The 69,771-nt window shown below is 45.4% G+C and overlaps 6 protein-coding genes across 15 annotated transcripts in view; 3 read left to right on the top strand and 3 right to left on the bottom strand.

The window, feature by feature from the left end:
• rgs6 (regulator of G protein signaling 6) overlaps positions 1–8,024 on the top strand; it is a gene marked incomplete at both ends in the record, with an annotated part of 50,787 nt that extends 42,763 nt beyond the window's left edge. Inside the window, 11 exons of one of the 7 annotated variants that reach the window (XM_083688307.1) lie at positions 244–320; positions 1,348–1,429; positions 1,719–1,793; positions 2,080–2,178; positions 2,359–2,420; positions 3,207–3,317; positions 4,315–4,440; positions 6,122–6,308; positions 6,945–7,034; positions 7,594–7,647; positions 7,974–8,024. In XM_083688307.1, the coding sequence (XP_083544433.1) occupies positions 244–320; positions 1,348–1,429; positions 1,719–1,793; positions 2,080–2,178; positions 2,359–2,420; positions 3,207–3,317; positions 4,315–4,440; positions 6,122–6,308; positions 6,945–7,034; positions 7,594–7,647; positions 7,974–8,024 (1,014 nt within the window). Of the gene's footprint in view, positions 1–243; positions 321–1,347; positions 1,430–1,718; positions 1,794–2,079; positions 2,179–2,358; positions 2,421–3,206; positions 3,318–4,314; positions 4,441–6,121; positions 6,309–6,944; positions 7,044–7,593; positions 7,648–7,973 lie in introns of all 7 variants that reach the window. The other 6 variants (XM_083688306.1, XM_083688305.1, XM_083688309.1 and 3 more) reach the window with 6 other exon arrangements.
• Positions 8,025–11,000: 2,976 nt separating this feature from the next.
• On the bottom strand, positions 11,001–42,033 carry dpf3 (double PHD fingers 3). Of its 3 annotated transcripts, XM_083688403.1 has the most exons (12): positions 41,957–42,033; positions 29,546–29,706; positions 28,397–28,504; positions 25,226–25,359; positions 24,948–25,043; positions 24,660–24,732; positions 22,122–22,163; positions 19,636–19,782; positions 19,190–19,318; positions 13,959–14,071; positions 13,336–13,417; positions 11,001–12,915 (listed from the first exon to the last, which is right to left on the bottom strand). In XM_083688403.1, the coding sequence occupies exons 1-12, from the start codon at positions 41,986–41,988 to the stop codon at positions 12,848–12,850; spliced, it is 1,185 nt and encodes a 394-aa protein (XP_083544529.1). In that variant the 5' UTR covers positions 41,989–42,033; the 3' UTR covers positions 11,001–12,847. The 3 variants fall into 3 exon arrangements, with proteins under 3 accessions (XP_083544529.1, XP_083544527.1, XP_083544528.1); XM_083688401.1 differs by lacking the exon at positions 22,122–22,163 and having other exon boundaries at positions 41,957–42,025; XM_083688402.1 differs by lacking the exons at positions 11,001–12,915; positions 13,336–13,417; positions 13,959–14,071 and adding an exon at positions 17,058–17,382 and having other exon boundaries at positions 41,957–42,025.
• Positions 42,034–42,535: 502 nt separating this feature from the next.
• On the top strand, positions 42,536–47,489 carry wdr21 (WD repeat domain 21). Of its 2 annotated transcripts, none has more exons than XM_083688386.1 (13): positions 42,536–42,779; positions 42,946–43,031; positions 43,217–43,380; positions 43,810–43,892; positions 44,085–44,193; positions 44,371–44,514; positions 44,801–44,850; positions 45,189–45,268; positions 45,510–45,602; positions 45,769–45,866; positions 46,039–46,215; positions 46,431–46,545; positions 46,666–47,489. In XM_083688386.1, exons 1-13 carry the CDS (start codon positions 42,673–42,675, stop codon positions 46,899–46,901), a joined length of 1,542 nt encoding a protein of 513 aa, XP_083544512.1. In that variant the 5' UTR covers positions 42,536–42,672; the 3' UTR covers positions 46,902–47,489. The 2 variants fall into 2 exon arrangements, with proteins under 2 accessions (XP_083544512.1, XP_083544511.1); XM_083688385.1 differs by having other exon boundaries at positions 42,919–43,031.
• Positions 47,490–49,129: 1,640 nt separating this feature from the next.
• Positions 49,130–54,700, bottom strand: zfyve1 (zinc finger, FYVE domain containing 1). The gene is made up of 12 exons (XM_083688384.1): positions 54,178–54,700; positions 53,730–53,973; positions 53,326–53,586; positions 52,862–53,076; positions 52,603–52,709; positions 52,369–52,477; positions 52,094–52,191; positions 51,605–51,722; positions 51,106–51,276; positions 50,632–50,812; positions 50,163–50,276; positions 49,130–49,665 (listed from the first exon to the last, which is right to left on the bottom strand). Exons 1-12 carry the CDS (start codon positions 54,661–54,663, stop codon positions 49,433–49,435), a joined length of 2,337 nt encoding a protein of 778 aa, XP_083544510.1. The 5' UTR covers positions 54,664–54,700; the 3' UTR covers positions 49,130–49,432.
• Positions 54,701–55,676: 976 nt separating this feature from the next.
• pigh (phosphatidylinositol glycan anchor biosynthesis, class H) lies at positions 55,677–58,134 on the top strand. The gene is made up of 4 exons (XM_083688347.1): positions 55,677–56,118; positions 56,434–56,643; positions 57,052–57,135; positions 57,342–58,134. The coding sequence occupies exons 1-4, from the start codon at positions 55,942–55,944 to the stop codon at positions 57,411–57,413; spliced, it is 543 nt and encodes a 180-aa protein (XP_083544473.1). The 5' UTR covers positions 55,677–55,941; the 3' UTR covers positions 57,414–58,134.
• A 10,225-nt stretch (positions 58,135–68,359) lies between these two features.
• rhov (ras homolog family member V) overlaps positions 68,360–69,771 on the bottom strand; it is a 3,038-nt gene continuing 1,626 nt past the window's right edge. Inside the window, exon 3 of the mRNA XM_083688993.1 lies at positions 68,360–69,771. This exon is cut by the window's right edge and continues 567 nt beyond it. The gene's annotated coding sequence lies outside the window, so the exon portion shown is untranslated.

Below are 69,771 nucleotides of genomic sequence, written 5' to 3'. Positions count from 1 at the left end.
ATTCCACACAAAGATGTTTTTTAAATTTTTCTTTTTTAAAAGCTAGCCATTGAACTTCCAGCCCAGTTTATCTCATCAGATGCAGGTTTCAAACATAATTTGATCAAAGTAGAGATTGGTTTGAGTATAGTTTAAGTATAGTATAGTTACTTTGAGCTATAGTTCTCTCTTCTTTCTCTCTCTATCCTTCACTCTCCTTCTCTGTCTCCCCCCCCTCTCTCTCTCTCTCTCTCTCTCTAACAGGAAAATTTAGCCAGACTGCAGAGGGCCTTTGCCAGGAAGTGGGAGTTCATCTTCATGCAGGCAGAGGCTCAGGTCAAGTGAGTATGGTCCCCATAGCAACAGCAACAGGAACTACAGTAAACATGGACATCACACTTCACAGACAGAACAAATGGCTGAAAATGTTGTGTGGGGTGGATATTGTGACACTCTCTGTCCATGGTGCTGAATGTCCAGGGCTTGACCTCTGATGCTGTCCATGGTTCTGAATATGCTTGGTGTGTGTTTGTGTGAGTCACCACATAAAGGTCTAAACCTGGAGAAGTAGTTCATCTGAAACACCATAAGAACTCTGAGAGCTGGTTACCCCGGACATAGATTAAGCCTAGTCCTGGACTAAATAAAAATGTCAACAGAAAATCTCCATTGAGGATGCATTTTAGTCTAGGATTAGGCTTAATCTATGAATGGGAAGCCCTTTGATCTCTGACCTCTGAGGTGTTACATAGGGTATGAGTTAGCTTAGCATTGACTGATCACCTTGATTGTTTAGCTATAGTATATCTGTATATCTTCCTGATCTTCATTTAATTGGCTCCTTTAATGGCAACCAGGCATACTCTATATGCAACTTCAGCCTTCTTAATTTGATTGGGCATGAAAATCTGTAATGACTATCCGATATTTTGTGCTCAGTTTTAACACCATCAATTGTGGACGGTTTAATTAAGAACACAACAACAGAGCTTATGTGTGACAGAAGCAGGGTAACTGCACGACTCCGAACAGTGAGCTGTAAAATGTCAGTTACATAAGAGGAACGTGGCACCAATGGAAATTAATTTGCTGTGCTCTGAGACAGGCTGTAACTTTGATTTTTTTTCTTCACACCTTGTGTGTGTGTGTGTGTGTGTGTGTGTGGGTGTGTGCGTGTGTGCGTGTGTGTGTGTGTGTGTGTGTGTGTGTGTGTGTGTGTGTGTGCCAATGTTTTACTTCTAAATTGTACTGAATTTGTGTGAAGGTTTTTCTAAACACCCTGAGGCTATATGTCTTCCCCTCCCTTTCTAACTCTATCACTCTTTTCCCCTCTCCATCTCTTTCTCTCTTCCTCTCTATCTCCTCCAGGATCGACAGGAAAAAGGATAAGACAGAGAGGAAGATCCTTGACAGCCAGGAGAGGGCCTTCTGGGATGTCCATAGACCAGTGGTGCGTGTGTGTGTGTGTGTGTGTGTGTGTGTGTGTGCGTGTGTGTGTGCGTGCGTGCGTGCGTGCGTGCGTGCGTTCGTGCGTGCGTGCGTGCGCGCATATGTGAGGCATACCTGAACTTTGTAGGGGTTTCTTCTATTTTGCTAAGGTCGGTGACGCAGTAAGCAAAGCTCTGTGGGAGTGAAGGCTTACGGGATACGATGGATGAGGAAACACACCCCTACAATGGGAGGAATGGAGTTATTTTCTACATCCTGAACCCAACTCTGACCTCTCTCTCTCTTTCTAGCCTGGCTGCGTCAACACCACAGAGATGGACATCAGGAAATGCAGACGCATGAAGAACCCTCAGAGGGTTAAGAAGGTATTGGGTTCAGCCGTACTCTCTTTAGAATAACAGGTCAGAAGATTAAATCAGTGTGCAGCATTCAGTTTGTATTTCCTTTACACAGGACCCGAGAAATAATGGATGAGCTTTGACTGAATATCAAATACTTTCAGCTCAATTCTAAAGAAAAAATGCTGACGTAAAGGGATGAGATGGTGACATTCTCTTCTTTCTCTCCCTCCCTCCCTCTCTCCCTCCCTCCCTCCCTCCCTCCCTCCCTCCTTCCCTCTCTTTCTCTTTGATCATTTCTACCCCCCACTAGTCTGTGTATGGGTTGTCGGAGGAGGCACAGTCACAGAGCCCTGTACACACCACTTCACAACACTCCAGGAAAGGCACCAAAGAGGATGTGGAGAAAGAGGTAGGCATTGTGTCATCTTGCCTTATGTGACTTTGTTGTTTTGCATTATGCATTCCATGATCCATGATGCATGTCCTATTAGGATCTTCCCAAGAACTACGGTTTGAGTTTGGGAATTTGCGTTTTGCATTTTCCAGCCTGTAGACTATTATGACTTTGTCTCCTCTCTTTCCATTCTAGATTGTGTTTCTAAACACACAGCTGGATCGACACTGTATGAAAATGTCCAAAGTTGCAGACAGGTAAGAGCAACATTTGACCGTCTCAGCTGTACAGCAAGTGGACCCAAAAACACTTTGACCTCCACAGGATGGAATGATTCCTCTCCTCCGCCTCCCTCCTCACTGCCTCTACACTGATGACTGAACTGATCTGAAGTCAGCTCACAGCCACACTCTCTCTGCTCAGCCCTGACCTCTGGCCTGATCTCAGAACAGACCCACTTCCAGCGCTCTGTCAGTTTGTCTGGTCTAACGCTCCACTTAATCATATACTCTATCATGTCTGAGGAGAGGGAGTGTTGTTGAAGCCATTACTTCACAACAGAGACACTGATTACTGTGCGTGCGTGCCTGCACAGTAAGAAGAACCCCCCAGGCAGTGCCTGCGTGCGTGCGTGCGTGCGTGCGTGTGCGGGTGTGTGTGCGGGTGTGTGTGTGTGCGTGTGCGCGCGTGTATGTGGGTGACCTGATTGATTGGCAGATTGATTCGAGACTCAGACAAGGGCATGGAGGGGCAGGACTTGAGGGACGAGGGGAGGACTGTTGCTAGTGTGACCTTCTGCCAGCATGTGTGTATGTCAGGGTGTGGGGGGGCGGGGGGGGTTCTTCTCTGGGTTCATAGTTGGAGTAAGTGTCAGGGGATATAGTGGTAGGTTTGTAACTGTGCTTGGATGGGTGTGAGCAATACAGAAACTACTCTTTCTTTCTTACTCGTTTATTTTATTTTTTTGCCATATTGCTTACAACCATCATTGGGGGTATTCAATCATAAATCATAACTCTTCTCCTGTCTCCTCTGTGTGTCAGTCTGATGAGTTACACAGAACAATACATGGAGTATGACCCGTTCGTGGCAGTACCAGAACCTTCCAACCCCTGGGTCGGCGACGACTGCTCCTTCTGGGACCTGGAAGCCAGGTGAGGACCACAGCAGCTGGACCCTGTGTCCTCCCCAAACACCTACTGCTGCATCTCAATAGTCTCCTCTATGGCTGCATCTCAATAGTCTCCTCTATGGCTGCATCTCAATAGTCTCCTCTATGGCTGCATCTCTTTCAAACATGTACTGTATGGCTGCATCTCAATAAGTCATGAGACAGAGATATGAAGGTAAACTATATAAACACCAGTGGAGGCTGGTAAAGGCAGAAATCGGAGAGGCCCATTGGAATGTATGGAATGGTCCATGCATTACAGGATTCCGTTCCATGCGCTACAATGAGCCCTTCCTCCAGTTTCAATCTATTTACCTCAGGGGTGGCTCTATGCTGTCGCTTAGCACATTGTATGAATTCCTGTGGCCTCCTTGAATTATGTAGATATTTATCACCGCCGACGTATAATCACTGTGCCTAATGTAGCTTAATAATTCTGCTGAATTGATTAATTGCAGGTTCGGGGGAAATGTCCTGTTAAGAGATTATAATGATTGGGTGTCATATGAAATTGACTATCACGGTACTTTGGTGACGACCCAGTGTCTGGGTAGATTAGATTTACTAGACACTACATAACCGACTTCACACCCCATAACCCCGTGTGCCTCGTGCTCATGCGCTACCATTTCTCGACCAAGTCTCTTTGATGGTGTCTCTAGTTTGGCCTCGAAACAAAGAAGGACATTTATGGACTAGCAATGTGGGAATTAAGTCCCTTCAATCGTTTTTGTTCACTAACTCCCCCCCTCCACCCCCACTCTCTCCCCCTCTGTCTCTCTCTCTCTCTCTCTCTCTCTCTCCCTCTCTCTCTCTCTCTCTCTCTCTCTTTCTTGCTCTCTCTCTTTCTCTTTATTGCTCTCTTGCGCTCTCTCTCTCTCTCTCTCTCTCTCTCTCTCTCTGTCTCTCTCTCCCTCTCTCTCTCTCTCCTCTCTCTCTCTCTCTCTCTCTCTCTCTCTCTCTCTCTCTCTCTCTCTCAGTAAGGACCCCAGTCAGCAGCGGGTCAGGAAGTGGGGCTTCTCTCTAGAAGAGGCTCTTAAGGACCCAGCGGGTCAAGACCAGTTCCTCAAGTTCTTAGAGTCAGAGTTCAGCTCAGAGAACCTGCGGTGAGACCCACAGAACACATCATCCATCCAACACAGTCCATCCCAAGCCTCCATCCAATCCCTTCCCATTCCATTCCCTACTCCCTCCTTTCCTCCCATCTCTTTAACCCACCCCACTACCCTTTCCCCCTTCTCCTTCTTCATTCCATCCCTACTTATCCCATCCTATCTACCTTTCCCGCAATCCCTTCTCTCTCATCCTTCCATGCCTTCCTCTCCTCTGCTTTCATCCCATTCCATCCATCCAATCCCTTACCTTCTACCCTTGCCCTCCCTATCCCTCAGTTATAAGTCAACCCCACCACCTCTCCACTGAGAGAACCTATGAGACAGCTCAGCTAATGCTAACTCTCCAACTCCACTGAGAGAACCTATGAGACAGCTCGGCTAATGCTAACTCTCCAACTCCACTGAGAGAACCTATGAGACAGCTCGGCTAATGCTAACTCTCCAACTTCACTGAGAGAACCTATGAGACAGCTTGACTAATCTACTCTGGTTCTTTAGGGAGTCTGGAGAGCTGTCTGTCCCCTTTCCCCAGAGGCTCAGCTGGGCAACTAGGCACAGATAAGACCCATCCCACAGCCTGGCTAATGACAATATAGCCATACTGAACTGTGACGGGAAGTGGATACTGTTTGTGTGGGTTCTGTGTGTTTGCATGTCACCTTGTACTGCATGTGTGTGTGTGTGTGTGTGTGTGTGTGTGTGTGTGTGTGTGTGTGTGTGTGTGTGTGTGTGTGTGTGTGTGTGTGTGTGTGTGTGTGTGTGTGTGTGTGTGTGTGTGTGTTTGAGGTTCGGGTCTCCCCTGTAGGCAGTTTCCACCAAAGTGGAGGATATTCAGATAACAGAACCCAGGAGTGGACTGGTGAGATAGCATGGCGGGGTCACTGATGCCTTGGAGCAACTGAGACACACACACATACACACACACACACACACACACACACACACACACACACACACACACACACACTGTCACATACTTATCTCTATCTGCCTCTCTCTCACTTATCTACTATCCTCTCTTTCTCCACTATCTCACCCTCTCACCAATCGAACACTTTAATTGCTTTGCTTGTATGATGCTGCTTTTTGAAAAGCACTTATGACATTTTGAGGAGAGAGTATGGGATCCATCTGACAGTGCTCATCTATCCCCAGAGTTCAGTGCTATATTGCCCGTCCAGTCCAGAGATCAATATAGACAGATAGAATGTAATATTGGAGGCAGTTATCGAGCAATCCACTCTGCTCTCTGCGCAGCCCCTGGTGGGCGATACAATTACTACACACGCAAGCGGCGCCTGGTGGCTTCTGAGTTTTCTTTATTTAGTTGACGTGGTTAGCTTAAGCAGGGTTGCCTTACAGGAGAAGGCTCTGGTCACTAATTCAGTGAAGTGGTGTTTATGGGACCATCGACCATTAGGGTGCTTTACATTCAAACTGGTGGTGAGCATATGTGTACACTCTGGAGGAGGCCGTCAAGGATTTCACTCTGCACTTCACTCTTGAAAATTGGAAGTGCAATGTAATATTGGGTCCCGCTTTACAATACATAGTTAATGCATAGTAATAACATTGTTATATGTAATGGCTACATATACAGTGTAACTACAGGGTAGCTACATAGTAATAACATCATGTGTTCATGGTATGTGTACTGTAACTGCACAAACAGGTTCTGGCTGGCGGTGCAGGATCTGAAGCGGCACCCCCTGCATGCGGTGGCAGAGAGGGCGCAGGAGATCTGGGCAGAGTTCTTGGCGGAGGGCGCTCCGAGCTCCATCAACCTGGACTCCCACAGCTACGAACGCACAAGCCACAACCTTAAAGACCCTGGACGATACAGCTATGAGGATGCACAGGTACAGAGGGAATGAGAGAGAGAGAGAGAGAGAGAGAGAGAGAGAGAGAGAGAGTGTGTGTGTGTGTGTGTATGTGTGTGTGTGTGTGTGTGGTGTGTGTGTGTGTGTGTGTGTGTGTGTGTGTGTGTGTGTGTGTGTGAGAGAGAGAGAGAGAGATAGAGACAGAGAGAGCAGGTGGGGAGACAGATAGAGACAGAGAGTGGGAGTGGGAGGACGAAAATGTCCTCAGGGGGAGCTCTTTTTTTTTTTTTACCCTCCTGGTTGAAAAGTAAAAAGGGAACTGACAGCTTGCAGTGGGAGGTCTGTTCTGTGCTGTTCTGTGCTGTCCCACCCAGCTCTCTCCCTCAGAGACTATCACTGTGGGTTTCCTCTGTTTGAGTTAGCCTGCATCACGGGTCATTAGCATTTAACAGCTATCATCCTTCCTCCCCATCTGGTCCACGTTTAGAGGATTGGATCCCTCTGTCTATTGTCAACAGACACACACACACACACACACACACACACACACACACACACACACACACACACACACACACACACACACACACATACACACACACACACACACACACACACACACACAGACAGACACACACACACACACACACACACTCACTCTCTTCACTCTTTCAGGACCACATTTACAAGCTGATGAAGAGCGACAGCTACACACGCTACTTACGTTCCAATGCATACCAGGATCTCCTGATGGCCAGAAAGAAGGTGAGTGAGGTGAGGTTAATTCTTAGTTTATTTGTGTGTACTGTGTGTGTACTGTATGTGTACTGTATGTGTACTGTGTGTGTACTGTGTGTGTACTGTGTGTGTACTGTATGTGTACTGTATGTGTGTATCTCCTGTCTCTCTCACTCCTGTGAAATGTTTAGCTCTTTCGTACCCTTTGTATTGACAACAGACGGGCCCAGTTGCTTTGGTGTGTAGTTATGCTAGTTTAGGCCTATAAGGCCTGGAGTGTGTGTGTGTGTGTGTGTGTGTGTGTGTGTGTGCATGTGCATTCAGAGCCCTATTGTTTTGCCTGGGGTCAAGCTTAGAGCCAAGCTCTCTCAAAATGTCCTCACTCTCCTATTTCAGTTATTGTGGTAGTAGTGGACATAACACCTCTTCCTTCTTTTGGAGCTTCCAGTCTCTGCAGTGAGTTTATGTACCAGTCAAATCCAAGAATATCAGTTATTAGTTAGTGCTTGGTAATGTTCCATCTATCTACTTCTGTCCTCCTTCCTAATCCATGATCTCTTCTCTCCCATGATGCGCTGGGCCCCAGCCTGAGACTGAGCAAGGCCGACGCACCTCCCTGGAGAAGTTCACACGTAGCGTGGTTAGTCTTTCACTCTCCTTTAATACTTCTGCTCTATCTCACTCACACTCTCTCTTGTTCTGCCTCACACTCTGTCTCTGTGTCTCTTTCACGCTGTCGCTCTCTCTCTCTCTCTCTCTCTCTCTCTCTCTCTCTCTCTCCCCCTCTCTCTCTCTCTCTCTCTCTCTCTCTCTCTCTCTCTCTTTCTCTCTCGCACACACACATTTGACACAGTCATCAATTTTGCATATCACTGCCACTGCCTTCGCATCTCTACCTGGCGTCAAGGCTTTTAACCTAAATGCAAGATGACAACCTGAACACTCTTACTGTACTACTGCTTTCAGGGCAAGTCACTGACAGGGAAACGACTGACAGGCCTAATGCAGTCCTCCTGACAAGGCCTGGGCCTGGAGTAGGAGAGCCATGCCCAGACGACCTACTTCCCAGTGGGGAGAAGGACCCAGAGAGCCTGGGTGTGGGGGGTGAGGGGCCTGGGGCCTGGAAGAATGGACCCCAGTACCACCACCCACAGAACTGACCTGAGATCAGTTCCTCAGCTCCAGCCACCAGAGGACAGACAGCATGCAATAAGTCACTTGCACCTGACACCTGGACAGTGCTGTCTCGATGTAAAATATCAACAAAACACTGCTACTCCTTTAAGGTTCTTAACAGTTCTGTAACCACATGGAATGTCAGGCTACTTCGCTCCCAGCTCATGTTAATATAATACGTTCTGCCTATTTTATCTCAACGACATCAACATGGAAATGGTGTAACACTTGAATGCCTTCAACGATGTATGAGTATTAGAATGAGTAGGTAGGCAACACCTTATTTCACGTTTCATTCACTGGGATAACTGAAGGGGGGGGGGGGGCGGGGGGCGGGGGGCTGGGGGCGGGGGGGGGGGGGTGATCAAGTACAAAAAAAAAAAAAAAAAAAATCGAGTACATGCTCTTTATGTTCTCCGAAAATATTTGATGTGGTTTGCAGCTTTTTTCTATGGACGTGGACCAGGGGTAGTTATGTAAAATGGTTGGGGAAACATTATTACCTTCTTAACATTCCATCCTAGCCCCTGTCTCTCTCTCTGATCGTGGTGCGAGAGCATCTGTTTGGCTAGAATGACACATCAAGAGGGCTGAGTAGAAGCATTCCTCACAGTGACTGACTGTCTGTAATGTGGTAATAAAAAGACGAATGCACAAGTTCATGAATGCAGCTTATGATTTTTCTTTGATCCATCTGTTACAAAATGCTCAAATGTGACTAAAAAAATCACAAGGATAACATTACGTCATCAGAATAACCTTGTGTGATTGTGTAAGGAATGTATGTAAGGAATTTCTCAGAACTTCCAAATGATCATAATGATTGTTCATGTATACATGTAAAGTAAAAAATCACTGAATCATTGGACACATAATTCGATAAAAACACTAGTGTAGTTTATTTGCCAAAAATATTAGTAATGAGGATAAATGATGTCCCATGTTGAACAATTTCAGTTTCCTGGGGTGCAAAAGGTCTTGAAATGCAGACATGTCTGTTTAGAGGCCTCTATGGCAGAGACACCCCAAAACCTGCAGCACCCATGTCCCTCTCTGGCCTTCAAATGGCCTTCCTCCTCCACACAGTGCCACGGGCTGCAGCTTTCTCCCCAAATGGGAGCTCAGCTGCATGGGCAAGAGGTGGTGCGATGCTGGGTTTAGCATTAGCCACCCTGGTCCTTTGGTGAGCGGTGTGGTCTGTGGTGTGTTTGGTCCACCAGCTAGGCCAGGTTGTCGAGCGGTTGAAGAGGTTACTGAGGGATTTGTAAGTGTCCATCTGGAGGGGAGGGCTGCTGGTCCACTGCCGAGGCACCATGAGGGTGTCCTGAAGAACCTCAACATCTGGGAGCAGGGCTCGGTTCAGGGTCACCAAAACACCTACACAGAAAAGTATAGTCATGCACTTAAAAGCCATTTAAAAAGGCAAATATTATCTAGGGAAGTAAAACAGCAACCAATCTCTTGAGGGGACAGTTGAGTTGTGATTGGAATGTTCAATTGGACTGTTGTAATCAGGTTGCCGGTACATTCAAACAGCAGCCCACATTTCATCCCATCTATGACATCATTGCTAATTTCATATACTAATATCACAATTCTGCTCCCTTTGATGTAGGCATAACTGTTCCTTCATGATTAACTGTGATCCATTTAGACACGTCCCTTAACCTACCATTCTGTCTAACCTGGCTGAGTTGGACCTTGTACAGCACCTTTAGACCACGTTTGGTTCCTAATCATTGAATAAAGGATGGAAGAAAGATTACATAGTGATAGAAAGATGATCATTCTGTTTGGGCTTTGCAGTACCGATTGAGGTTTTTCAAGACTGATTGATTGCCTATGGATCTGCTGCCATCTATTGGTACTACAAAAAAGCTGCAAGTAAAAACACAAAATCACCCTACAGTAACCTATGCACTGGGAACGCCATGCTGTGTATCTGGTTGACAGCATAAACAGTCATGGTTATTTATACACCCAGATTACAGTTTTCATCCAGTGTATACACACAAGAAATAGAACTATGCACACAAGTCTGAAAACTTGAAGATCATGTATCAACAACAACACCCCAGACTGCTAAACTCTAAACCTAATTCCATTGTTTTCACTCAAATAGAAATTCTAAATCACATTTTTGCAAAACTCTAAGCACAAATCGCATCATTTAGCATACTTTATTCACCTGGAAAACACTGGCCTTCAAAATGCCACCCCCTAATTACCAATTGGTCTCACTCACTTCTCACCTGTTCAAACTCAATTGGCAAAACACTTCAATCATTTACTGTATTACAGTAACAAATAAATAGTAGCTTTGTTACCTTTTTGTATTTGTGCACTGATTTCATCATTACATCTCCAGAAAGACATTCTAAACATTTTCTTACTTAACATTTTTCATTTTACTTATCAGGGCAATTACTGTGACTTTTGCCAAAATAGGTAACAATTGTGTATGCAATATTTATATGATAGCTGTGTGTATCGTTTTGGTGGAAAGACGTTTCAGTTTTGAGAAGAGAGAACATGGTTTTGAGTGCAGTGTTTCATGTTTGCAAAAGATTTGACAAAATGGTTTTCAGTTTTGTGTTTAGAGTTTTGAGAAATTGAGCTATAGTTTCAGGAAACGTGTTTAAAAGATTGGGAAAAACTGTAATAAATGATGTCTTTGTTAAATAGGCATGATATGAATAATCACCATCTTCAGGCAATATATTATTGGAATTAGTAGATACTCTTGACATATGGGACTGGAAGTGGTCTCTAATCTTTACACCGAAAGAAAAGACAAATTGGAGAGAATAACTGGGAACAGGAAACAACTCTTTATTTCAACACAAAAATTAACATTAAAGCTTTGATAAAGAACCCCAAAAACAACAAAAAAATATTTGTAAGTGGGTGATGGTGTCAAATATAAAATGCAATGATATCGAAACATATTTTTTTGACGGGAACATGACAAACAGGAAGAGTGTTAAAAACATGGAAGCAGGGGGAAAAACACAACAAAACCATTCAAATGTTTCTTGTTTACATCATGTATTTAATCTATCTCATGATTGTCTGTGGAAAATAATATCAAATACAAAAACATAACACATAACAAAGTAGAAAATTGCTGTAAGACCTTTCCAGTCATGACATTGTAAATTCACATAAGTTTACAAAACAAAACACAGCTATAACATTTTCAGGACTTCATTGACTATAAATCAGGATTGTGTTTCCGGCTAGGTTTTCTGAGCTCATTCTTGGTTCTTAAAATCTATGCAATAGTCCTATAACATGTTGTACCAAAATAAGCATTCGTTCAGTGCAATCTACTGACATTTTGTTCAAATAAAAGTCTATGAATCATTACATATCTTGGAGTTTTACATTTAAAAATTCAAATGATGTACTGTACAACTGGATGGGACATACTGTATCAGACAAGTTTACATTTACTAATACATACAAATACAAATGTACAAAAATGATACGACCATACATGTTTGAGATGTTGGTTGTGGAGTACCGTTAACTGACTGACGCCTGGTGAATTTACGAGGTATGGGTATGAGGGTATGAATTGTATGTTTACAACCATGTGAGTGGAGCTCGATGCTGTCCAAGAACCACACATTCATCAGTATATCATTGAAAGGTTATTGAACAGAGTAAGACCATCTTTCAGACTGGATAGCAGATTGTAGGAGATTGTAATAACAAACAGTCTAGAGTGGAGATGTTAATCTACAGTAACAGTCATAATAATCTGGAATGCATAAATAGTCTTTTTAACTTTAAAAAAAGTGTTTAGTGTTTCTTGACACATACAGTATGCTGTCGTAAGTATGTTAGTATCCTAGCAACCAGAGATACAGGAAGCAAGCATGGTTTGAGAACCTTATTGGACTCCAAAGTAGAGTAAATAATGGTTGCAACAGATCTTAATTCCCTTTCAGTGTAACATAAATAAAGGCAAGCTTGACAAATCCTGTGAAAAATGGTATTACACATACAAATATGTCCAGATATAAAATAATGTAACTTTGAAATCTAAACACAGAGGGGGCTGGAAACATGAATTTAAACAAACATTTGCTGAACAGACAGTCTCCTTGACCTCCACACAAGGTATTTCTACCTCAAATAAAATACACGTCTAGCTAAAAGGCCGGAGAGACTGCATCATACCATAGCATTGTGTCAATGGCTAGAGGGACATTTTATCATGAGCTTTTGTAAGTGGTCCTGTGTCGCATAATGATGACATCATATGAGGTAATGGACTTGAGGGATGTATTGTCTGTTTACTGTCTCCTGCTTTGGGGTCTGGTGGTTGGCTGTGGAGTTGTGAGGTAGAGAGCTGATCATCCACAACCTGTTTGCATGTTGTAACTGTGGTGTATCTGTGGTGTTGTGTAACCTTTTTCTGAGGTAGAGGATTCCTTCCCCTCACACAAGAAACTGAACGAGGTGAGACTGAATATCTGCCCTGAGCCTGTTAATATCTCTTAAGAGCTTGATTTACATAACACTTTGTGTGTTGCATACCATAAAGAAAGGTTGAAGTGTGTGTGTGTGTGTGTGTGTGTGTGTGTGTGTGTGTGTGTGTGTGTGTGTCAGGAGGAATGTTCTGAAAGAGGGCGATGCCTCTGGTCGGTTTGATGCTATGGCTCTCCAAAGGCTGAGGCCTTGTCCTTCAAGAGGTCCAGACACACGTGACAGCTCCAGCTCCCTACAGAGAGAGAGAGAGAGAGAGAGAGAGAGAGAGAGAGAGAGAGAGAGAGAGAGAGAGAGAGAGAGAGAGAGAGAGAAGAGAGCAAGACAAAACACAGACATGAGTCAAAATTAGCTTGTTCCTCCTTATAGTGAACTGTCTTCGACTCTTCCTGGCCTAGGCAGTATTGGAGAGTTGTAGGTGGTGCGGTGTGTTATATCGAGTGGAATATGCACAAAATGTGTGACTGTTCTTTGACGCGAAAGACCCAAGTGTCTATCATTAGGCCAAGAGAACATCCTCAAGATCAGAGGGCAACACTTCCAGTTTACATGTCCCAGACAGGACTCCCTTCCGTCACAGGAGTGTGATTCCAAATCACCCCCCCTGCTGACAGTACTACGTGTAACATCACTGTGCTGTCATGCGTGATCTTACCCTCAGGAGGCTGGGTCATGGGGGGCTTCAGGCAGTACATGTGGTACCCTCTGTCACAGTCGTCACAGAACAGCAGCTGGTCCTACAGGGACACAATGGACACATCTCTACTTTGGACCACCCTATTCCACATAGTACACTACTTTTTTTTCCTTTTTTTTATATACATATATATATATATTTTAGGGCATTTCTGCTTCATTGGGATAGAGATAGTAGAGATTGACAGGAAGGATGAGTGAGAGAGAGGAGGGATGACATGCAGGATATGTCGATGGCCGGAATCGAACCAGGGACCTTGCGATGATATGGTATGCACCTTAGTGTGCTACGCCACTGAGCGCCCCATAGTACACTACTTTTGATCCAGAACCACAACGAGCTTACTGTGCTAAAGCCTGGGCATAAGCTCTGGACACTAACCCAAGTGTTCTGGTACAGTATCAGGCAGTGAGAGCATACATTTTTCAGTATATATGGTCCCAGCAATCAAACCCACAACCACAGAATCAAACCCACAACCTTAGCGTCGTTAGCGCCATGCTCTACCAACTGAGCCACAGAGGACCACCTATTCCCCAAAGAGAGTGTATTCTTCAGTCAAGTTCTATCATTTTACTTACATCATTCTCGGAGGTGCCACAAATGCTGCAGGACTTGCACTCGATGCACTGCCATTGGTACGTCCTCACCGCCTGCATCATGTTGTCCGTGAACTGCAAACAGGTGGGGTGTCCTGGAGAGAGGGAAAGAAGGAGGGAGGGAGGGAGGGAGGGATGAGAGGGAGGGATGAGAGGGTGAGGAATGGACAGGAGGCAGGTAGAAAGACAGGAACAAAGGGAAATTTAGTAAAAGGGGTGGATTGAGTAATGGAAGACGTAGGAGAGAGGAAGCCATGTTGATAAGGGAAGCAGTTATAGATATGGTACAGTGTAAAGTAAAGTTGAATGATGTGCTCTCATACTGTATTAAGTATGGTAAGTAACATGTTGTGTATATCCTCATTATGGAGTATACAGTGCTGCTTGAAAGTATGTGAACCCCTTGTGCAATTATAGATTATTTTAGTTTTTACCATGAAATCTTTATTTAATCAGAACTATTTTTTATCTGACATAACAGGTTTATATTTACCAATTCCATATGTTGGTTTAGAGGAAACCATGTGTGTAGTAGAAAAACTAAATTATAAAGAAATTAGTGCAAAAATAAGTGAACCCGAAGTTGCATTGGTTAAATCAAGTAGGTAAGTAGAATCAGGTGGGTAAATAATTGGGTACCAAATGAACCAATCAAAGGACAGATCTTTAGGAAAGAGTTTGGGCAGGACTCTGATAAATAGAGATAAGAAACCTGGTCAGTTTTGTGTTACCCATACAGATGAATGCAAAACACACCATGCCAAGAGGAAAGGAGATCTTAGAGGACATCAGGAAGAGGGTAATGAGAGCACATTGAGAACATCTAGAAATTTGCAGACCTCCCTTGCTGCATCTCAGGTAAGACTGCATGCTTCAACAATAAGAAGAACACTGAATCGAAATGGCATTCATGGGAGGGTTGCTAGGAAGAAGCCTCTGCTGTCAAAAAAGAACCAAACTGCCCGTCTTAACTTTGCCAGAGACCACCTGGACAAGCCTGAAGGTTTCTGGAAGTCTAAACATTTTATAAGTTAATTTTAATATTTGATACATGGATACAGGGTTCACAAACTTTCAAGCAGCATTGTATATTGTTCAGTGCTTACCACACATGCTTACAACACACACAATTTAACCCCTTTCAAAGACAAACCCACTAAGTTCCTTTGATTTATGAAACAGGCAGATGGTTTAGAAATGTTGAGTTCTTTAGTTTCGTTTTGACTGGTCAAGTTGCTTTGGTGTGTAATTATGCCAGTTTAAACTAGAAGGCGTGAGTGCGTGCGTGCATTCATGCATGCATGAAGCTTCTAGCAGGACTGAACTTCTACAAGCAATTCACTCTGAATGGCCTTGACTGAATAAATTACGATAATACAATGCAACCACACATCTCAAGACACATCTCAACTATTCAACCATTCAATCTAAGATTTATGAGGAGGCACAAACAATGGCTCTTTGCTGTTATTCAATAAATAACAGGGAATAGATTATTTTCATAGTTAGTAGGATAGTTTGCAGAGTGGTATTTGAGCTCCTGATTCAAAGAGAGAACAAATGACAGTGCTGCCATTCTACTGCAACTCAATATAGCAGGAAGAGAGTCCCATAACCTGTCATCACAGTAAATGAATGGGTTATGGTAGATATGGGATGAATTGAGCCAAAACAGCTACCAAAACTCCTATGCTTAGGACAAATAGTTTAGTCTCACTGATACTTGCAGATGAAGTGCCTACACTTAAAACGTCTCCATTCAAAAGCACTGTGGTTAGACATCCAACTGTCTGCTAGATATCATTTGCTGTCCCTGACTATTCAAAATAGGACTATTGCTCCAGGTATCGCTACTGACTTAGTTAGATTCTCTTCCAAGAGTGACAGTACAGGTATATTGTATTGCTGTCCTGTCGGTATGATTCAATCATTTGCTACCCATTCATAAAGCCACAAGTGAGTTATTATAGAGGTATCAATGAGCCATAAATCAGTTTGTGTCTGGAGCCAAACAGTCATGCTGAGGTTTCTCTGCTCTGGGAACGCAGCCAACCCAAAGTGCTTCCTCCTCTCAGCGCACCACCGGACCCAAATAGATAGAGAGCTTTCAGTGACAGTCTTGGTTAGGTGGAATGAAAATAAATGCACCCTGTGTGAAAAGAGAACCAGGGCGACCAAGCTCAACCAGACACAATGATGCATTACAGTGACCAGGAAATAATTTAATGTGCTGGCATTTTGATGTCCTATTAATTCGAATGATTTCTCCTTTGTTGTTATGGTAGAGGATAATATGTTGCACTGCAGCACTTGAAGAGAGGTGGCTGAAGAGACTCCAAAACTCAAGATTTTAATTGGGATTCTGGATGTGGGAGAATCATACAAATTGCATGGTGGAATTCTGCTTATCCCCAATTGAATCCTTGCCAATATCAAATTCATCCCAATGCTGCCCAAGAAATATAGTATAGATAGTATGTCAACAAATGAAAGACCACCTCTACGAATCTACACCAACCGGTTTCAATCGTCTCTACAGACAGAGGGACAATGAAATGCCGATTGGCTCTTACCTCTCAGCTAACTGTCCTCTCTGGCCAATGGTATGACTCAGAGTCGGTGCTCATCCCTCCCTCTGCCTCCTTATTGGCCACTCTGTCCACGTCGCCATGGAAACATGTTGTCAATCAACCCGTTTCTGTTAGCCCAAACTCTCTGCTCTCACCTTTGTGTTTTCCCCTCTAGTTCCGAGGTTACAGTAGTACGGCCAAGAGGTTTCGGATTGGTTTATAAGCTTGTTTATTTCATTCCAATGCAGTCTATTTATAGTTTTCATTTTTTATATTTTTTATGTTTTCAAAAGTAGATTCCACATAGATGACAAATCTGTCACATCAGACTGAACAATTAAATCCATATGCAAATGTGCTTGGTCAAAAACATAACATTCTGTCCTTCAAGGAAAAGCAATCTCCAAGAAAAAAGCTCCTCTGTCTCTCACTCACTGATTCAGCAAACAGATGCTGCCAAGTCCTTCATTGGTTTCAAGAGTTCAAAAAACAACCATCCCAACGTATATTCAAAGGCCTGGGGTGTCAACTGAAGACCATTTGTCCAAGTTAAGACACTTGTCTTCGAAGTCATTCAGTATACATTCTACAAAAAGTCAAAACCAAAAAAAAAGGATCTACGATTTTTGGCATCAAGTTCTGCCTGTCAAGAAAATAGTCCTTTCCTCAGCTCCGTGTGTCTACCACACCGTCGTCGTCGTCAGAAAAGAAAATATCTTCAAGCTCGCCGTCCTCAAAGCCATGAAACGTTGACGCCTCGCTTTCCGACGCGTTGCCGAACAACTCTTCGAGAACGCTCGTCTTCCTCCCTTCCCTCTTCACTCCTCCGTGTCCAGCTAACGTGAATACATCAGCATCAGAGCAACAAAAACAAGACAACAGTGTCACCTTGAGCCTCTCTGTCTCTACGTCTCTCTGACTAAGCAACCTGCTCAAATCAATATGGTCAAAAAGGTCTCTCGTGCTGTCTAAGGTGTGTTTGAAATGAACACTTTCTCTGAGTGTATAAGATGGTAGTGAAAACCGGACAACTCCTGAGATGGTTGGCAGGTAGGGTCAAGTGTGAGCAGTTCACAGACCCGTGTTATGAATACAACAAAAAAGAAAAAGAAAAGAAAAACACAGCCAAAAAAAGCGACATGAGGAAATGTGTGAAAAAACGGAGGAACATAAAAAAAAGAGTGAATGTATGTGGAAGAGAGGATGTTGCAAAAAGTCTTCTATGGCAGAATTCATAATTGATGAATGCGTTGACAAGCTCACATTGAGAGGCATGCAGGATGGAAGCAGGCAGCTGACCTTACCAATCATCGTCATCTGAAGGAAATACAGCACCGCTAGCGCAGAGAGATGAGGCTACTGACTGCTGGTACAAACTACAAGAAGGCTCATTGATAACTCAGCAACCATGGCCTAAATCCTTCAATGAGCAAGCCCAGGTGGCAACCACAAGGAAAAAAAGAAAGAAACTGAGGAACCAGACTCTAAAGAATCTCGTGACCCTATGACAAGGTACCCACCCTACCATTGCACTAACCCCCCCCGCCGACAACGCCACTGCCATCGAAACAAAGCACAATACAAACTGAACCATGGAAAGGTTAGCATAAAAACTGATAATTTTGTGTCATTTCAAGACAGACTGGAAGACTGAAACTACAGATGAAGCACAAATCTGCTACATTTCCACAGTATGATAAGGACTCTTGACACCATTGGAACTAATGAGCTACTCAGGCCTAAAACAGTTATGAGAGAGGATAAATGGGCAAATGATTTAAATAACAACAATATCAATGTAAAGTAGATGCTAGCTGAGTTGACTCATAATGGCTTAATCTACAATGTTTGTCTAAATTGTAATTAAACTGTATCTGCTTATGTAATTGTCATGTTATTACCATGTCATGTGCTATGTACCATGTAAATACCATGAAGCCGAAAGTTAGTCTCAGACTAAAGCTGCTCTAGGCAAAGACACCTAAATCTAGCACGGTACAGGAGACATAACCAGAAGTAGTCAAAGGCCAGCGAGAAATACAAACACAACAAGAACAAAACAAAATAAAGATGAGATGTGTGGAAGCAAATTAAAACTGAGTATGATTCTGACCAATTCTATTGAATGTTATGCCTTCACATTTCCCCATCTAAGATGGTATTCCATTACCGTATGTTGATTAACTGTAAGACTAGTTGATAAGAAACACAGTTATATTGACATGATTACCTCCCTGTACTACGCTGAACCTATCCTTTAGAATGAGTTGTGTAATATTATCTATTTAAGAAATCTGTTTAGATAATCATGTTTAGCTTAATCAGTTGTAGAGTTCAGAACGGTTACAAAGGTGGCAAAGGTTAGAATGTGACAAATAAGGTAGGGTAGATAGGTGTCTCTGGTTTAAGAGTGCTGTACAGTACATGGCCTCTTTAAGTAGATACAGAGTTCTTCTGTGTGTCTGGGGGCAATGGGATGGCTACCATGGAATAACGTGACGTAATCTACTGCATGAGCAACATAACACTTTAGGGGTGGAAACCAGTCTTTCTGTATGGCTCTGGGGCAGCAGGGGCAGCAGGCAGCGGGGGGGGGGCAGCAGACAGTGTGCTAGAGCCAGGGGGGGTACACTGTACACTCACCAGAGCGTCCACAGTCTGAACAGGAAACCAGCTCCTCCGCTTGGCCCGTCTTCCTGTTGGAGTCCTGGTCCCCCAGGCAGAAGTCACAGTAGTCATTGGGAATGATGGAGCCGTCTGCCGCTTTCTGAGCTGTGAAGGGACGGATACACACACACACAAGGAAAGGTCAGGAACGGTTGTTTGAATCATCGTCGTCATGACGCAGGTCTAGTTTAATCATGTGTAAAATTGTTGTCCAAATGTCAAACATTCCATGTTTTATCGCAGAAACAGACCAGAGGGAGCAAATTCAATGTCAGAGGGATATACAGTACAACACATCTTACAGCCTCTGAGACACTATAACATTTTTTAAATGTAGTGATATAGCCCTATTGTATGTTTGAGTGGATGGATAGGACTAACCCTAACCCTAACCCTAAACCATGAGGGTGGTGGTCTCTTACGTTTGTGGTTTTCGGGCCGGTGTGCTGGGGGAGAGCGGCTCCGCTCATCCTCTCTCTCGTCCTCGCCCTCACCCTCCTCCTCCGCCAGGTGTGTGTGTGCGTAGTGGTAGCTCAGGCCGGGACGGTTCTTGTAGCGCTTCCCACAGACTGTCAACAGCAGAAACCCATACCCATCAGAACCCATGAGAACAATCCCAAAACTGGGACTAAAACCAGCAGTACTATACACCTGCTCAAGCTCAGCAGGTGTCCAGTGGGTTATGTCGTATCCTTTTCAACAGTGCTTTTATTCTTTAATTCTGTTTCATTAGGCTGATGTTGATATAGAATTATGTGATACTGTGAATGAAAGGACCTTGTCTGGAGAATTATAGGATGTGTTTCATTAGTGACCAATCGTACTCTGAACGTACACTGTCTAAAATAACTGTTGGGTAGAGTTTTCATGTTGCACTACAGCTTAGTTACTGTACTATTACCAATAGTGGCCTGCATGAGGATCAAATAAAGAGCGAATAACAAGAGGGCATTCGAAGGCTTGAGCAGGAGAATAGATCTGCTGGGTTTAGAACTCACATCTTCCCAAGGGAGCAGCACAGGCTATCCTTGAAGCCAATTCTCAACAATAACACACTTTAAAAAAGGCCGAAAAAAAAAAAAAAACAGAGTGTTGATTACATTTGAGCAGTGTTGAGCTTTGTGTGTTTTTTTAGTAGATTAATTGGTGGAAACATTGAGTTATCGGTGGAGACTCCTGGCTGTTTTTCAGTTTGTCCTGCTCCTCAGAGAAAGGGTATTGTTGTGAGAGTCTTTATCAGTGTGGGTAATAGCAGATAAGAGTGGGCTGAGGAGGGAGACAGCTGTGTAATAAACACCTTGAGGAAGATGTGAAGGTGAACATTCCAGTGTCTGTCTTAAAGTGAGACACCAGCTCTCAAGACAATGGGAAGGACTAAAAACACAGTTTACAACTGAAACCGCTACTCAATGTCTCCTTCAGGATGGATTTTTAAGGGCTTTTTCTACTAAAAAGCAACCGAGGGCCATTGAGACTTGTCTACCAACAACACTAGGGATTTAATTCACCACACATTACTACTTAATCTCGCAGACCCAGACAATATGCCTCCTCTAGCTGTAAAGTCTAGGAGCGAGATTCATTACTACTGGGAAGGAACTATTGTCTACTTACTCAACCATATAAATTCTCTATTATACACTCACCGAGCACTTTATTAGAACACTATACTAATACTGGGTAGGGCCTCCGTTTGCTCTCAAAATAGCCTCAATTCTTCGTGGCATTGATTCCACAAGATATTGGAAACATTCCTTTGAGATTCTGGTCCATAATGACATGATTGCATCATGCAATTCCTGCAGATTTTCCAGGTGCACTTTCAAGCTGTGAATCTCCCGTTCTACCACATCCCAAATGTGTTCTATTGGATTCAGATCCGGTGACTGGGAAGGCCACTGAAGAACACTGAACTCATTGTCATGTTCATGAAACCAGTTTGAGACGACTTTTGCTTTGTGACATGGTGCATTATCATGCTGGAAGTAACCATTACAAGATGGGTAAATTGTGGCCATGAAGGGATGCACATGGTCAGCAACGATACTCAAACAGGCTGTGGCATTCAAGCAATGATTGATTGGTACTAACAGGCCCAAAGTGTGCCAAGAAAACATTCCCCACATCATTACACCACCTCCACCATGAGAAGGTGTACAGGTGTTCCCAATAAAGTGCTCAGTGAGTCTACAAACTCCCTAATAAACACCATATGACACCATATGGTTCATCAGGAGGAACAGGGTGTGGGGGGGAAAGTAGTTAAATGACCACTGTAGATAGATCATATTTTCTTTGAGACTTCTATTAAAGCACTGACTATAGAAATGTATAGTTCTGGGCTTTTCAATAAATAAATAAAGTACCTATCTATGATGTCATCATATCACTTGAAGAGGAGTCATTTCATCGGTGCCGCCTGGTCTTTTTCTACGAACAAGCATTACAAGTCGTATCTACACATGGCCTGAAGGTTAGAGCACAACGTATACATGGATGTTGTTTAAAAACGTGTGTGACAACAACGTGACATATTCTTGTGCCTTGTGTTATTTGATGTCCTCTGTTTAATCTTGGCTTCATTGTGATGCCACAATGACAATGCTATAGAGGCGTGACTGAATGCATGAGCTTAGAGGGAGGATAGCAAATAATTAGTGCCCAGCAAAAACCAGCACATAGGACAGTGTTAGTGCCATGCAAGCTTGTTTTGGTCTTAGCCTCTATGCTTATGCAATTACAAAGCATAGTTAGTGATAGATTGCTTAGAGCTTAGTGTAGTTTAGCAGCTCAAAGCAGCCCACCCCCGACACCAGTAAAGCCCCCGTGATTAGAGAGCCTCGTCGTTAGAAAAGCCTCAGTTCAATTCCGAGAGAGAAAAGATGGCAACCAAGTCAAGTCCAGATACCTGAGTCAGCAGTTTTTGAGTTATGCTTTTGTTTGTATCTGTCTGAAACAGAGAAGACACAAAAGCAAATGGAAAAAAGAAACAAAGAAAAAACAAGAGTGAGTTGTTTCATTCAGAGAGAGGCTGTAACATCCCATCAGGAGAACCCAGTCCTCCCCAGCATTTCTCTTCAGATATGTCATATAAGTAGCATGCTAGGCTAGTTGGACTGTCAACAAACTCAGGTGCAGGCACTCTTCATGCTCCTTTGGAAGAGAGTTGCTCTCTACTCAAGAGACAGAGCTTTTTACAGAGCGTGCAGCGAAAGGTAAGTCACTGTGCTGAAGAAGGCTTGACGCCGAAATGAGTCCACAGTGACTATAGTATATTCGGAAAGTATTCAGACCCCTTAAACTTTTTCCACATTTTGTTATATTACAGCCTCATTCTAAAATGGATTCAATTCATTTTCCTCATCAATCTACACAGAATACCCCATAATGACAAAGCAAAAACAGGTTTCTAGAAATGTTTGCTAATTTATTAAAAATAAAAAACTTAAATATCACATTAGCATAAGTATTCAGACCCTTTACTCAGTACTTTCTTGAAGCACCTTTGGCAGCGATTACAGCCTCAAGTCTTCTTGGGTATGACGCTACAAGCCTGGCACACCTGTATTCGGGGAGTTTGTCCCATTCTTTTCTGCAGATCCTCTCAAGCTCTGTCAGGTTGGCAGGGAAGCGTCTGTGCACAGCTATTTTCAGGTCTCTCCAGAGATGTTTGATCGGGTTCGTCCGGGCTCTGGCTAGGCCAGTCAAGGACATTCAGAAGCCCGAAGCCACTCCTGCTGTCTTGGCTGTGTGCTTAGGGTCGTTATCCTGTTGGAAAGTGAACCTTCGCCCCAGTCTGAGGTCTTGAGCAGATTTTCATCAAGGATCTCTCTGTACTTTGCTCCGTTCATCTTTCTCTCGATCCTGACTAGTCTCCCAGTCCCTGCCACTGAAAAACATCCCCCACAGCATGATGCTGCCACCACCATGCTTCACCATAGGGATGGTATTGGCCAGGTGATGAGCGGTGCCTGGTTTCCTTCAGATGTGATGCTTGGCATTCAGGCCAAAGAGTTCAATCTTGGTTTCATCAGACCAGAGAATCTTGTTTCTCATGGTCTGAGAGTCCTTTAGGTGCCTTTTGGCAAACTCCAAGTGGGCTGTCATGTGCTTTTTAATGAGGAGTGGCTTCCGTCTGGCCACTCTACCATAAAGGCCTGATTGGTGGAGTGCTGCAGAGATGGTTGTCCTTCTGGAAGGTTCTCCCATCTTCACAGAGGAGCTCTGTCAGAGTGACCATTGGGTTCTTGGTCACCTCCCTGATGATGGCCTTTCTCCCCCTATTGCTCAGTTTGGCCGGGCTGCCAGCTCTAGGAAGAGTCTTGATGGTTCCAAACTTCTTTCATTTAAGAATGATGGAGGCTACTATTGAGACCTTCAATTCTGCAGAATTTTTTTGTACCCATCACCAGATCTGTGCCTCGACACAATCCTGTTTCGGAGGTCTACTGACAATTCCTTCGACCTCATGGTCTGGTTTTTGTTCTGACATGCACTGTCAACTGTGGGACCTTATATAGACAGGTGTGTGCCATTCCAAATCATGTCCAATCAATTGAATTTACCACAGATGGACTCCAGTCAAGTCGTAGAAACATCTCAAGGATGATCATTGGAAACAGGATGCACCTGAGCTCAATTTCGAGTGTCATAGCAAAGGGTCTGAATACTTATAGTAAATGTGATATTTCAGTTTTTTATTTTTAATAAATTAGCAAACATTTCTAAAAACCTGTATAAGGCTGTAACTTAACAAAATGTGGAAAAAGTGAAGAGGTCTGAATACTTTCTGAATGCACTGTATGCTGATTATGCATTAAACCATCATTTACTTGTTTATATCGATAGATAGATAGATAGATAGATAGATAGATAGATAGATAGATATAGATAGGTACTTTATTGATCCCCGAGTGGAAATTAAGGCGTTACAGTAGCTCACATCACAAACAACAAAACGAACAAACAACAAAATAAAGTGACAATAGAAAATAGAATAAAAATGAAATAAAATAAAATAGACATATATGAGAGTGCTGGCCGTATTATTTAACTAAGTCACTGACAAGGACCTAATCCAGGTATGATGAGTGAAATATTGTCAATGGACTCCTGTAGAGCACAGAGCCCTGATCAGAAAATAAATAACAAAACAATAATTGAAATTGATTGTTGAACTATGATGTTAGAAGCGTTAGAAGCGTAATACAAAAGTTCATTTAGAATTTAGATACCTTTGTGTATCATGTCTTCTCTCTTAAGGATAACTGGTATTTAGCCTTTATTTATTTATTCTTTTCTGTGAAGTGTATTGTGTTCCCTTCACAGCCAGTTTAGCTTCATGTCCACCAACTAATTCTGTTACCGACACTCTGTCAATATGACATGAAAGCACATGGTAGCACGTGACATGAGGAACCCTCAAGGTTGTGGTTTTGGTTCTTACTGTCACAGACGTAAGGTTTATCCTGGTCGTCATTGTTAACCGCCTCTGTCCTTCTGCGGCCAGAGCCTCGACCCTGTGGAAGGAGAAACACAAACTCAACAAACTCTTCCTGTTGTCCATTACTCTCTCTCTCTCTCTCTCTCTCTCTCTATCTCTTTCTCTCTCTCTCTCTCTCTCTGGCCTCTGCAGTCGTCTTTCTACCCCTCCCTCCCTCGCCAGCAGTGTTCACTTAGCCATCTCTCCATCTCCCTCTCTCCCTCTCTCTCTCCCTCTATCTCGCTCACTCACTTTGCCTTTGTTCCTGTGCTTCCTCTTCGGAGTGTCCACTTCAAAGTCATCGTCGTCATGGAAACCATCCCCGTTTTCGTCCGCCTCCAGGACCCTCTACAGAAAGAGCAGAGAAGAAGAGAGGGTGGGGGGGGTCATACACCTTTCACACAAAGACATTCCTTTGAATTGTCATGTTTCCTCTGTGACACTTGGAGATTTGATCTCAGTGAAAGATTTAGGAAACACGTGAAAGCAGTAGCATCCATGTGAGTGGGGGTAAGGTCAGCTCACAGTACCTGTATCTCCAGCATGGTCTCGTCCTCTTTGATGATGTTGCCCTTCTTCTCCAGCAGGCCCTCCCCCCTCAGCAGGGCCTCCAGGGCTGTGGCCTCCCCAGGGGGGGGCTCCTTCTTAGGGGCCAACTCTGCCTCTGGGAGAATGGAAAAAAAGGGAGCATTGAGAGCCTGAGAGAGGGCAGGTGTGTCTGGTGTGTGTCTGGGTGTGTGTGTGTGTGTGTGTCTGTGTGTGTGTGTGTCTGTGTGTGTGTGTGTGTGTGTGTGTGTGTGTGTCTGTGTGTCTGTGTGTCTGTGTGTGTGTGTGTGTGTGTGTGTGTGTGTGTGTGTGTGTGTGTGTGTGTGTGTGTGTGTGTGTGTATATAACATCTGTAGGGGATATAACATAATAGTGGCCAGCCTGCTTCCCATTCACCTAAACTGCAGAGGTGATTTCAGAGCCGGCACCAATCAAACCTGAAGTGCACCAGCACCAGAGCTACATATGAAAGGAGGATGAGAAAGAACGAGATTGGTCTGGCTCAGGGTCTGAGCTCTTGTTGTTTTCTTTTCTGTGTTTGTTTTTCATTACAGCCACAGAGGTCAAGGCCTCTGGCCTCTACCCGCCCCCCCCCCCCCCCCCATCTTTCTCTCCACCCCTCTCTTTCTCTCTTTCTTGCTCTTCCCATCTCTCTCTCTCTCCCGCCCTCTCTTTCTTTCTCCGCCCCTCTTTCTCCGCCCCTCTCTCTCCGCCCCTCTCTCTCTCTCTCCCCCACTCTTTCTCTCTCCGCCCCCCTCTCTCTCTTTCATTTCTGTGGAGATAAACTACTCTAGGAGAGGAGTGACATCATAGTCGGCTTCCTAGTGTCTGTCACATGGTGTCTAAAAAAGGACATGGGGATAAGTGTAAATGGCAATACTGTACATGAAAAAAAAAAAGAAGTATGAGGGAGGGAGGGAGGGAGGGAAGGAGGGAGGGAGGGAGGGAGGAGGCTGCTGAAGCCTAAGCCCGTTATTTAGAGCAGAACCAGGGCTGCTATACCTCTCCCCCCCCTCCATCTCTCTTTGTGTCTGCGTAGGCAGGCTGACTTTGAGCTGTCACTGACAAGACACACATCCTCCCCCTCTTCCCCTTTCCCTCCCAACCTAACCCCCTCCTCACCTCCCTCTCCTCTCTCCACCTTCTTCCCCCGTTTCCTTCAAACTAGCCCCCCAATTCTCCCCTCTCAACCTACCCCCCCCTCATCCCCTTGCCGCTTTCCACCCTCCCCCTTTCCCTCAACCTAGCCCCCCCTCTTCACCCCCTTGCTGCTCTCCACCCTCCACCCTCCCCCTTTCCCTCAACCTACCCCCCCCCCCTCCTCACCCGCTTGCCGCTCTCCACCCTCCCCCTTTCCCTCACCCCTCCAACCCCTCTGGGAGAAGGGGGGAGGGAAGGAAACCAGAATGTTCTGCTCTGCCAGGGAGGAGTGAGGTAAACACAGATTATTCATGTCCGTCCATCCATCCCCCCCCCCCCCCCTCCGCCGACACGTCTGCCGACCCCCTGTATCGATCTGCACCCACAGCTATAGCCCAACAGGACGACAGAGGAGACGATATGTCATTGGCTTGCTACAGAGTCAATAGAGGGCTGTGATATAATTCCCCAGCAACACAGGGCAGTGGAGAGAAAATGGAATGAAATACACCCTGTGCATCCTGTGGGTCTTACACCTCTGTGTGTCTCTTCTACACCTTTTCTTCTAGGTTAAACAGAAGGTGTCGGATCCTATTCTCGTCACTATATGGGGGTCATATCGAGTGGGTATAGGTTTTCGATCGACAACGTGTTCAACAACCCGAACCCATTGTATGACATGATACTGTGGCCTAGAACTCCCCCTGCAGACAGTAAGCTTTAGATAAACAGATAGGAAGTTCCCTAAAGCCCAGGAGTGGTGCCGTCACATTCCTCTCTGTTATGATGGATGTCTTTGGTACATGTCTCAGGTGTAAACCTGGCCCTCCTCTGGCTTCTAGTCACTGAATCTCCATACATCAGTAGCCTGAGCTAGGCGACAGTTTCACCATTCTGTCTGCATGGGAGCGATAGAACGCCAATGGTAGCAAGAGTTTTGAATTGTGTTCACTGACTGTACTGTTCACTGCCAAAGCTACGGCTTTCTTAACTGTTGTCTGTTGGGAAATACTCTCTGTTGGGGATTTCTCTCAGAAAAAGAGATTCCTTCTTTTAGCCTATCTTCTTGGTAAAAGTCAGAGGTATTGGATTTTGGCTGGGAAGAGTTGGGAAAACAATGGTGGTGGGAAGCAACAGACAAAGACTAGCCTTTATAAACCCCCCCCCCCCCCCCGATCAGGTTCCTGAGGAATTCCTTCACTAGTCTAGTCCTCCCCCCATCTACACACACACACACACACACACACACACACGCACGCACACACACACACACACACACACACACACACACACACACACACACACGCAGACACACACCCCTCTGCCTCGTAGGACTCACTTACATTCTAATGCTGCATGGACAAATGATTAGGGGGGCCCAGTTAGGGTGCTTCTGTGCTGCAGCAAAAGAGAGAGCTGTGTGTGTGTGTGTGTGTGTGTGTGTGTGTGTGTGTGTGTGTGTGTGTGTGTGTGTGTGTGTGTGTGTGTGTGTGTGTGTGTGTGTGTGTGTGTGTGTGCGGGTGTGTGTGTGTGTGTGTGCGTTTGTGCGTGTATGGGTGCGTGTGTTTGTGTGTGTGTGTGCCAGGGGATAGAGAGAGAGGAGGCATTGATTCAAGGAGAGAGAGTGAACCTGGAGACCTGGAGAGAGAGGCTAACCAGAGCCAGATGGCCAGATAACGTTAACGCCACTCTATAGCTAGGGGACGAGAGGACGGGGGGGGGGGGGGGCAAGGGGATTGTATGAGTCTGTTGGTGTGTTTGTGTGTGTGTGTGTGTGTGTGTGTGTGTGTGTGTGTGTGTGTGTGTGTGTGTGTGTGTGTGTGTGTGTGTATGCCGTGAAGAGTAAGTGCTGCTGTGATGTTAACCAGTGTTATGTGTTCCACCAACGTTGTGGGTGAATGTGTTTGTGATTGTAGAGGGGGAATACGAGGCAGTCAGAGAGGGATATAAAGAGAGGGAGGAAAAAAGAAAGAACGAGTCAGGGAGGGAGAGGTAGAGTGGGTTTACAGTCTCACCTAATCTGAGCTCACACAGGCGGAGCTGGGGGTCCATTGGTGGGTGGAGTCGCCTTTTCTTTCTCCAGCACCGGGCAGGGTATGTGTACATCTGTCCCGAAGCCTGACCTGAACACACACACACACACACACACACACACACACACACACACACACACACACACACACACACACACACACCAAAATCATTTTAAGAAACATTGCCAAGTTGATCCTCACAAATATGCATAGACCTACCAATGCGTGCGCACACACACACACACACACACACACACACACACGCGCGCCCGCTGTCTCAGCCTTGTATTCTTGACACTTGATAGGGCCTGTGAGACTTCCGTGCTACGACTGTGGTTGTGGACACATATCTGGACTCTGAACAGAGTAGCCCTGCTTTCATGGTTAAAGCCCAGCAGACTCTGTTCACCATTCATGATAACATCAGACATCAAATCACACCATATGTCCCACACCAACCGTACTCAGCAGAAGCAGATGGAGGGAGAGGGAGAGAGAGAGAGAGAGAGAAAGAGAGAGAGAGAGAGATAAAGGGAGGGATAAACCCAGAATAAATGCATATAATGAAGGCCATGTCGACCACAAAGTATAGGGTGTGTCCCCAGGGCTTGCATGCGAGATTTGGCTTCTATTTGTGTCCAGCTCTTGAGCATATTGTTCCCCTTTGGCTGGGCGACCCAGATCTGCAGATCTGTATACACGGTCGGCATGTATAACCAAATCAGACAGACAAGAAGGCTGGGGGGGATGTCAATGAGGGGTGGGGTGGGGTGGGGGGGTACAGGACGGGGAGCTATGGAAGAAAATTCAGTTAAAGGGACAACACAACTAGAGGGGATTAATTCATTATTCAACTGCATCATTCTGACTCCATCCATCCATTCATCCATCCATCCATCTGCCCATCCCTCCCTCCACCATTCTATTCATACACCCAGGCAACATCCATTGTATTGATAAAAAAAACATGACTCCTTGACCCTGATGGAATACTGTGAAAAAAATATCCTTTTTTTCCTCCCTTCATTGATATAGCATGACTGAACAGGTGGTCGCTCGGGACAGGAGTACAATTCATTGTCGAAGTAGCTCTCCACTCTCTTGTCTCCAGCAGCCTGCAGTAGCACCTACCGGGCCCTCGGTGGCGCTGTTCCATCCAGATGTAGCAGTTGTTCTGGGCCACTCCGGTCTGCGAGTCCAAGAAGGGCATACGGACGCTGCGCTCAGCACACAGACGGGCGTTGTAACTGCGGCAGTGTTCGATGGCCTCCCTGTAGAACGCGTCTCCCAGCCTGAATACAAAACACACAGGGGACGAGAGACATGGTTAGCTTCTGTCATGCTGGCTAGGTGAACTAGGTGTGCTCATCGAGCTTATTGTAGCACATAGAATAGAACAGAATAGAATAGATAGAACTTCCTTTGTCCATATGCGATAACAGAAATTCATCCTCTGCTCTGCTCCCAAGACGTCCAGACAGGCGACGACACGTGCACACACACGCACGCACACACACGCGCGCACACACACACACACACACACACACACACACACATACACACACACACATTAATCAGAGCTGTCTGTATGCAGCACTCCAGCTGTTAAGCCATCCCTGCCGTGAAGGCATGTCAGCTGAATACTAACATTGTCTGGTTGTTTACTACCCACAAAACATGTGCTCAGAGTTGCATATTGAAAGTCTGCATGAAACAGCAGTCTTGGCTAGGCCTGTGTCAATAAATCAACTTGGAACCAGTCCCGAATGCTGAAGCCTGCTTATACAAACACACACACACACAGACACACCCAGTGACCATATAGGAACACTTTATGATGATGAAAAAAAAGGCCAGCGCTCTCAAATAAGCGATAGAGTATCTTGAATTAAATGCATACAGCAGTCCATGATGGACACGTTTTGGCCTCCGAGCCTTCATCAGCATACTGCGAACCATACAGTTGCGTTGGATATGCTAGCTAAAGAAACGCACGCTTCAGGGACGTCAGTGTCCCAGCATTGAGGGGGATGTTCCCTAGATGGATGAGTTTCAGGGGAGGCTGGAGAAGAGAGAGGGCTTCGTTCTAGGGGGCTATCCTTCACCTGCCGCTGTGACAGCAAGAGAGGACATGTTCTTTATTAATGTTTTTCGACCGTATAGTCTCTGACAGGCTGAATGGTATTTCTCAGAGTTGTTGATGTCATATTTCGTATATTTGGCTCTGCAAAGCTCTCAATGACCCCTACAGACTCATTCAAGAGTCTGGAGACTTCTTTTCCAGGCAGCTGAGGTTGTCCAGAAGTGAGCCAGGGCAGATGAAGGGAGCCATATACAGACTAGACTTTGGTTACTCAGTTTGAGGATTTTGAATCAAGCATTGTTTGTTCCAATGGCACACCCCCACAAAACAATAGCGATATATCTGCCATTAGGCCTACAGTAAACACAAGACATACTGTAGCTCCCATCCAATCATCTCAGGAGGTGTATCCCATCCATCCACCTTACTAGATCGACAACAAATGGTAACAAAAAGCGAATGGAGTTGTCCATCAGCTATATGCATACCCAACCACCCACCACCACAAACTGAGTTTGTTTCTCTTTCCCTGGTCAGACCCTGGTCTAGGAGGGCCTCCCTCTGGGTGGGCGAGGGGGGGGGGGGGCAGAGTGCCTCTCTAACTGGTCAAATCCTGGTCTAGGAAGGATGTCTCTCTGGGTGTCTCCCCTCCTGTCCTGTAGTGATCTGATGTGATGTGTCCTCCCTGGACCAGGAGATGCAAAGATACAGTGTGTGAGGAATGTCAGCCTGGACAAAGACAAGGGCCCTGGTCACACTCAAGGCTACAAAGAGGTGCAGTGTTCAGAGAGGGGGGGTAGAGGAGGGAGTGGGAGAGGAGGGAGTGGGAGAGAGAGAGAGTGGGAGAGAGAGAGAGAGAGAGAGAGAGAGCTGAATGAATCCAGCAGTGAGTAAACACAGGTACTGCAACGAAGGGAGGAAGAGGAAGGGGAAGGAAGGAAGGGAGCGAGGGATGGGGAGGGAGGACAGACAGAGAGGGGCATAGATATGCACCACAAGTGTGGGGGGGGGGGGGGGGGGAGGACGGATAGACAAATAAAGAGTCTATGTGAGGGAAATCATATAAATCAAGATGGAGAGGTAGGGAGACAGCGATGGATGCTTACCTTGGTGATAGGGAGAGATAGATAGGGAGAAACTGTGGGGGAGATTCTATAGAGGAGGGAGGTGATACCCATTCATTTGTCCTGCTACAGAGGAAGTAATGGTGAGGGAGGGAGGGTGAGGGAGGGAGAGAGGGAGGGAGGGAGGGAGGGAGGGAGGGAGGGAGGGAGAGATAGAGGGAAGGAAGGACACTCTCTGAAATGAGGGATCTAGAGGATTTAGAGAATGTTACAAGAACATCCACTTTTGACCAGTTCCTCCCTGCTACTATTGAATCCATCAAAGCATGCATCTGTATAATCCCAGAGGGAAACGTTATTTTCCAGAAGTCACAAAAGTAACAAAGGGCACAGTTTCTAAAGTACACAGAGATGAGTGCCTAACAAACACACTACCCTCCACTGTATCACACAGAGCACACACAGTTTCTACACAGAGATAAAGTTACAAACAGATATAACCATCACAGAGGATTTACTGCAGTTTATCCATTCCCTGCAGGGTTTAATATAAGACAGTAACAAGCATCTTTTACAGTACAATGGTGTGAGTCAGACAATGGCAGCTTTGTGTTGACATCCCAAATCAGTAGGAGTGTACGGATGTGGAGACAACGACAATCAAGGCCGTTCTTCCCTCTCCTTGCGAGATTCTAGTGCGCTTCCGTATAATTAACATGTCGCGTTACCAAGCAACCCGCCAGTGTCACTAATTAGCAGGGTTAGCCAGTGTATCATTTGGAACACTGTCTCACACACACACACACACACACACACACACACACACACACACACACACACACACACATGTATTAAACCGTGACTGACATATCAAGCCCCTATTGGTAATAGTCTATAAATGATGTCCCATAGTTGGAAACTGGGCTCTCTATACCCAATGCCGTCACATCACATTGTCTCCCTGTGGGAAAATAGGAACCAGGGCTTGGGGAAACAGACAAAGCCGAGCTGTTATCAAGCACCTTGGTAAGGGCACATCATCAGGATAAGAATGTAGCCTGACCAACTAAACTTTGTCACATGTTGCTTGGAATTCACAATTCATGCCAGGGGGGAACCATTGCTGGGCACATTCAAGAGCGCAGATGTGGCTGTTATACATACACACAATCCACACTTGTCAGGTAGCTAGCTACATGAGATATGGAGAAAACAGCTGTTGGGTCGAGTCTGTGTTTGTGCAACTGTGTATGATATTGTGGGGGAGGGGGGGGGGGGGACCCGGAGTTGGGGATTGAAACCAGGGGCCATGCAGTTACAGGGAGACACAGACGTCTTGGTTGAATAAAGGGAGGCTACACTACCATGGTCCTCTGTGGCTCAGTTGGCACTAACAATGCTTAGGTTGTGGGTTTGATTCCCGCTGGGACCACATATACTGAAAAATGTATGCACTCACTGCAATGTATGTTGCTTTGGATAAAAGCGTCAGCTAAATGGCATTTATTATTATTAATAAATACTAATAATTTTAAAAAATGGTAGGCTTCCTACTTCTAGCGTGTCTTTTGAACAGATAGAGGGGATAGATAGTGTCTGAGAGTGTTTCTGAGAGAGTGTCCTGATGGGCCAGTCAGGGCAGATCCACATCCATAATAGAGGATAACACATCCCAACAGGTGAAATGTCACCTCTCCTCTCACCTACAGTATAGAGCTGTGAGAGGATGAATCTGTTACTCTCTCTCTCTCTCTCCCTCCCTCTCTCTCCCTCTCCCTCCCTCTCTCTCCTCTCCCCCCTCCCCCTCCCCTCGCCTCCCCTCTCTGCCATCCCATATTTCATGTACATGTATGTGTATACCGCCCTAGGCCAGCTTTATAAACCCTTACATAAGGGTCCAGGCCCAGCCACAAAGGGGCACATCAGAGCACGCTCCACTTGTGCATGCATTTGTGTGCGTGTGTGTATGGGTGCGTGTGTGTATGGGTGCGTGTGTGTATGGGTGTGTGTGTGTGTGTGTGTGTGTGTGTGTGTGTGTGTGTGTGTGTGTGTCTGCATGCATGCATATGTGCGTGTGTGTAGACAGAGAGGGGGGGGGGGGGGGGGGGCAGTATGCCTGAAAGACCAGCTGTCTCTACAGCTAGTGTGTAGGTCAGAGGATGAAGTGTGTCCTGCAATCCCTTCCCCCATCCTGTCCTCCACACACACACACACACACACACACACACACACACACACACACACACACACACACACACACACACACACACACATGCTTGAAACTGTGTTCCTATCTGTATCCATTAGGGTTGTGTATCCCTGATCTCAGTTATGTAAGTTTTTTGCATGGACTTTTGCATGTTAGGGAACACTTTCCTCTCGGGAACAGTTTCCTGGATCCTGATGGAATCTGCTGTGTGGTGTGTGAGTGTGTGTGTGTGTGTGTGTGTGTGTGTGTGTGTGTGTGTGTGTTGTGTTTCACACAACTAACAGGTCACTACTCTGATTGTTTTCACAGAGAGAGAAGCAGAGATTGGAAGATGGCCGAACTGTCCCCACTAGTCATGACTGTCATGACTGTTCGGTTTGAGGCCTGAAACTCTTCAGGGGTGATGGTGGCTGGAGGAAAGACTTGATGTACCGGTTCTCCTGTCCTCTTCACTGAGCAACCAACTGGGATACTGTGTATTTCTTTCTCAGATAAGTACAAAGGGCTGTCTTCATCTAAAAACACATTCAGACACACTCTACTTTGCAGTCACAACCAGAGGCTCAAATGCACACACACACACACACACACACACACACACACACACACACACACACACACACACACACACACACACACACACACACTGCTGGAGAGGCCGGTAGAATGTTTTCTTATAAACAGTGGCGGGGTTCCAACCTTTAGTATCTACACAGACATACAGAAGAGAGGAGAGGAGAGGATAAGAGAAGAGAAGAGAAGAGAAGAGAAGAGAAGAGAAGAGAAGAGAGGAGAAGAGAGGAGAGGAGAGGAGAGGAGAGGAGAGGAGAGGAGAGGAGAGGAGAGGAGAGGAGAGGAGAGGAGAGGAGAGGAGAGGAGAGGAGAGGAGCCGAACCGAACACACCACGCCTGCTCTGTGTTTACAGTAGAACTACACAGCAGCCACAGAGGCCACTTATCAAGAGGAGGCGGAGGGGAAAACGATCCAAGAAACTCTCCTGTGTGTGTGTGCAGGTTGGGGAAGGGAGATGAGGGGGGTAAGGGAAAAGAGAGAAGAGCCAGAAAGTCTGTTTCCTCTCAAGAGTGTTTTGAACAACGGTCTCTCTCTCCCTCTCCTGAACCCCATCAGCAACTATCTCCCTATCTAGCTCTATCTATTCTCTATCTCCTCTACTTAGGCTTCCTAGAGTGCAACTCCACAAGCGCGATACTCTTTCCTCTTCCTCTCTATCCCTCTAATACTCTCTCTCTCCTCTCTCTTTCTTCTTCTCTCTCTCTCTCTCTCTCTCTATCTGTCTCTCGTACTGTCTACCCCCACCCCCCGTTATCCCCTCTCTTTCTCCCTCTCTCCCCAGAGACGGTGTCTCTCTCTCTCTATTCTCTCCATGCTTCATATTCTAATTCCCTCCTCTCTCCCATTGAACCTCGAGGGTCCTCGCCAGTCACGTGCTTATCAATAATCATGAACTGGAGGCTATTGGTTGGACGGCCGGGGCCACTAATTGCATTCTGTATGCGTAAAAACTGCGCTAACAGCATTACACTCGCAATGAAAGGTTATGGATAAACCATGAATATTCAACGGTATGGTGATACAGGCCGAGACCCGCCCTCTTGATCCTTCCATTGAGGACAGATTAGGACAAAGAGTTCTAGTTATATAACAGAGAGTCCGGTCTTTCTTGACATACCTCTCTCTCTCTCTCTCTCTCTCTCTCTCTCTCTCTCTCTCTCTCTCTCAGTTGGAAGTGAGGCGGGGCAGGAGGAGCTGTTTTCCATAAGGAAATCATGTCTGTGTTTTCAAGTTGAATGGCATGTCTACAGGGACACGCACATCTCTTCTCTTTTACCTCTTTCTGTTTTCTCCCTCTCAGCTTCTCTCGCCTGCATCCCTCTTTGTCTCCTCCGTCTTCCCCCTTTCTTTACATCTCCTCTCCTCGCTCCCACCTACCCCTCTAGATTTCCATCACCATCCCTCCCTGCTATCTCTTGAAGACACACACACACACACACACACACACACACACACACACACACATACACACACACACACACACACACATACATACACACACGCACACACACACACGCGCACACACACACAAACTGTTCTATTACATTCTGATTCAATACCTTTCTCCCCTGAAGTATGCCCTCCTTCACTTCAATTCACTCCCAAGGATTGGGATCAGATTGGATCACAGTTTCCACTACATTCATCACACCGGTCCATTTCATTGAAATCCACGAGAGGTGGAGAAGTAAATAAGAGCACACTTTAGAGAGAGGGGGCGACCGCAGCCACACTCTCCCCTTACACACACTCCTCTCTGCTGCGTGGCGGCAAAACAAACATCGTAAAACACATCGTCAGCCTTTCTCAAACGGTCCCTTCACACTCTTGCACCTCATTAAACCCCATGAAGACATTATCGGTGAACCTCCTAGATCCAAAAACCAAAACACCGTAATGAGCCTTGAGTTGTAAAGTGAGGATGTGGCGGAAGAGAGACCATTTATCGAATCAAGTAAGCTACTCTCAGAGGTGCCTGGCTTCGCATTATTAACTTACAGTATTGTCAGTTAAAGTTCTAGGAGGGAGATGACATGAGTGAAGGAGACACACACACATATATATATATATATACATAGAGAGAGAGAGAGAGAGAGAGAGAGAGAGAGAGAGAGAGAGACTGGGGGGGCTGTAGGGAGCAGAGGCAACCTTCATTTGACCAGAGGGTTGAGTGCTGTGTCTGCAATGCAACATTGTGGCCTACCAGTACGGGAGCAATGATCCATCACAGTCAGACAGTGTGTGTGTGTGTGTGTGTGTGTGTGTGTGCGTGTGTGTGAACATGTCTCAGCATTGTCAGCACAATCACACCGCCGCATAGCCTCATTACACACTCTCGTTAATCCAATTGACAATTCATTATTTCCTGCTGTCGCAGCAATGGAGAGGGAGAGAGAGAGAGAAAGTGATAGAGAAGGACAGAGAACGAAAGAAAGAAAGAATGAAAGAGAGTTACTGAGCTTTGAAAGGAGATGACCCACTACCATGTAACAAGAATCAGACATGAAGCAGAGGGGAGAGAAGGGTTCTTTGTGGTTCTCTGTAGTCGTGAGATACTCACATCTGTATTAGTTTAAAACTACGGGTCACTTGAAAGACACTTTCCGGAAATGTTACTCTTTAAGCTCTGTCTGTTTATAGTGTTCTTTCTAGAAAAAAAAACATGATATATCCCCCATGGAATGATGATATCAACAGCACCAGCCTACAGTAACATACACCAGCCCTTCTCCTGACTGTAATCAAAGAACCGCAAACTAATTCAGTCTGAGGTGGAACTGCCTTTCCTCAATGGTGTTTACCGCTAAGACCCTCAATTAGATTTGCTGGTCAGAAATCTCCTGTGTGTGTGTGTGTGTGTGTGTGTGTGTGTGTGTGTGTGTGTGTGTGTGTGTGTCTCAGGGGTACTGTAGCACTGCTTCCTCATTTAGAGAGATTAAACCCTATACAGCTCTACCAGCCCTTTCCTCACCGGTGTTTACCACTAAGACCCTCAATCAGATTTGCTGGTCAGAGATCTCTTGCCTGAACTGTGTGTGTGTGTGTGTGTGTGTGTGTGTGTGTGTGTGTGTGCGTGTGTGTGTGTGTGTGTGTGTGTGTGTGTGTGTGTGTAGCACTGCTTCCTCATTTAGAGAGATTAAACCCTGGTGCATACAGCCCTAACAGGCCTTGCTGCCCTAACCGGGGAGCTCAATCGGATTACTGCCAGGTTATGATATCAGCAACCTTCTCCTGGAGACTCCCCACTGGCCTGGATAAAGACAGCAAGGAGTGGGGCTCTGCTATGGGCCAGGTCTGGCTGAGAGGCTAGGTAGAGCTGGGTCGAGCAGGGGGAACAGGGGAGGGAGTGGAGGAGCAGTGCAGGGGCGACGGGGGTGAGGAAGGTGGGGAGGGAAGCCTTTGTGGAGGCTTACTAGGCCAAGGGGGCGGGGTGGAGGAAGGAGGCTGTGAGTGTGTGTGTGTGTGTGTGTGTGTGTGTGTGTGTGTGTGTGTGTGTGTGTGTAAGGGCGGGGGGGTTGGAGGGTTGGCCAAGGTCATGTTTCCCCAGACCCTGACACCCCCCCCCCCCCCCTCCCTCTCCTGCAGCATCTTTGAATTAACAAACATACAGAGGGAAAGACAGACAGAGAGAGGTAGAAAGGGAGGAAAAGAGAAAGGGGGAGGGAAAGGGGAATGTTTTATTCTCCTCTTCCCTGATTAAGGCTCTGCTTTGGTTCAGACCTGGGGCTAAGCGTGGAGCTCATAGGGTTGGGGGAGCAGAGAGAGTGAGGTGGGTTAGCATTGAGAAGAACAGCACTGCACAGCAGGGGTGGAGTAACAGTAACAGCCTCCGTACGCCAAGAACAATGTACTCTCTCTATCCACATCACAGTCACACACAGTCACACACACACACACACACACACACACACACTGCATTTAGCACGCGCGCATGCATGCACGCACACACACATATATACACATACACACATACACACGCACGCACGCACGCACACACACGCACACGCACACACACACAGAAACATGTGCCAGTTCCATGTGCTGAACAGGAAAGGGGATTGATCACTCCATGGAGTCTCCCTATAAAAACGGTTCCTGGCCATTCTAATTCCCAACGCCTGGAAAGCATGCCCCGGCCATTCCTATATGCTGGAAACACAAAGGCCAGGAATCGCTCCTGTGTTTAGAGTGCAGTCTGAATGCACAGAGCAAATTCAGCCAGACAGACAATTCCCCCATCACTCACTCTCAGGCTAAATGGGGGAGGGGAGCAGGTTATAGAAGCCAAGCACACACAAGTACACACGTACACGCACACCCCCTCCCTGATATAGTGCCTTCAGAAAGTATTCAGACCCCTTCACTTTTTCCACATTTTGTTGTGTTATAGACTCAATTTAAAATGGGTTAAATTAAAATAATTTGCCACCAATCAGTAATTGATTCCTACATTTTTGCATTTTAGCTCATTTTAAGAGTGTCATAGCAAAGGGTCTGAATACTTATGTACATGAGGTATTTCTGTATTTCAATTTAAATAAATGGACTGAAATTTCAAAAAACGTGTTTTCGCTTTGTCATTCTGGGGTATTGTGTGTGGATTGATGGCAAATTCTTTTAATGTAATCCATTTTAAATTGAGTCTATAACACAACAAAATGTGGAAAAAGTAAAGGGGTCTGAATACTTTCCGAAGGCACTGTATATTTCCCTTCTCACAATACACCCCTTCAATCTACACAGACAGAGGCTGATTTGTGTTTTCCACCTGATTCAGCTCCCTCGTCTCTATTCAAAACTAAAAAGGATGCAAAAAACATGCAAACGTGTAGGAGTTGGGATTGTTTTGTTGTCTTTTAATGTGTATTGTTCTGTCTTGTGATAGTCTGTGTGTTTAAGATCACTTGCTTTTACCTTGTTGACATCCCTTGTTGCCGTGAATAACATGACATCTGCTGACAGGTCTGACACAGCTCTGGGAGGGATGTTATTATCTGCTGTGTCTCTATGTGTCTCTCTGTGTCTCTCTCTCTGTGTGTGTGTGTGTGTGTGTGTGTGTGTGTGTGTGTGTGTGTGTGTGTGTGTGTGTGCTTGCGTGCGTGTGTGCGTGCATCTCTCTCTATTATGATGGTGCTCCACCTTCACCACCTCACACAGACTCAAACACAACAACACTGTCTGTTAGTTAGACAATGCCCATGTTTAATGATAATTACATAGTAATAACCCATTGGTACATGATAATATCTCACACTTGGTCACCAAATGATATTGTATTGGGCTGCTTGTGGTCTCATTCTATGTATGTGAAGGTCACGTGTAATAAATCCTATGTGAGATTTTAATATATGCTATCAACAGCCTCATTTACCACACATTTCCCAAGTTCTATTCCATAGTCTTTAGTCTAAAATGCATGGTAAAATGCAATTCACAGGACACTAGTTTATCCTGTATTGATTGTAGGTTGTGACGTGTGTGTGTGTGTGTGTGTGTGTGTGCGTGTGCCTGTGCCTGTGCCTGTGTGTGTGTGTGTGTGTGTGTGTGTGTGTGTGTGTGTGTGTAGTGGGAGGAGTCAGCTTTGCCCTGGTGACCCCCTGTGGATTTGAGGGTTTTTGGGGAGGGGTGGGGGGGTCCTGCCATGGATGAGGAGCAGATGGGGCTCCCTCTCTCCTTCTCTGTCTCTGTCTCCGCCACCCCTCTATCTCTCCATCTCTCAGTGCATCTCTCAACAGATGGGCTCAGGAGGACGCTGAGACACCACTAATCTACAGCTCTGCAGGCAGACCCCCTCACACACATGCACACACACAGACCCCCTTACACACGCACACATACATGCAGTGGTTGGGCACACACAGACACAAACACAAACACAGACAAACACACCCACATACACAGACAATCGTACGGACGCATGCATGCACACACACACACACACACACACACACACACACTCACACAAACACACACACACCGCTCCTCATCCATCCAACCCCATCACATTCATCTCCATCACATATTCTAATGTCTGATTCATAGCAATGTAAAATCAGACTCGATTCTCTTTCCCTGTGCAACAATGCAAATAAAAGGCTCTTTCTTTCATGCTGTAGCAGTAGCTGAATTTCCCATGTTTTTTTTCTGTAACTTCAAATCATACAACATACAGTGAAGGGTTGATGCTTCTCCTCCACACATCGTCTTGTTTGGAGAAGTTAGTTGTGACTGTGAGTGAGACACTGTAGGGTGCCTTGTGGAACTGCATTTTCAGAGTCCACCAGACACAAATGTGTTGTTTTTGTTGTTGTTATTGTTGTTGTTGCATACTGCTTGTCCTGACTCCTGACAGAAAGTCCATATGTTGGTTAAACCAGCAATCTGCCTGTTTTCTGTTTGGAATGCAGCTGTTTTTATGGCCACTTCCACAATAGATTGTCTGATAACTGTGGACCCTTCACCACATTCCTGAGTGGGCAAATCTTCCCGATGGAGCCAGTCTGGGAGAATGGAACACTTCACAGGCAGGCACACTCAAGATCCTGAGGCTGGTGTTGACAGCAATATCCAGGCAACAATGAATACAAGAGATAAATTGAAGAGCTGCATTTCGAGGACTGTGTTCCCTGGGAAAAGCATGATGCTCAGAAAGGTGCATTCCATTAGGAGTGAAACAGCCATGTATGAATAGTGCTCTTGATAGTATTGAATCATATGACACAAATGTGTAAGGAGGTAATTTATCAAACAACTGATATCTGCATAATGACTCTATAGGTCTGGGGAAAGTACATGAATGTCGCGAATGTGTGGAGACAGATCACTCAATGTGCATTTGAGTCTCATTTCCCTTGAAAGCTCATCAACTTCTGAAAAGATTGCTTTTTTTTTAATATGCCGCGCGACCTCCCCCTTAGCCTATGCTTCACACACATATCTCACACGTTCTCCCTCTCGAAATTGGTGGCACGGGGAAAACACTGAGCACTTTAATTCTGAAAGAAATAGGCCTATAGCTATGTCGGCAACACTAGCAAATGTCTATCAGTACAGTAGTCCGCATGCAAAGAGCAGATACATAACCGAAAATATGAATATGTTGACCAACAGACGGGAAATAGCCTCTCACGAGCGAGCGCACCAGCAGCAATACGCTTTATAAAATTAATTCCATGGCGCAAAATTAACCAAGACAATGGAAATCCATGTGTACAAGATTGACAATTACTTATCTTAATATTTTAAGGTTATCAATAACGCATTATGAAGCAACTTTTGAAAAGAAGTCCGTGCGGCGTGAATCGGAACGCAGCACATTGTCCATGATTTTACGCACTAGAAAAACATATATTTTCTCAAATGCATGCGCATTTGTAGGTGATTCATGCTCAGCACACATTCTAGTATGGAATAATACATGTGAACAAAATTACTTGTATCCAAACTTACTGCAAATGTTTCAATGCAACATTTATTTTAAACACAATTAACTACAATATCATTATTCCATAGCCTATAAAGTTGCATTGTATCTTTCCTTGAAAATATAGCCGTTGCATGTACTAAGGGGTGGCTTGAATTGTATTACTACAGAATTTTGAAATTTACTTACGATTTCAGAGGATTCTGAATGACAGCCGCCATTTTGCTGCTGGACTGTAACCCAATATTCCAAATCTCTGAGCTGTTTGGAACCTCTATGAAAAAAACAAGCAATACAGTCCCAGGCGCCTCGCTCCTTAACCAATACAATACAAGTATCCAGAAATCAGGCGTGGCTTTGGAGAAAACTGTCAAAACCATGACTAGGATGTAAAGCGCATACCTCAAATCGGGGCGGTCCTTAACAGGAGCGTTCAGAAACGCCCCGAATTGTGGTCTGAAAATACACGTTTATACTGGGTCCGTGTGATTTGCACGCCGTTCAAATTCGGTAGGTGGAGTTCTTTTGGGATTTTTGGTGGATTTTTGTCTTTTTGTAAAATTAATGAAGACTACATAACTGTTGCAAATGATTCCGTTTCATCACAACATTTACAAGTAGTTAGGGAACAGACTTTTGCACGTGTGATGTTTCAGATTTCTCTCACATTCAGCTGCAATTTGTAGTATTCGCTTTCGCTCCGCCACCTCCCGTTTTCTCATCACCAGGCCGGCGTGCGTGGAAATCGAGCAGACTGGTGGCCATGTTTAGCAGGCGTGATTGCTAGCGTGGCTAACCTGCTTTAAAGTAAACAGTGCAGCCTAAACGCAGCCTAACACAATGTAGCAAGTGGTAGATACAGTGACCTCGTTGACCCTTTATATCTTGGTTTAAATATAGCAGGGATGAAGAAAGGGAATTGGCGTGATAGAGGCAGGGACTGTAGGCGACACGGTCACCGCTCCGAATGCCACAGGGACAACAACGTTAGGCGTAGAGCTCAGGAACAAAGGTAGGATCACGGTGAAAACTCACACCTCACGATAGATTTGACCAAACGACACGTGAAATGGAACGTCTGTAGATGGCTACCTTGTCAACTATAACTAATTATCACATTGTCATTGATGGCATGGCTGTATTGTTGACAGTTTGTGTCCCCTCCTCCGGTATGACAGCAGTGATGCTGTCCCGTCTCACAGAGCCACAGAGAGCAGCTCTGAGGCTGCAGGCTCTGCCTCCACCTCCAGCAGTGCTGCTCCAGGTCAGTCCCACCAGACTCATCCACACTTGCATCTTCACATGAATACAGAGTCAATATGTCACTCTAGCCGTACATAAATACAATTACTATTTGCATTGACGCAACAGAGCCCAGCACATTGATTTCGTGTGCCCGAGTAAGCAGTGGATAAACCAGCTATATCCCACAACCTTTTCCATTTTAAGTTCCAGAGCTGCCTGGGTTCTACTTCGACCCAGAGAAGAACCGTTATTTCCGCCTGTTGCCGGGGCACAACAACAATAACCCTTTAACTAGGGAGCTGCTGAAGGAGAGGGAGCAGGAGAAGCAGAGGTCCAGGCTGCTGACGGAGGATGACAGGCCCAGAAAGGTACACCAAACCCTTATTCACATTAAAGAGCTGAGCGGAGCAGGGCTGAGCTGAGCTGAGCCGCACCGGGCTGGTCTGGTTAGGCATCCAACTTAGTTGCTGAAACAGTGCTGGGAAGGACAATGTGAAAATCAAATATCGAAGCCAGCACAGTATGGTTCGGGTCGTTCCCTGTAGTGTGAAAAGCCCCTGACTGTGGGGTAACGTTTCATGTTTGATTGTCTGGACTGGGGGTCTGGTGTTGGGTTTGTTGTATATATGAGTAGATTTCCCTCCACTCAAAGGCATGGAAGTTGGACAGCATCATCCGTATTCACTGCCATAGAACTAGCCTATTTGATGTTTGTTTAGGCATTAGCTTATCCTTTAAAATGGGTATGTTGTAGTGTGGAGTTATTCACAGAAAATATGTTCTCCCCCTCCATCCAGAAAGCACCAAGAGCAGGCCTGAACTCAGCTCTGCTGTTGCAGAAGAGACACCTGGGTCTTCTACCTGGGAGCTCCTACTCTAGGTACTGTATCAAAATGTCATACCAGAACACACTCTCACACACACACACACACACACACACACACACACACACACACACACACACACACCTGGACAACAAACACTGGTATGGCAGCCCTCTCATTAGGTGTGTGTGTGTGTCTGTGTGTGTGTCTGTGTGTGTGTGTGTGTGTGTGTGTGTTTGTGTTTCCAGGCTGATCCATGAGGTGAAAGTGAGTGAGATGAGACGCCACAGACTGGAGGTCCAGAGCAGCCCCAACACTGACAGCAGCCCCAACACTGACAACTTCAGACTCATAGTGGTGAGAAGACTACTATTCAGAGCGTGCATACATACACACACACACATATACACACACAAATACAATCACTCACACACAACAAAGAGACTAAATAATGTAACTTTATTAAAGCAAATGATTAGCGCTGATGCATTTGTCAATTTTCCTCCCTCTCCTCCTCCTCCTCCTCTTCCTCAGGGGGACTCTGCATGCGAACGTGTGTTCACCGTTAACGACGTGTCTCACGGAGGCTGCAAGTACGGCATCATGAACTTCCGAGGCGGCAGCCGCGGCTGTCTGTCTGTGGAGATGTGTGACAACCTCTACTTCACCAATCGCAAGGTGGGTACGAGAGAAGAGGGGGAAGGGGATGGGATGGGGGCTGGGACACCAGATGGTATACTTAGACAACCTGTACAAACTGGTCCCTGATGCTGTGTGTGTGTGTGTGTGTGTGTGTGTGTGTGTGTGTGTGTGTGTGTGTGTGTGTGTGTGTGTGTGTGTGTGTGTGTGTGTGTGTGTGTGTGTGTGTGTGTGTGTGTGTGTGTGTGTGTGTGTGTGTGTGTGTGTGTGTGTGTGTGTGTGTGTGTGTTGTACCTGTTTCATCCCTGTGTTTTACCTGTTTCAGGTGAACTCCATCTGCTGGGCCTCGGTCACTCACTCTGACTCACACGTCCTGTATCCTCCAGACACCCCAACACCTATTAAACTAGCACTGCTTTAGGAAAACCAATCGAGTTCTGTTTTACTTGTTTGGTTTAAAAGTTGAATTCTAAAAAACAGCACCGGAATGGAGCTTGTAGCTCCTTGTTCCAGTCGTTTACATGCCAAAGAGTTGTGAGGGCGGTTGTCTTTGTCGTCTTTGCTGAAGTCTTCAGACTGACTGAGTTATGTTTCATGTCTCAATTCCCAGCACGTAAGGCAGATGTGTTGCTTTGAGCTTCACAATGTTGTTGTCGTACGTTGTTTGGTTCAGTCAGAGTTGTGTTGTGTTTCTTGACTGAGCTCACCGTCAGGCTGTGTCTGGTCGGTATGGCAGAGACTCCAGGCTGTGTGAGCTTACTGCCTGCCTCCCTCTTCAGCAACTCCAACCCAGGTAAGTCAACGCTTCACCAAGGTAACCATACAGGGCTTGGCTTTCATTTGCTTGGCTTTTTGTCTATATTTTTACAGCGCGTTCTGTAAAGTCTTCTGTACAGTTATGTTTCCATAATCTATAATCAATTGCTTTGACACTCTCCCTCCTTCTCCTCCCTCTCCTCCCTCTCCTCCTCTTATCTTCCTCCTCCCCTCTCCTCACCCCTCTTCCCCTCCTCCTCTCCCGTCCTCCTTCTCAGACCTGCCTGGGATGCTGTGTAGTTTTAAGATCTCCACGGCCTGGTCCTGTGCCTGGTGTCTCAACCCCCAGGCTGACAAGACCTTCAGCACTGGTCAGTCACATACTCTCTACCCTAACCGATCTTCACACTGGTCAGACACATACTTAGACCTCTAGCCTCTACACTAAGAACAGAAAAGACGTGCCATTTTTTACAGGGCACTGTGAATGACACCCCCTCTCTCTCTCTCTCTCTCTCTCTCTCTGTCTGCTGCCAGGTCTCTCACGGAGGGTCATAGTGACAGACGCTGTGACTGGACGGAGGCAAACATACGGCATCGGCAGTGATGTGCTGGCACAGCAGTTTGCCCTCAGGGTAAGCAGGTTTCTGATCACATCACTGAGGAACATAATCTTGTGAGATCTCATTGCAACTTGTCTTTCTGCAACAGAGTCAGAGTTTGTTCTCCTATTGAATAGACACACAGCCTCTCTCTCTCTTTCGCTCTCTCTCTCTCTCTCTCTCTCTCCCTCCCTCCCCCCCCCAGGCCCCAGTGCTGTTCAACGGCTGTCGCTCAGGGGAGATTTTCAGTATCGACCTGCGTCAGAGAGGCAGGAGAGACCACAGCTGGAAGGCCTGTAGGTTCTACCAGGACTCAGCCATCACCTCCGTACGGATCCTCCAGGACGAGAACTACCTGTTGGCTGCAGACATGCTGGGACAGGTCAGACACACCAGACCAAACCAGACTACACAACGCTATGCTACACCATACACTAGACCGGGCTAGACTCCCAGTCCCTTTACCATCACCAGGATCACTGTATCAATGTTTTACCGCTATTCATCTTGATTGTTTGTCTTTCTTACTATTTGTGTATTTGCGTGTGTGTGTGTGTGTGTGTGTGCGTGCGTGCGTGTGTGTGTGTGTGTGTGTAGATTAAGCTGTGGGATGTGCGTGTAACGCGGCCGGTGCAGCAGTATGAGGGGCATCATAACGAGCACACCTACCTGCCCCTCCACGTCAACGAGCCTGAGGGGCTGCTGCTGGCAGGTTAGTGCTGAAACGTGTCAGTGTCCCCCCACCTCACACACACACACACACACACACACACACAGAGACACAGTAACACTCCTGTCTGTCTATCTCTCCTCCTCTCCTCTCCTCTCCCAGTGGGTCAGGACTGCTACACGAGGCTGTGGAGCCTGGCAGATGGCCACCTGCTGAGGACCATCCCGTCGCCCCACCCAGGAGGCAAGGACCTGATCCCCAGCGTGGTCTTCTCCTCCCAGCTGGGGGGCCGCAGGGGCCTGCCCGGCCTGCTCATGGCCGTCAGACACGACCTCTACTACTTCCCCTACAACAGTGACTACCAGGAGGGGGCCGGGGCCGCGGAGGCAGGCTGCTAGAGGAGGGCGTGGCTTGAACCAGTGTTGTTTCCATGGAGATATACGCCTGGTCTGAAAACCCCTTCTCTCTCAGTTCCTACGTCCTCTTTACTGCAGATGTGAAAGGACGGGGATAGGCCATGGGGAGACGGCGCTGCCATGTTGCTTAGCCCTATCATGCTTATGTCAATGCTGCTGACTACTGCTGGACTTAGAACTTTGTTCAAACGAAGGGCTGGTCAAAACAAAAGAATAACTGTAGAGCCTCAGGCCTCTATGGGGAATCCATCTTTGAACCAAAAGGGTCCACATGGTCTGACTGCCGCCCTCTGCTACAGTTGTACTTTCTGCAAGTGAACTCTCTTTACTGGCATACTGAATTATGTCCACAGAAAGTGCAATTCATAAACTGACCAGTGAGTTTATCTTTTATTTTTTGAAGATAACTTGTTGTTGTTTATATGATAATGGTGATTAATCTGATGATTTTAAATAATGATGAAAAATCCTGAAATGTTTATACAAGTCAAATAATGCATTTTATCCAATGCAATTGAATATTTTTTGAATTATTAATAAAGAAAGCCTCTGGTAAAAGGGAAGAATCATGAACAATCCTTGCATAATCATTCTGCTTCTCATGACAACATACAGAACACACACACACACACACCTATTTGTGTTTCTCAAGTTTAATACATGAGCATAGATGGTACGGTAAACATGATGGTATTGATGATCATATTGATCGTTCTTCAGTATGATATTAGTGTTATTTCCTAGTTGTCTCCTTAAAGGTGCAATCTGTAATTCAAACAACAACACAGGCTCCCCACCACTTTTTTGGTAAACAGCTGAGAGATGGGGCTGGAGAAATGTAACCACTCTCACTTTCATAGACAGCTATGGATGCAAGGACTGACCATCCTTGAGATCAACACTATAGTTTTAATGTTTTTTTAAGCTATACAGTGTTTGTTTGCATTTATATTCATGTTAAGTTATATTCATGAAGACTCAATGGCTATATATAATTAATTTAAAAGTCCAATGGATGTACCGAATACAGATTGCCCATTTAATAGCACCGATTTACATGACGATGGGCACAGTAATTAGACGATTGTTCCAGGTTCAAGCAAAACTGTTCCAGTTTGTCACCACACTGATTTGACTACACTTCCAGTCAGTTGCTCACAACTGCAGCGAACTACGACTCAGCCTGAGATGATAGGGTTGTGATTACTTGGTATATGGCCGGTTGATACATCTGAATGTGTACAATTGAGGGTCCAGCCCTGAAGAGTGACGTTGTCCATCCATACTTTATACTCCTCCTGTAAGCCAGCCACACTTTGGAAGCAATTCCGACTCCACTTCTTCTCAGTCTGATTACCTCACTCATCGATAGTGGTAGTGTGGACATTTTAAAAACAATCACTCGTTTTCTCCCCCATCTGATAGTAAACGTTGTCTTTTTTTTTTCCCCTATATAAAATTAAACAGGCAATGAGAGCAGCAGCATTAAGGCTATTCTATCATTGTCTGCCCATGTAAATGCACGTACGGCCACACAGGGCCAAAGAGTAAATAGGTAGTAATGACTTAGTCTAACTATGAGCATGGAATGCATCTAGATGCTACATCATAGGCTGCTGCTGTGCTGTATTTCCCTCCTCCTGAAGCCAAGGACGGTGAGAGAAAAGCAGCTAAGAAAAAGCATGATCCAGCAGGATGAAGCCAAAGCACAAGGCCGGGAGGGGAGGGGGGGGACGACATCATCCGGTTGTCCTTTTTCTGCTAGTTCCTCCTAGCCACAGAAGCATCATCAGATATACATAACAGTTGCAGGTGCTCTACTAGTGCTACAATGTCATTGGGATAGATTGTCACGGATTCCTTGTTTTCCTGTGTGCATGACTACAAACAGATTGGATAGGACAAAAGGGGTACACCGGGAGTTAGATCCGTCATTTAGCAAGCATGTCACTTCTCCTTCCTCCCTTTGTAACTCCTTCACTCACTTTACATTCTGTTCTGTCTCTCTCTCTCGCACGAATTATCTTCATATATGAGAACCTAGACAGGTTAAAGTGAACTAGCATAAAGGGGTTGAAGGTGAAGTGTAAGGAAGGACAATGTCAGGACGTCCAACCCCACACTGTATGTCTAAGAGTCAGTCAGAGGAGAAAAAACAGTCTCCCCCCCCCCCCCCCCCCCACCTCCTCCTCCTCCTCCTCCTCCTCTCGATAAACCCCCCAGCATCAGTTGGGATAACAACTGCGTCAAGAAAATGCTCAAAGTAGGAGTTGTCCCAAACAACAGATCTAGGATCAAACTAGTTTAACTATCTAAATCATAGATGAACCAACAAAGGTATGAAAAACATCGCCGGTTAGGTTAGGAACAACTTCTACATGCACCAACTGACACTCACTGGGCTGAACCACTGCAGCCACAGAGAGAGAGAGAGAGAGAGGGGGGGGGGGGGGGTGGGTGGGGGGGTGTTCCAGTTCCTCGGAGGTTGAGCTGGACTGTGCGCAGCACTCTTGCTAGAGCTCTCCCGGTTTCTGGCTGCAGCCGTTGCAGACGCGCACCGGGTGGTCCCAGCCTCTAGAGGGCACCGCTCGGCGTTCGGGGGAGCAGTCGTCACACACGCCCTGACCGCAGGCGCGGCAGTGGTGGATGGACAGGCGGGCGGAGAACTCCCGCTGGCACTCACAGCAGCAACGGATGTCCTGGTCCGGGACCCAGTAGGCTGGACGGGCAGCGTCCTTTACCAGGCCTGGGGAGGGGGAACAGACAAGGCCATACACCAGTCATACACAGGCTCATGGTGTGGTATTTGTTGTGTTTCCATTGGCCCAGTTTTAATACTTTTCCTTCCAGCCTCCCTTCATTTGATCAATCATTCATCAATCATCAATCATCCATCAAGCAAGCAAGGCTTCGGCGACAAAGCTTCCATGATAACTCAAAAGGTATGGTGTATTTTTAGAGGTATCCATACAGGGCACATTGACTGTCACCACCCACTCCAAGGGCTGCAATGCTTAAAAGCTGCAGTACCTTTTCTTCACCACCTGGTGACAGCATAATTGAAACATAATCTACCTCGGGAGAGTATTTGGATGTGATTCAATTTGATGTCGCTTTTCAGACCTTATGCAGCAGTGTGTGTCTGTGCTGATTTAGTTGTAAACGTCCATGTCCTCCCTCCCTCCCTCCCTCCCTCTCTCTCTCTCTCCCTCTCCCGCCAGAGGAGATGTGATCAGTACTCACCTAGAGGGATGTCTATGGCGGTGACCACAGCTCCTAGTGTGCTCTGGACAGCCTCTCCAACCCTCCTGGTCAGAGTCCCTCCCTCCTCCTCCTCCAGCGCAGCATCCAGCAGCTCTGGAACCACAAACACAAGGGGAGGGAGAGAACAAGCACTGGTTCAATACTCCACATACTGACTGATGATATATAGGATATACAGGCTAACTAAAAGGACAGAGTAACCGCTGTGACAGTAAACTTTGTAGACTTGTTATGTGTGTTTCTTTGTGTTATCATATTGAATTGTTATCATGTCCTGATACTACGCTGTGGAGTCGTGTGTAAAGCCTGTAAAGATACGAAATCACCTAATACATATTGGTACCCTTTACTTTACAGGCAGTATTAAGCAGGTACTTACTTTGAAAGTACCGGGTCCTGTTTATTACTTGATCCTTGTATATAGATGACACTATTCTGACTAACGTACCTGTTGGGATGCCCCTGTTGTGGAAGCAGGCGTCACAGACGCGGACGGGGGCTAGGCCCCAGCCCCTCTCTGGGACCGGACGGTTCTTGGAAGAGCAGGCGTCGCAGAAGCCCTCTCCACAGGCACGGCAGTGGTGCTTGGTGTCGTTGTCCTGGAACACCTCCCCACACTTATGGCATTTCTACATTCCACAGACACACAGCAGACAGAGACAGAGACAGTCACAGGTGTACGTGTAAATAAGTCAGTTGAAATGAGTCGGTTGACCTTACTGTGTCCTTCATTATTATTTAATGTGGGTACTGATGACTTCATCAATGAAAGTATAAAGTGACTTCATAATGTATCTTCATTATTAATGCATTCATTCAACTGGCTTTCACATCATTCATTCCAGGCCTCCATGACTTGCATAGAGTCAATGAACCCCCATGTACTTCATGTCAAGAGGGTGCTGTTAGAGGAGCCACTCACCAGGATGAGGGAGTTGGGTTTCCAGTAAGCAGGGGCGATCTGGTCAGTGAGCCAGGAAGTCACTGCTTTAGCAGGCTTGACGCTGAGCTCAGACACTGACTGGGAGATGTAGTTCACACCGTCCAGCAACCTCTGGGCCGCGTTGTTGTTGTCCTTCAGAAAACCATCAGACTGGAGCGAGGGAGGGAGGAAGGGAAGGAGCGAGGGAGAAAGAGAGAGAGAGAGAGAGAATGTGAGAGACAGGACGATCAGACCGTTGTGGCACTACAGGTTCTGGTGTCATCATAGCTTTGATAAAACTGAGACTTCATTGTTGAATAGAAGTAACCTGTAGTTTGACTGGCATGATCTTGTTCACCTTAACATCAGAGCTTAAATGGCACAATAGCACTACCTTGACCATGTTTAATTTGATAGCGTTTGTGCCTACTGAACACAGCCCTGGAGTGACAGGGGTCATGGGGGGGGGGGGGGGGGGGGGGGGCGTCTCTGATCTTACCCCGGGCCAGATGTGCTGGATCTCAGTTCGGACCACTGTGTCCACTGGGTCCTGGTTCCCGTACCAGTACTGCCTGCTTCTGTAGATCACCGCACAGTTGGGACACTCGATCACATACCTGTAGAAACATGCAGGTTCAGCCAGTGCTACTGCAATCTACTGCTGGGGGTGGCAGAAATCTGCGGGCGGGCTCATTGTAATGCATGGAATGAGGAATGACACGTTTTGATGCCATTCCTCATTCAATTCCATGAATCACAATGAGACCGCCCTCCACCATCCTCCCCTGAACTACCGTATAGCGGTTTTCATTTGGTCTCAGGCAGCGTTTCAAATTTCAAATGGAAACTAATGGCCCCCACTGACACGCTCTCTCACCATATGGAAGGCGAGGTTATTTACATTTCATTTCCATGTTATTTCGATTTCCATGTCATTTCCATTTCATATTTTTTCCTCACATTGTGAAAGAGCAGAACCAGCACTCACCCAGACCAGGCGTAGATGGCCAGACCAAACCAGGGCGAATCAGAGGAGGCTGTCGTCTTGGGAACCACAATCACCTCCTTCCCTCCCTCATAGCAGGCCTGAGGAGCCCATCACAGACACTCAGATAGGCCCAAAGCTAAATAGGCCCAAAGCTTTGTGTGGCTAGCAGTGCCCTGCAGTGCTCTTGACTTATGTGTGTCAGTGTGTGTGTCAGTGTGTGTCTGTGTGTGTCTGTCTGTCTGTCTGTGTCTGTGCGTGAGTGCCCATGTATTTACCTTACAGGTGTAGATGCGGTTATCGTACTGAGCAGAGTAGCGGCAGCGATGTTTGGCCTCGTGTTCGATTTCCTCCCTCAGGTGGTTCATGCTGTTCCTACAGCCCGATCTGGAAGCAGAAGGAAAGAGAGTCAATGTGACAGAACTCTAATGGTAAGAGCCAGTGCATGTGGGTCCTAGTGTGTACAGTAGGAAACTGAATGGACGCTATGAAAGAGACAGTGAGATACGCACCCACAGCTGAGGCAGATGCTGGAGCAGGTGAAGTACTCGTCTGGGAAGAAGGAGTTACTGGCCAGGTGCTCGTCTGGGATATCCCCACTGAAGCGCTCACTCAGGGCCTAAGAAAGAGAGGGAGAGAGAGAGTCAGGGAGTGACACAAAGACAGTGACACACAGACAGAGACACAGACACACACACAGACCCCCCCCCCCACACACACACACACCAATCCAACACACAAACAAACACACACACACACACACACACACACCTGCAGGGCCTTGTATATGACGCTGGCAGAACGTGGTGAGCGGGTGGTGTTGTTGTCCAGCTGTTGCTCCAGGCTGTGGAGCAGACCACTAAAGTCTGTGGGGGGGTTGTAGGTACGAGTACCGCGGTACTGGACGGAACTGAAGGCTTCTGGGAAAAGACCCAGCTTCCTAAAACGCTCCTGGAGCAGACGCTCGGCCGACTCTGACGGCTTATCTGGAGAAAGTGAGAGCAAGAGGGGAGGGAGAACATGAAAGAGGGACGGGGGGGGCGGAAGCCAAGGAGGGGGAGAGGAGGACTAGGATGATGTCGCCTAAGTAAGCGGTGACTGTAATTGTGGGCAAAATAATTTTTCATTTAACCTTTATTTATCCAGGTAAGTCTCATTGAGAAAGAATCTCTTTTACAAGAGAGACCTGGTAAAAGTGGTCTGATGCAGCCATCACTCATCCCTGCCCTAGTTACCTGATCCCAGCAGCTTGGTGTGGACAGTCTCGTGGAAGATGATGACAGCGGGTCCCAGGGTGGACAGAGGGACGTCAAGCCCACAACGGGTAGTCGTGGCCTTCAGCTCACGTGTGAAGTGCTTCAGGTAGGCATCCGACGCATCCCCTAGGAACTTGAAGAGGTCGTCATGGAGACGGTCGGCGTGGGTACGGTAAATGACCAAGTCGGACACGGCTAGGACTTTAAGGAGCAGTCGGGTACGCTGTCCCTGGTTGGATCCTGTGCACCGAATAAAGAGAAATACATGTCTGCTCACTGTCTGCGGCTTCCACACTGAATCTATTTACTTTTTTGTTTTTACTCATATCTGCCTCTAGAGGATATTGTTGTGGATGCGGAGAGCTCCTCTCTCTTTCCCTCACCTGCTCCCAGCAGCCCCTCTGTGTCGATGACTACCACCCTGTGGATGGGGTCCATGGCAGCCCACACCCCCACTGTGCAGGACTCCTGGGTGGGGGAGGTCTTGAACACCTCCCTGCCGAGGAAGAAGGTGTGGTTGAGGGTGTGGGACTTGCCCTCCCCAGTGTTCCCAAAGATGGACACTACCTTGAGGAGCTCGTCTGGCCTGCAGCCCAGTCTGCTCACAAAGTCCTCCTCGTCCTTCAACTGAGTGGAAAACAACAGCACATAATGAGAGATGACACCAAAAAGGGGCACGAGTTAGTTACAGTAAATAGCTGTAGTTCAAAACCAACTGGGAATGTTTTGTTTCCGAATATTTTGCAAAGATAAATGAGGTTGTCTTTTTCAGAAGACATATGCCATCACATCATCAAAGAGTTAAAACTAAACTGGGCCATAATCACTCACCTGCATCTCCTCTTTCTCATCAACCAGAAGGAAGCTGAACACATTCTCTACTTTGGCTTTCAGGGCCTCCATCTCTCCGTCCCCAGCAGCCATACTCCTATCCTGGGCGTTGGCCGGAGGGTAAGGGGTAAGAGGGTGCTTTCTCTTGTTCACCCCACTGTGGGTCCGCTTCTGGCAGTCAAGGCACAGATTGATTTTACAGCCTTGGCAACGGACCACAGCTCTCAGGCGACCACCATTCACTGCGCTGCTACCATCGCCTTTGCAGGAGTCGCAAAAAGGAACGTGGCCCGGGGCGATTCGGACCCGGTCGTGGTTTCTCATGCGCTCCTGGCGATGCAGTTCCAGCTCGCAGCGGATACACTGCAAGCTGCCGCACTCGTCACATTCAAACGCAGCCTCATCCGAGCCTCCACAGGCATAGCTCTCCTGACACACTGGGATGGTATTCATCCCCTTATCTACAGACTGGCCTTGACCACTCATGTCAGTGTGCTCGGGAGAGCTCTTTCGTGCAGATGACCTACAAGGCTGAGGTGTCAAAACCACACCGGGATTGCACAATCCAACTGATGCAAAACTAGGTTAGGGTACAGTCAAATATGGCATCAATATTCACAATGTTCTTCAGTGTCAACCGTGAAAGCTTGATCGATGCCAAATTATTCAGCCTGTTTGTCAACAAATCAGTCTCTACTATTTCCTACATACATGTCCAGACATGTAACTAGCTAACTACGAGCATGTCCAGCATTGTGTTTACTTGACTAGCTAGCTATTTGTTGTTGTGTGGCAGTTAGCCAATTTGTCAGCAAAAAAATAGCAAGGTCCAAGGAAGACTGTGAAGTACAACAATTCAGCTGATATCATGAAATTACATTTGAGTATCTAACAATTACATAACATCACAAGCAACGGAAAATTTCACAAAGACCAACCCAACAACAAAAACCTCAGTCAATCCAAAAACACAGTGACCCAATACTAGTACTACTAGCAGCTCGTACTAGTTGCCCGGCGGACGACGTCTATTTCGTAAGCTAAAATGTTGTTTACTGCAGACAAATACGCAATAAAGCGTTAAGAAATGTGCCCATGATCCAGTGCCACTTATTTTATAAACAAAGACATCGTTATTTTGATGGCGTGTAATATAATTTCGTTACCCGACAGCTAGATTTCAGTAAATGTTGTTGCCAGTTTACATCAGCTGATCGGCTTGTTTTCATCCAGAGAGGTCAAAAGTGAAAATCCACAACGCATTCTGGGAAATGTAGTATTGCTAGTTGGGTTACTTCCACTGATGTTTAAGAAGCATTAAAGAAATATCCAGTTTAATGTTTTATTAAGATTTAAGTATTATTTTACATCATTTTATGAAGTAGCTAGACATTCGGCATTATTTCACTACCTGGCTACAAGTCAAGGTGACAATATGACTTCAACCCCCACAATGCACCTTGTTGTTAGTAGACAGCAGCTAGGTCAGAGAGGTTGTTCTCCCATCAATTCTGCCCTCATTTTGTGTAGCGAAACAATCAATTATTAGAGCAAATGCATTTGTTGTTCTTCGATTAGTCGTCCGTGAAGTTGGAGACCAGTTTATGATTTTTGACTGTTTTATTTAGCTTGTTGGTGTGCTTTTTCCGGCTGTTCTCAGTTGGTTTAGGCTAGCATCAATCTTTCTTGCTGCTAGCTAGTGGTCAGTAGTAGTAAAAACAAATAGCAACATTTGATGAGAAGCGTCGACCAGAAACCGTCAGAATGGAAGAAGAAGTTTACACCGACATTGACGGCAAAGCCATATCTCTTGATTGCCAGAGTCACTCGAGCTTTTGCAGAGAATTCGTCGTTAGCAACGGTAAAGTGTCCATAGGCAAAGTAATGGTGTACACTTGCTCCGTGTGGCTGTTCGCATACGTCGTGTTCTTTTTCACAGAGGTAAGGCCCCTAAATACCATTGTCACCTTGTCCTTGAGAGCTGTTGGGTGTGCAGCTATGTTATTGGAGGCAATGCTGTTATAGAAGCAACACATGTTTAAGGTGTGCAGACTTTTGTTCCAGCCCAACACTAATACATCTGAGTCAACTAAATCAAGTGCTGCCTGGAAGTAAAGCCTGCCAGCTATGTAGCCCTCAATGAACAGGGTTACATGCCTACACCATTTCTCACTCAGTTAGATTTGACAAGTGTCTTACTGCTGCCATATAGTGATCCCTGACAATCACCTAACTACTATTTTCCCCTAATTTCAGAACACCGCAGTTCTCTCCGGTGCCATAGTCTTCACTTTGGTTGGGATGATGTTTCATATCCACTTTGTGAAGGTCGACCATGAAACCCTGCTTGTCATTGGCTCCTTGGGCATCCAGCTGTCGTCGAGCTATGCATCTGGGCGGGAATGCACCTCCTTCATCGAGATGAGCAAAATCAAGGACATCGTAATCAATGAAGCCATTTATATGGTAAGGAAATAGGCTAGATACTCTCTCAGGGGTCTTGTTCATTTGTCCTATTAATCATCAGTTAATTAATCATTGAGAGAATCTGTTTGTATTGTAATTTTTGGATAGGCAGATAAATAGTTTGGTATGTTATATTATTCTTATTTACCACTCTGGGCAGATATATATATATATATATATATAAGCCATTTAGCTGGCGCTTTTATCCAAAGCGACTTACATTGCAGTGAGTGCATACATTTCAGTATATATGGTCCCAACAGGAATCTACAACCTAAGCGTTGTTAGCACCATGCTCTACCAACTGAGCCACAGAAGACCACCTATATTGATCCTGTTAACACGTTGGCATTGATAACAGGCATGACAACAATGCAATGATGCATCCACTAACCCTTTCTGTTTCAGCAAAGAGTAATCTATTACCTCTGCATACTGCTGAAGGAACCCTCAGACCCTGATGCTGTGTCAAGCGTGGTCCCACTGTTTCAGGTGAGCTTTAAATAGGATTGTTGTTGAGCAGTAGATCATTGTTTCAAATATGTCGTCCATGGATCTTTGCATTGCACTGTTGTTTAGGATAACCTTTTCGAATTGCAGTATTGTTTTCTGGTAATAACTAGATTGACTCACCACCCTCAGACTTGTGATGTTACACTTCCTGTATTAATTATATCCCATTCTCATTCTTCTTTCAGAGTTCAAAGCCAAGGCTGAACTGCTTGGTCAAAGTATACAAAAGCTGTCAGGAGATTCTAGCAAAGTGCTGACAACATGCCTGAAGCCACTGCCACTGCATACCGATGTTTCAAGGCGTGCAACATACTCTGAATGTTTCTCCGATTAGGTTTCCAATGGAAAATAATTGTTCATTTCCTATGTATCTATTATGTCGGCCTTGAGTTTTGGAAAGACAAATTGTTCGATACATCTAGTTTTAGAAGATGATATTGTATCCCACTGAAATCTACTTTTTACCCTGTCATTAATACCGTAGTTTATGGCTGTCATTCCTTTGTAAAATGTTGTAGTACAACCTTGAATGGAGATATGTTATACTGTATTTATGATTTAAAACCACTTGAAGAAAGATTTTGTAGTAATCCCTGTCCTTTCATATTTAAAATGTCTTATACTATGGCTCTATATTATGTAGTATTGCCTTTTGTAATTGCATGTTATTGTATGAAAAAGAATATATTTAGAATCATGATAACTTCGAGGATTTCATACATTTATATAAATGTGACTACATGTGAAATTAGCTCTGTGGTAATTCCTGCTGCATTTGCGTTCATGTATTGTCTGAGATGCTGATTAATGTGCAGTTTTTCACTGTGAAACTATTCAACAATAATAATGTATTTAGTTTAGGGGCTCTTTGGACTTCAGGCATTTTGCTACTCTATCTACCAAGAATGCTATACTGTATTACCTTTGTAATGGTTATTTGTCATGATTGATGAAATAAGACAATTTTAATTTACTGTTCTATTGACTTGTTGCTTTCTTTACTACCAGTAGAGGGCAGCACACACCACTTTGACTCAACCTTGACCCAAGGCCAAACCCCTTTCACTTTGTAGAATGGATAGATTTTCTTAGCATCTGGTGTTTTTTTTTTTTATTACATAGCTTAGTTAAATGATTAATACTATGTTTTGGTCAGAAAGTGTCCTTGCCTGGTGCTGGCCCTTAGATGAAATGTGGTTGTTGGTGGTGTAAAAGATCAGGATAAACCACGTGGTCCAGATAGTTCCCTCTAGGTCAGTCTGTTGGACAGAGATAATGCAATTTCTTTAGTCAGGAAATGTTTCCTTTCTAAATTGTCTGGAGGTTTGCATACACGCAGATGGTATCTGACCCAACAGATCCAGACCTGCTGTGTTTGGAGCAGTTTCATAAGACTCACCTTTGGCTCTATAGTCAACCTGCCTGCTTCATTGACAGCCTCATTGTTAGTTTTGGTGACAGTATTTAACATATAAGATGCTAATAAATACTCGTTAAGGGTTAGTGAGGTTAGACTGGCCTGTCAACAGAGGCTAATTACCTTGCTTTTTTTTTTTTTTTTTTTTTTTTTTTTAAACTAATGTCTCTCTGTTCACACACAGTTGCTCCATTCTTCATGACTTCCTCAAAACCATCTCTTTGCTTTTGTTATAAAGCCGAGGTGGTTATTCAGGTTTGCCTGTTTATAAACGTCTCCTCGCCAGAAGTCTTCACTTCAGCAGGGAAAAGTTATTTGCAGCGCTGCTTTGAATGAGAGAGAGACAGCTCATAGGGAAGCTTAATACCAACAGAATTGTTTGTAGAACTCTGCTCCCAACTCTGCTAAAAATGCTCCCATTGCACCTCAGAGCACGAATAGACTTCAGATTAGATTAGATTAGATTCAACTTTATTGTCATTGTGCAGAGTACAAATACAGACAACGAAATGCAGTTAGCGTCTAACCAGAAGTGCAAAAAAGCAGAAAAGTGCAGTGTGAACAATATATACAGGTAGTGCAGTATATCAGCACTTTATCCACAGATTACAGACCTCATTACATCTCAGTAGAGGCTTTCCCCAGGTCAACCTTTTCCCTCCATTCCGAGGACCACTTTTCCCACCATCCTGTTGACCATTTGTAGCTCCCAGGCCTATGAGCGTGAGCCACTGTGAACCCCTGCTCCAGGGCCGTCAAAACAAGCAGAGGGGTGTGATTTCTCGGTGCGCCCCGTAACACTGCTGTGAAGAGGACCCCTCTGACAGGATAATGGTGCCTCCCAGAGGTGTGAAACACCCAGGCGCCAGAGGCCCTGGGAGTGACCACCCCACACCTCAGGCCCTCTGAGCAGGCCTCGTAAACAAAAAAAAACCCTGACCGTAAATCAAACCCAGTGGGGGGTTTTGGCGGAGAGAGGGGCTTTTCCCATGCTGGGGGGAAATCAGGATTAGTCCTGCACAGTTTGATTGAATACCCCCCCCATGAACCCCATAATCATGGGTTTGAATTACTCATTAACTTCAATGTACCCTAAAGAAAGGTGAACTGGGCAAACTTAGAATGGACCATTCTCTATGCACCCTTGCTGTCATGTAAAAAGGAATTCATAGGCTGAGGAGGGGGGTATTTGTATTTTTCCATGTTAGTTAATGTATTTGAAGTCCCATCTCAGGATTAGCAAGTGGGTTGGTGGGTGGATCATGGTGTTGTTCTGTGACTGAGTGCCTTAGGGTTGGGTTGGAGTGGGTGGGTTAGTACCCCACAGAGCTGGGAGTTTCCCCCTGCCCCCTGCTGCAAACACACACACACACACACACACACACACACCTCTCTGACCTGACAGTGTCAGATTCACAGGCCATGAGCTAAGCGGAGCAGCACTCTGGTGACAGCATATGAAGTCACATATTCACTACTGTCACTCCTTGAGGAGCAAGGGAAGGTCATGCACAAGTGTTTTAACAGTCAACAGAAGAGCCGTTGCTACCCTGCTGGGTGGAAGGCTGTATTCTGACACAACCAATACTAAACAATGTATTGCATAGAGTTGAGGGAATGGAAGAAACTTTCTGTTTCAATGTTTGTTTGTATAGTTTTCCTTTATATTGAGCTGGAAACTGTAGTGGAAACTTAATGCCCATTCTCTGTTTTCCTTTAGAGGCTTTCGATCCACCGTTGGTGACTGTATTGTAAGACACATTGCATTATTTGAAATGTCTATTCTGTCAGTTTCCTGATGGCAGGTGTAGCTGGGTGTCGGTTTGAGATTTGGCACAGGGATTTTAATCTCGAAACTGCCTCACTGAACATGAGAGTGACTTATTGTACCTTCACAGGTGCTTTCTCTCTCTCTCTCTCTCTCTCCACCCTCTCTCGTCCACCCTCTCTCTATTTCTCTCTCTCTCCCGTGCTCCACCCTCTCTCTCACTCCACCTTCTATCTCTCTCTCTCGCTCTCTCTCTAGCCTCTCCACCCCCCACCCCACCCCACCCCACCCCCCTTCTCTCTCTCTGATCCACCACAGACAACTGAGCTTGCCTTTTTTCAACATCCACACTTCCAACTGCTGGCGTCACTCCATTCATTGTCCTGGCTAATCCTCTTTTCTTTATCTCTGATAGTCTCTTTTCCACACTCGTCATCTCTCGAATGCTTTTTTTCTCTCTCACTATTTCTAATCGCCACTCTCTCCCTTCCGCCCTCTCTCCTAGATTTTCTTGTCTCTCCTCAGTTGAGGAGATTTTGAGGCCTCCCCTGCCCCGTATGACAGGGGGTCTTTGAGCCAGCTGCTACGTCACCCAGCTGTCTCACGGTGAACTCTCACCCAAAAACTCATCCTCCTTATTCAAATGATACAACTGCTGCCCAGTGGCCAGTACCAGAACAAGGGTGTGTTCTTGTTCTGCGCCTTTGTGTTCTGCCTCAAACTGAACAAAAGATGGTTTAGAGAAGACAGATGATGGGTTTAAATATTGATATATGATTGTATGGACACATGCAAGTTCCCACATTGACATACGAGAATAAGCCTGAGAAGAACCATATTTCATATGCTTACAGCCTCCTGCTGAGAACAATGTCTATTGACTTGTCTTGAAATGGCACATATTCCTTTATAATGTAAGGATTTTATGAATTGTTATTAAAGAAAATGATGCAGAAAAGTTTATGCTGCCGAAAATTGTGTCAGTGGAGACAGCTCAATGAGTTACAGTATGTAGGGCAAGCAACAATGATTTGTCATAGATTAGATAAAGATGAGGTTTTGATATCTGTTTTTGATATCTGAAGAAAATATTGTCGTTTCTTTTAAATATGAGACTCTGTAAGATGAGCCTCCCCAACCCTTGTAGTTTACTTCTAGAGAACAATAATGACATTGTATTGGCCTAGGCCACTAGCATGATTTATGAGCTCTCTCAGGGGAGATTAAAGTCTTTATTTGCCCAGGGACTAGTTTCCTCCCTGGACAGGAAAGCCCAATGACAGCATCCTTCTTATCCTCATACATGTCTGTGTTGATGTTCAATCAGGATGTTGACATATTTACTCATGGATCTATTCAAGCCACCTAGTCTGCTCCTCCCTCAATGACTGATCTCTTGAGTCTCACGTGTGCCATTGTTGTGTCCTGTGATGGTCTGTCATGCCCTTAGCAGGTGTAGTTCTGTGTCATGTCAGTGTGCTGTTAAGTGCCTGAGTTTCAATTACTCAGAAAAAACCTAGAAAATAACTTCCTCCCTCCTGCTTTCGTTCCTTCTCCGCCTGCATGTTGTAAGCAGAGTAAGTGAGGCATACTTCCAGTCAGACCGGCTCAGGAGACTGAGACTAAGCCTGCCCAGCCGGTCTGGTGGGCTAACGAGAGTAGCAGCAGTGAGCAGTAGATATACTGTATTCTACTGTTTATGTATTTCTATGTCATGCTAATGGTTACCAGCTTTTAACATTGACTGTGAGGTAAAGTACCCCTCAGGCACTCCCTATTTCTTCCTCATGCACTTTAATCGCACAGTAGTTTTATCGTTGATACCATCATGTCTCCCTGTCTCCCTACAATCAAAGAGATTTTATGGATAGTTTTGTTTTCAACTGACATCCCAAGTCAGTTTGATTGATGCTGTTGATAAGATCAAATGGTGTGTGGTGCTATATTTTCACATGATCTTTTTTCTTGTTCCTTGATAGGTTCAGATACTGTAATCCTTATCTTGTTTATGGCGCTCATAGTAACACAGTCAAGTCCTCTCATGCTGGGTTAGGGTTAGGGTTAGGGTTAGGGTTAGGGTTAGGGTAAGTCCTCTCATGCTGGGTTAGGGTTAGGGTTAGGGTAAGTCCTCTCATGCTGGGTTAGGGTTAGGGTTAGGGTTAGGGTTAGGGTTAAGGTTAGGGTTAGGGTAAGTCCTCTCATGCTGGGTTAGGGTTAGGGTTAGGGTTAGGGTTAGGGTTAGGGTAAGTCCTCTCATGCTGGGTTAGGGTTAGGGTTAGGGTTAGGGTTAGGGTTAGGGTAAGTCCTCTCATGCTGTACAGTGCTGAGAGTGTTGTCACCTTCACCGTCTTCTCAGCTGTTTTTGACAATGGCAAAGTCTGCCTTTTGAAGTTGGTTTAACTGGTTTAAGAATGCTTATTGCAGGTCTTATAATGCATTATAGGATTATCACAGAAGACATCAGTCTATTCTAAATGCATTATACACAGGTGGGACTTGCTTTTGTCTGCAGGCTCTCTCACTACCCTGAAGCCTGCGATAATTCGTCAACAAGACATGACATAACAAAAATCAATATCGTCAACACGTTTGGCGCTCTCTTTGGATAGCTGGCTGGTTTGGGAAATGAGAATAACAAATGTCATGGTTACGTACTGTAGTATGTAACATCAGTTGATTAATTGAGGGCTCGAAATGTCAGCACTTTACAGATCAATAGACATTTCTCCTTGATGCATAGACATACAGTATACAGTGCATGGACAATGACACATTGTCAAGTCAAGTCACCACAGCGTCAGAGAGTCGGCCTGCACCTGTAGGTTCTGCCCATGGAGTATCGGACAACTTGACAGTCTGCTGTTGTATCATCATGTTTACATGATATACATAAAGGATAATTCCTTTTTTCCAATGCCCTTGTGTTGAATGTGACTGTGTTTTAGTGCTTATTTTTTCTGAGAGCATTTGACTCCCCCTTGGAGGACAAGAAAGTGTTGTATATGGAATATTACTAGAGTGTTATCTGTTGATAGATTTATTCAGAATCGATGACACAACCGCGTCCTGACGGCAAGACAGACGGTGAGAGGTGATGAGTCAACCGGCGATATGGTGCTCTATGACTAACGTCCACTCAGCCAGTCACTCTCATCCCAACAAGCCTCAACAGGCCTTTATGAGACTCTCATGAGAAAGTTTACAGTAACACACACTGTCACTTTATCCCTGAGACCATGCACCGTGTGTCAACATACACTACAGTTAATCGTCCAGTTCCTGCTACGGTTGGGAGAGGGTGTGTGTGTGTGTGTGTGTGTGTGTGTGTGTGTGTGTGTGTGTGTGTGTGTGACAGGGCACCTGGGACAGTGTTGGTTGTTTCTGGTGGCATCGTGTCCTCACTTGCCGCTGTGCCATTGAGCTGTGTCTCGTGTGTATGTCACAACATCCCCCCCTAAACCAGTGTGAGAACATCACACCCCCCTGATTCCCAGACAAGGACACACCCTGTGTCAGAGCTTCCAGCCAAACAAAACCTTAAAATGTCCATATGCAAATTTAACTTGTTATATATTCACATATAACGTTGCACAACTGTCACTTTTCAAGAACTACAGATTCCATGATACAACTCGACACTTTCCCAATCAGCTTCTTATCTTCTCCTCTTCTCCTTTCCACCATGGTCACTGTGACTGATCCACGTTAATTTGTTTATCCTATGTCATAATGTTTTTCTATGTTACAAATCAAAATGGATCGATTACAATAAATATCTATTGTACACTCTGTGTAGGTGATAGTAGAAACCGCTCTTGGCCTTTTACCTTGATGTTTTCAGCAATAAACTGCGGAAAAGGAAGGAGTAAATACTGTAAATACTGTCCACTGTAAATACATTTTTTAAATTGTGACTGTCAATAGCCCCTGGACCTATCGTAGATTACTTTTTCTCATGATGACTGATGGATAGATGATTCACTTACTTAGACAAATGTATTTGTTGTAAGTCGCTTTGGATAAAGGCGTCTGCTAAATGCCATAAATGTCAATGTAAATGTAAATGAGTATTTGGACAAAGCCAATAATTGTTTGGTCGTCTCTCTCCTAATCCACAACCAATGTGTATCTCACACCTGAGGGGATGACACATTGACCATCTGGCGTCAGAGGACCATCACTCTTTCTTTTGCCACTTCACATCAGATTCTCACTGTTCATATTCAAACAGTGTTTATATTCATAAGATATGAGACAGAACACTTTAACCCACAGAGACCTCTATTCTGAAAAGATAACATGGCCATTCATTAGCGATCAGAGTGTTGAGTGGCTAGATTTGTGCCCTGGATTGAAGTATTGAACGTTGGCTGATAAGATTGTGCTCTTTGTACTTTGAAAGTGAACAGAGCCGTCCACTGGGGTTAGTGAGAATGAGGTGGGGTATGTGCGGGGGTGAGGATGACTTTGATAAAACACAAACAACAGGCAGTTATTGGAAAAAGGGTGCTGGGCAAAGCATGGGTGAAATGTTTAGTACACACAGTAGTTCTGTTTTCTATTTCTGTCCAGCATTCAACAGAAGTAGCAACAGCTTGTGTTGTCTCCTGAGGTGGCGGTTTGGGGGTGGAGGGCCAATATTAGTCACGCAGAGACGTAACAAACCATAACAAACTATTTTGTTGGTGATGTATCCGGATAATACTTTCACTGTGTGAAATGTCCTTGGGTTCTGAAAAGGCACTGCACAGATAAAATGAAAATGAAATATTTCATGAACATACAGTTGTTCGGCTCTTAGGCCGATGAAGGCCGGTGCAGTTGAGGTGTTGTGTGTGTATTGTGCTGCAGGTTTATTATAGCACATTGACGCAGCATGTCCCCTGAGCTGGCTTTATTTCCTTGCACGATGCCTGTACTTTTGTGTGATGAGTCGTGAAGTGCTGATAATGGCCTGCGCCTGAGGGTCGTCAGAGAGAGCATAATGAGAGTCTGATTGGCTGTTTGAAATGGTAATGAGCTCACTAGTCTCTGTGTGCGAAATGTCCACTTCAGCTACCCTGGATGGGATACTTCACACGACTTTGATGGTGAGTGTTTGATGGTCATTCTGAAGTGGGTCTATTTCCCTCTAAGTATGGGATGAAGGTTAAAACAGAGCAATAGCACACATGTGGCCTGGTCCAATGGTCTAGCACCATGGGCTACAGTTCACACATATGCTCATGTTGGCATGGGTTTGAACCCAGCCCATGCCCTGCTGACATCTCTCTCTGTCTTTTGCTGCTATCTCTATCACAATAAAAAAATGGAAAATACGAGAGTGGGACCACTAATAGCCTTAAAAAAAGAAACCTCTAGAAAACCTTTTTTGATTCCTCTGAAAACCCCTTTTGATTCCTTATAGAAACCCTGTTTTGGTTCTATGTAGAAACTGTTTTTGGTTCTATGTAGAACCCCTTTTTAGTTCCATGTAGAACCCTACAGGGACAGCAGCAGAGCCCATTTTTGCTCTTGGCAGAAGTTTTTTTCTTAGGAATACAGACACAATATCTGCAAACATTTGTCATTCTCACCTCGTCACTTATCCAGTCATTAATTAAATGTGCCATAACACAACACGAATGATCGATTGGGATTATTCTTCATTGTTTGACTTTGTTTGCATTAAAAACACACAACACAGACAGACAACACATTACATGTCTTAACCCAACCACTTCAAAGAGAACAAAAACAACTTCTTAACCGCACCACGCCATCGAAACTAGGGCTTCTTGTTAAGTGTGGGACTGTAAAGATCGTTATTGCCTGCAGGCACAGACTTCCCATTGGTCTATTCACAGACCCGAAACTGACAGTTTATATTTTTCAGTAGTGACTAGATAGACGTCTTCAACCTGCTAGTACAATAGATATGTTTGACATGTCGTGTGTTTATTTCAATGCAAACATGAGCATAAAAGTTATTTATTTTCTTAATATTCTAAAGTGTAACCATTCTCTATTTCCTAACCACTTGAATGTAAAAGTGTAACCACTCTATTTTCTCTCTCTAATTATTTCAATGTAAAAAAAACAACAACAAAAAAACCCTCTAGATTTCTAATTATAATGATGGCTGTATTACACCTAGGAAGACTCATCTTCTCATCAGGGCAGGTAAACTCAACACCCACAGAAGCAATGAACTATGGTACCCTGCTTATATCACTACCACCCTGTCCCAACAACACATGTTATTGTTAAGTTCCCACAGTCACATGACCAGCCAACAGAAAATCACAACATCCAGCATTTGTTTCTGTGTGAAAATGCTTCACTGAGTGAGTGACAGTGCCAAGTCTCCCTCAGCCTCAGGGCATAACTGTAACTTTCAATTTGGATGACCAGGTAATAGGCACTAGCCAATACGCTTGCACCTTCTGCTAGGCAGGCAGACCTGTTGGTGCGCCTGTTGTCTCCCAGGCCTCCTGGCAGAGGATGACTGCACTGAAACTGAGAGGATTGACTGAAACTGGCGCCCTGCCAGAGGAGGAGCTGGTTGCTGCTGCAGGCAGGGAGCCCTGGGAAGTGGAAGGGCCCTCCTTGTGGGAGAGGAGAGGAACAAAGGCATGACTAAGTGTGTGTGAGAGAGGAGGTAAGAGGAGGAACACCTCACTCAGAGCCCATGGGAACCTAAAACCTGTCCGACTTGGCCTTGATTGCTCAATGTGTGTATTGTATGTGTAATGTGTGTGTGTGTGTGTGTGTGTGTGTGTGCGCGCACGTACACGTGTGTGTGTGTGTGTGTGTGTGCGCGTACATGTGTGTGTGCGTACACATGTGTGTGTGTGTCTGTGTCTTTGTGTCTGTGTGTTCCTGTGTGCTCTTGCTAGGTCGAACTCAAGCTTGTGTTTCAATGGACATGTATCATAAATAAGACGTGACGTAATTCTCTTCATCTCTCATGGCTTCTCTAACCCAGGGCTAGTAAGCGTCACCCACCCCGGTGCAGACCATCGCACTGGCCTCCCCGCTTTAGCTCTGGGTGTTTCTGCAATCCTTTACTTCGACACACAAGGAAAATCCTCCTCAATGAAACGGATAAAGAAATATCAACCAGGTTACGGCTTGGATTGCGATTGATTTATTTGACTGAAGGTCTCGTGAGAGGCTTCCCACACCATCTATATTTCTCATTCAAATATTGAATATTTAGTCTCTGGACGAATTTGGTCCACATTAACCAGAATGAATCCATTCATACTGTTGATTGCATTTTTGGATCCACAGATTTCTTTAAGCTTGAGGACGTCTACTGACTAAGTTCTGGTGAAAGAACCCGTGTACGGACGGTCATAACGACTGAGTTGACCTCTTGGCATGGGGTCATGACAGAGCAACATGAACCCTCTCTACCACCTCTCCTCAGGGCATCAGCGGTGGAGGCGGAAAGGTCTGCTTTTACCCATTGATAACGCCCTTCAAACAAAACTTTGACACATTTATGTGTCGCAAGATGGATGATTCACAGAGTAATGGTACCCAGATTGCAGTAATGTATTCTGTACCAGGGTATGTGAGTGAGTAGGCCTCTGCTGCTGTGACTCATCATCAGTCCTTTGATTTGTCCATCTGCAGACACGGTCTGTCACATCCATACGTGCATTTCCACACACACACACACACACACACACACATCAGTTGCACACACACACATCTTTTATGTCTTGCCACATTAGGAAGGAAGTTGAAGTCCTGGGGTCACACATCACATCTTTAGGTAGCAAGACAAAGAAGAGGTGTGGCAGTGTAGATTATTCAGGTTCCCCATAGAGAGCAATGCTAAAAGCCCATCAATCTCCAGTAGTTTTCGTCCAAAGAGACTCTTTTCCCCTGTCCACAGTGATCAAAGGTGCTAGACCTGTTTAAGGGGCTACTAAATCATTAAACCCAGTGTAAATTATCCATGCATTCTATTTCCTTAAAATGCACCCTTGGTAGCAAAGACACAAACCGTGTTCTTTTAATAACTTTTTTATAATTTATTTTCATCACTTCATTGACACACAATGTGGCAAAGCAATTATTGGCAGAATAGAAGGTATTTGCACTGAGATTAGTGACAAAAATATGCAATTTCACAAAAATATATTGTTCACGGAATAAAGCATTGCAGTGAAAAATCCTTGTCTTTTGTAACATAGGCGACATTAAACGACGTTCAACAAGCTGTTTAAAACAAACAGAATAGCTTTTATACAGATCATCTTCCACAAGAAGCATTAATAAGCCCAGCCCTGGTGCCAATCCTTGTCTACATTAACCAGGCCGGTTGTTGTCACCGTCTAGCAAGGACATGACTTCACAACACGTAAACAGACAGGGCACTCAGGCTATTAAAAGTGAGTGTTTACATTCAAGCAGAAGCTATTTAGCTTCCTATAATGTACACATTTTAGCCTGTAGGTTAACATGGAGATAAGGAGTGCGATCAACGTAAACAATGGGTGGCTCAGAAGCAGCAGTGTTCTCATTCAGCAGTGTGGATGGGGGTGTCTGCCGGGGTAGACCTCTCAGCACCCCGCCGGTGCCTGGCTTTACACATACAGATTACCATGAGGGCAGGGTGAAAAAGGGCAGACTCTGATTGGTTCACTTCCAGCCGCTCACATTGGGCAAAAGGAGCATTCAATGCAATTGCTAATAAGGCTGTTACACCTACTACCAAATGAATTGCATTCATTAAGTTGTCTCAAACAAATCACTTTCTCACTCTTTCCTTCCATAAACCTCACCACTGATAAAATTACATTAGTTGGTGAAACGTAAGGGTGTTGATTGAATCAACGCCCAGTAAGTGAAACACATTGGCTAGGGAAATGTTCACACTCAGGTAAGAAGTTGACACCTAGCCCTGCACAGTTGCATATGAGTGGGTCTGTGTAGCTAAGCAGCACTGAACACCAAAGAGAAAAGGCTAACAATCACCAACGCCTTCTCTCAACCCACTCACTGTCCCTGACACAGGTAGTTGGAATTGGCAGCAAACCAGCAGATGCAAATTCACAGCATTTACATGGCTACCTCTTTCCTTTTGTCCAATGTCCTTGGTTTGATATGTGCTCTTTGTTAGCGTGCCTCAGTAACCTTCCTTCTTGGTTGGCTAAATCATAGACACAGAACAGAATATGTATTACCTGAACTATGTGTCTATACTCTTGTCATAGGCATAAGACTGTTATCTGCTAAGAGTAATCAAGCATGATAATTTGCCATGTTTTGGTGTCATCAACATTGCTCAACACACAGAGAGAGAGCCCATCCGAGACCAGCCCAGAGACCACACCACAGCCCCTTTGGCTAAGAGATAGTGTCCCCATTAACTATACTGCTGTCTCCAGGAGTAAACCGTTGTTAGTCCCATTGAATTGTACACAGTATATAC

This window comes from Argentina silus (genome assembly GCF_951799395.1).
Source record: "Argentina silus genome assembly, chromosome: 17".
NCBI classification, from domain to species: Eukaryota; Metazoa; Chordata; class Actinopteri; order Argentiniformes; family Argentinidae; genus Argentina; species Argentina silus.
This window is presented reverse-complemented; position numbering and strand designations above follow the sequence as displayed.

What these genes read in the sequence shown, in the direction of transcription:
- zfyve1 (XM_083688384.1), bottom strand. Translation starts at nt 54,663, where the DNA reads ATGAGTGGTCAAGGCCAGTCTGTAGATAAGGGGATGAATACCATCCCA. An exon ending in TCATATACAAGGCCCTGCAG is followed by an intron (nt 52,710 to 52,861) that starts GTGTGTGTGTGT and finishes TCTCTTTCTTAG; the next exon opens with GCCCTGAGTGAGCGCTTCAG. An exon ending in ACCGCATCTACACCTGTAAG is followed by an intron (nt 52,192 to 52,368) that starts GTAAATACATGG and finishes TGGGCTCCTCAG; the next exon opens with GCCTGCTATGAGGGAGGGAA.
- dpf3 (XM_083688403.1), bottom strand. Translation starts at nt 41,988, where the DNA reads ATGGCGGCTGTCATTCAGAATCCTCTGAAATC. An exon ending in ACAGCGCCACCGAGGGCCCG is followed by an intron (nt 28,505 to 29,545) that starts GTAGGTGCTACT and finishes GTGTGTGTTCAG; the next exon opens with GTCAGGCTTCGGGACAGATG. An exon ending in AGACCATGCTGGAGATACAG is followed by an intron (nt 25,044 to 25,225) that starts GTACTGTGAGCT and finishes CTCTTTCTGTAG; the next exon opens with AGGGTCCTGGAGGCGGACGA.
- pigh (XM_083688347.1), top strand. Translation starts at nt 55,942, where the DNA reads ATGGAAGAAGAAGTTTACACCGACATTGACGGCAAAGCCATATCTCTT. An exon ending in TCAATGAAGCCATTTATATG is followed by an intron (nt 56,644 to 57,051) that starts GTAAGGAAATAG and finishes TTTCTGTTTCAG; the next exon opens with CAAAGAGTAATCTATTACCT. An exon ending in GCGTGGTCCCACTGTTTCAG is followed by an intron (nt 57,136 to 57,341) that starts GTGAGCTTTAAA and finishes TTCTTCTTTCAG; the next exon opens with AGTTCAAAGCCAAGGCTGAA.
- wdr21 (XM_083688385.1), top strand. Translation starts at nt 42,673, where the DNA reads ATGAAGAAAGGGAATTGGCGTGATAGAGGCAGGGACTGTAGGCGACAC. An exon ending in AGGATGACAGGCCCAGAAAG is followed by an intron (nt 43,381 to 43,809) that starts GTACACCAAACC and finishes CCCTCCATCCAG; the next exon opens with AAAGCACCAAGAGCAGGCCT. An exon ending in CTGCAGACATGCTGGGACAG is followed by an intron (nt 46,216 to 46,430) that starts GTCAGACACACC and finishes GTGTGTGTGTAG; the next exon opens with ATTAAGCTGTGGGATGTGCG.